The sequence below is a fragment of the Danio rerio genome, chromosome 10 (genome assembly GCF_052040795.2).
Source record: "Danio rerio strain M-AB ecotype USA chromosome 10, GRCz13ab, whole genome shotgun sequence".
Lineage (NCBI taxonomy): Eukaryota > Metazoa > Chordata > Actinopteri > Cypriniformes > Danionidae > Danio > Danio rerio.
Window position 1 is genome coordinate 19,439,174 of NC_141030.1, and position 69,414 is coordinate 19,508,587.

A 69,414-nucleotide genomic window follows, 5' to 3' on the forward strand; every position below is an offset into this window, starting at 1 on the left:
TAAGCTACCCAGGGGCCTACCTATCTCCCTGGACTTGCATTAGAGTCCCCAGGGTGCCCCCTGGCCCTCCACCTAGGGCCCTCTGACCCCAGCAAGCTACCCAGGGCTCCAACTCTCTCCCTGGACTAGCAGTATAGGCCCCAGGGTGCCCCCTGGTCCTCTACCTAGGGGCCCCTGACCCAAGCAAGCTGCCCAGGGGTCCACCTCTCTCCCTGGACTTGCTGACTAGGCCCCAGGGAGACCCTTGGCCCTCCACCTAGGGGCCTCTGACCCCAACAAGCTGCCCAGGGGCCTGCCTATCTCCCTGGACTTGCAGTAGTGTCCCCAGGGTGCCCCATGGCCCTCCACCTAGGGCTCTTTGACCCCAGCAAGCTACCAAGGGGTCCACCTCTCTCCCTGGACTTGCAGTATAGGCCACAGGTTGCCCCTTTGCCCTCCACCTAGGGGCCTCTGACCCCAGCAAGCTACCCAGGGCTCCACCTCTCTCCCTGGACTTGCAGTAGAGGCCCCAGGGTGCCCCCTTGCCCTCCACCCAGGGGCTACTGACCCCAGCAAGCTACCCAGGGCTCCACCTCTCTGCCAGGACTTGCAGTAGAGGCCCTAGGGTACCTCCTGGCCCTCCACCTAGGGGCCTCTGACCCCAGCAAGCTACCCAGGGGTCCACATCTCTCCCTGGAATTGCAGTAAGGGCCCCAGGGTACCTCGTGGCCCTCCACCTAGGGGCCTCTGAACCCAGCAAGCTACCCAGGGGTCCAGCTCTCTCCCTGGACTTGCAATAGAGGCCCCAGGGTGCCCCCTTGCCCTCCGCCCATGGGCTACTGACCCCAGCAAGCTACCCAGGGCTCCACCTCTCTCCCTGGACGTGTAGTAGAGGCCCTAAGCTGCCCTCTGGCCCTCCACCTAGGGGCCTCTGACCCCAGCAAGCTACCTTGGGGTCCACCTCTCTCCCTGGACTTGCAGTAGAGGCCCCTGGTTGCCCCCTGGCCCTCCACCTAGGGGCCTCTGACCCCAGCAAGCTACCCGGGGGTCCAGCTCTCTCCCTGGACTTGCAATAGAGGCCCCAGGGTGCCCCCTTGCCCTCCACCCAGGGGCTACTGACCCCAGCAAGCTACCCAGGGCTCCACCTCTCTCCCTGGACTTGTAGTAGAGGCCCTAGGCTGCCCTCTGGCCCTCCACCTAGGGGCCTCTGACCCCAGCAAGCTACCCAGGGCTCCACCTCTCTCCCTGGACTTGCAGTAGAGGCCCCAGGTTGTCCCTTGGTCCTCCACCCAGGGGCTACTGACCCCAGCAAGATTCCCAGTGGTCCACCTCTCTCCCTAGACTTGCAGTAGAGGCCCCAGGGTGACCCTTGGACCTCCACCTAGGGGCCTCTGACCCCAGCAAGCATCCAGGGTCCTACCTATCTCCCTGTACTTGCAGTAGAGTCCCCAGGGTGCCCCATGGCCCTCCACCTAGGGCCCTCTGACCCCAGCAAGCTACCCAGGGGTCCATCTCTCTCCCTGGACTTGCAGTACAGGCCTCAGGGTGCCCCCTGCTCCTCCACCTAGGGGCCTCTGACCCCAGCAAGCTACCCAGGGCTCCATCTCTCTCCCTGGACTTGCAGTATAGGCCTCAGGGTGCCCCCTGGTCCTCCACCTAGGGGCCCCTGACTCAAGCAAGCTGCCCAGGGGTCCACCTCTCTCCCTGGACGTGCAATAGAGGCCCCAGGGTGCCCCTTGGCCCTCCACCTAGGGGCCTCTGACCCCAGAAAGCTACCCAGGGGTCCACCTCTCTCCCTAGACTTGCAGACTAGGCTCCAGGGTGACCCTTGGCCCTCCACCTAGGGGCTTCTGACCCCAGCAAACTGCCCAGGGGCCTGCCTATCTTCCTGGACTTGCAGTAGAGCCCCCAGAGTGCCCCATGGCTCTCCACCTAGGGCCCTCTGACCCCAGCAAGCTACCGAGTGGTCCACCTCTCTCCCTGGACTTGCAATAGAGGCCCCAGGGCGCCCCGTGACCCTCCACCTAGGGGCCTCTGACCCTAGCAAGCTACCCAGGAGTCCACCTCTCTCCCTGGACTTGCAGTATAGGCCCCAGGGTGCCCCCTGGCCCTCCACCTAGGGGCCTCTGACCCCAGCAAGCTACCCAGGGGTCCACCTCTCTCCCTGCACTTGCAGTATAGGACCCACGGTGCCCTCTGGCCCTCCACCTAGGGGCCTCTGACTCCAGCAAGCTACCCAGGGGTCCACCTCTCTCCCTGGACTTGCAATAGAGGCCCCAGGGCGCCCCGTGACCCTCCACCTAGGGGCCTCTGACCCTAGCAAGCTACCCAGGGGTCCACCTCTCTCCCTGGACTTGCAGTATAGGCCCCAGGGCGCCCCGTGACCCTCCACCTAGGTGCCTCTGACCCTAGCAAGCTACCCAAGGGTCCACCTCTCTCCCTGGACTTGCAGTTTAGGCCCCAGGGTGCCCCCTGGCCCTCCACCTAGGGGCATCTGACCCCAGCAAGCTACCCAGGGGTCCACCTCTCTCCCTGTACTTGCAGTAAAGGCCCCACGGTGCCCTCTGGCCCTCCACCTAGGGGCCTCTGACTCCAGCAAGCTACCCTGGAGTCCACCTCTCTTCCTGGACTTGCAGTCGAGGCCCCAGGGTGCCACTTGGCCCTCCACCTAGGGGCCTCTGACCCCAGCAAGCTACCCGGGGGTCCAGCTCTCTCCCTGGACTTGCAATGGAGGCCCCAGGGTGCCCCCTTGCCCTCCACCCAGGGGCTACTGACCCCAGCAAGCTACTCAGGGCTCCACCTCTCTCCCTGGACTTGTAGTAGAGACCCTAGGCTGCCCTCTGGCCCTCCACCTAGGGGCCTCTGACCCCAGCAAGCTACCCAGAGCTTCACCTCTCTCCCTGGACTTGCAGTAGAGGCCCCAGGGTGCCCATTGGCCCTCCACCTAGAGGCCTCTGACCCCACCAATCTTCCCAGTGGTCCACCTCTCTCCCTAGACTTGCAGTAGAGGCCCCAGGGTGACCCTTGGCCCTCCACCTAGGGGCCTCTGACCCCAGCAAGCTACCCAGGGTCCTACCTATCTCCCTTTACTTGCAGTAGAGTCCCCAGGGTGCCCCATGGCCCTCCACCTAGGGCCCTCTGACCCCAGCAAGCTACCCAGGGCTCCATCTCTCTCCCTGGACTTGCAGTATAGGCCTCAGGGTGCCCCCTGGTCCTCCACCTAGGGGCCCCTGACCCAAGCAAGCTGCCCAGGGGTCCACCTCTCTCCCTGGACTTGCAATAGAGGCCCCAGGGTGCCCCTTGGCCCTCCACCTAGGGGCCTCTGACCCAGAAAGCTACCCAGGGCTCCATCTCTCTCCCTGGACTTGCAGTATAGGCCTCAGGGTGCCCCCTGGTTCTCCACCTAGGGGCCCCTGACCCAAGCAAGCTGCCCAGGGGTCCACCTCTCTCCCTGGACTTGCAATAGAGACCCCAGGGTGCCCTTTGGCCCTCCACCTAGGGGCCTCTGACCCAGCAAGCTACCCAGGGGTCCACCTCTCTCCCTAGACTTGCAGACTAGGCTCCAGGGTGACCCTTGGCCCTCCACCTAAGGGCTTCTGACCACAGCAAGCTGCCCAGGGGCCTGTCTATCTCCCTGGACTTGCAGTAGAGCCCCCATGGTGCCCCATGGCCCTCCACCTAGGGCCCTCTGACCCCAGCAAGCTATCCAGGGGTCCACATCTCTCCCTGGACTTGCAGTATAGGCCACAGGGTGCCCCCTTGCCCTCCACCTAAGGGCCTCTGACCCCAGCAAGCTACCCAGGGCTCCACTTCTCTCCCTGATCTTGCAGTAGAGGCCCCAGGGTGACCCCTTGCCCTCCACCCAGGGGTACTGACCCCAGCAAGCTACCCAGGGCTCCACCTCTCTCCCTAGACTTGCAGTAGAGGCCCCAGGGTGCCCCCTTTCCCTCCACCCAGGGGCTACTGACCCCAGCAAGCTACCCAGGGCTCCACCTCTCTCCCTGGACTCTCAGTAGAGGCCCCAGGGTACCCCGTGGCCCTCCACCTAGGGGCCTCTGAGTCCAGCAAGCTACCCAGGGGTCCACATCTCTCCCTGGACTTGCAGTAGAGGCCCCAGGGTACCCCGTGGCCCTCCACCTAGGGGCCTCTGAACCCAGCAAGATACCCAGGGGTCCAGCTCTCTCCCTGGACTTGCAATAGAGGCCCCAGGGTGCCCTCTTGCCCTCCACCCAAGGGCTACTGACCCCAGCAAGCTACCCAGGGGTCCACCTCTTTCCTTGGACTTGCAGTATAGGACCCAGGGTGCCCCCTGGCCCTCCACCTAGGGGCATCTGACACCAGCAAGCTACCCAGGGCTCCACCTATCTCCTTGGACTTGCTGTATAGGCCCCAGGGTGCCCCCTGGCCCTCCACCTAGGGGCATCTGACCCCAGCAAGCTACCCAGGGGTCCACCTCTCTCCTTGGACTTGCAGTAGAGGCCCCAGAGTGCCCATTGGCCTTCCACCTAGGGGTCTCTGATCCCAGCAAGTTACCGAGGGGTCCACCTCTCTCCCCCTGGACTTGAGATAGAGGCCCCAGGGTGCCCCCTGGCCCTCCAACCTGGGGCCTCTGACCCCAGCAAGCTACCCAGTGGTCCACCTCTCTCCTTGGACTTACAGTATAGGCCCCAGGATGTCCCCTGGTCCTCCACTAGGGGCATCTGACCCCAGCAAGCTACCCAGGTGTCCACCTCTCTCCCTGGACTTGCAGTATAGGACCCAGGGTGCCCCCTGGCCCTATACTAGGGGCATCTGACACCAGCAAGCTACCCAGGGGTCCACCTCTCTCCCTGGACTTGCAGTATAGGCCCCAGGGTGCCCTCTGGCCTTCCACCTAGGGGCCTCTGACCCTAGCAAACTACCCAGGGGTCCACCTCTCTCCCTGGACTTGCTGTAGAGGCCCCAGGGTGCCCCTTGCCCTCCACCTAGGGGCCTTTGACCCCAGCAAGCTTCCCTGGAGTCCACCTCTCTCCCTGGACTTGCAGTAGAGGCCCCAGGGTGCCCCTTGGACCTCCACCTAGGGGCCTCTGACCCCAGCAAGCTACCGAGGGGTCCACCTCTCTCCGTGGACTTGCAGTAGAGGCCCCAGGGTGCCCCGTGGCCGTCCACCTAGGGGCCTCTGACCCCAGCAAGCTACCCGGGGGTCCAGCTCTCTCCCTGGACTTGCAAAAGAGGCCCCAGGGTGCCCCCTTGCCCTCCACCCAGAGGCTACTGACCCCAGCAAGCTACCCAGGGCTCCACCTCTCTCCCTGGACTTGTAGTAGAGGCCCTAGGCTACCCTCTGGCCCTCCACCTAGGGGCCTCTGACCCCAGCAAGCTACCCAGGGCTTCACCTCTCTCCCTGGACTTGCAGTAGAGGCCCCAGGGTGCCCATTGGTCCTCCACCTGGGGGCCTCTGACCCCAGCAAGCTACCCAGGGTCCTACCTATCTCCCTGGACTTGCAGTAGAGTCCCCAGGGTGCCCCATGGCCCTCCACCTAGGGCCCTCTGACCTCAGCAAGCTACCCAGGGCTAAAACTCTCTCCCTGGACTTGCAGTATAGGCCTCAGGGTGCCCCCTGGTCCTCCACCTAGGGGCCCCTGACCCAAGCAAGCTGCCCAGGGGTCCACCTCTCTCCCTGGACTTGCAATAGAGGCCCCAGGGTGCCCCTTGGCACTCCACCTAGGGGCCTCTGACCCCAGAAAGCTACCCAGGGGTCCACCTCTCTCCCTAGACTTGCAGACTAGGCCCCAGGGTGACCCTTGACCCTCCACCTAGGGGCTTCTGACCCCAGCAAGCTGACCAGGGGCCTGCCTATCTCCCTGGACTTGCAGTAGAGTCCCCAGGGTGCCCCATGGCCCTCCACCTAGGGCCCTCTGACCCCACCAAGCTACCTAGGGCTCCACTTCTCTCCCTGGACTTGCAGTAGAGGCCCAAGGGTGCCCCCTTGCCCTCCACCCAGGGGCTACTTACCCCAGCAAGCTACCCAGGGCTCAACCTCTCTCCCTGGACTTGCAGTAGAGGCCCCAGGGTACCCCATGGCCCTCCACCTAGGGGCCTCTGACCCCAGCAAGCTACTCAGGGGTCCACATCTCTCCCTGGACTTGCAGTAGAGGCCCCAGGGTACCCCGTGGCCCTCCACCTAGGGGCCTCTGACCCCAGCAAGCTACTCAGGGGTCCACATCTCTCCCTGGACTTGCAGTAGAGGCCCCAGGGTACCCCGTGGCCCTCCACCTAGGGGCCTCTGAACCCAGCAAGCTACCCAGGGGTCCAGCTCTCTCCCTGGACTTGCAATAGAGGCCCCAGGGTGCCCCCTTGCCCTCCACCCAGGGGCTACTGACCCCAGCAAGCTACCCAGGGCTCCACCTCTCTCCCTGGACTTGTAGTAGAGGCCCTAGGCTACCCTCTAGCCCTCCACTTAGGGGCCTCTGACCCCAGCAAGCTACCCAGGGCTTCACCTCTCTCCCTGGACTTGCAGTAGAGGCCCCAGGGTGCCCATTGGCCCTCCACCTAGGGGCCTCTGACCCCAGCAAGCTACCCAGGGTCCTACCTATCTCCCTGGACTTGCAGTAGAGTCCCCAGGGTGCCCCATGGCCCTCCACCTAGGGCCCTCTGACCCCAGCAAGCTACCCAGGGCTAAAACTCTCTCCCTGGACTTGCAATAGAGGCCCAGGGTGCCCCTTGGCCCTCCACCTAGGGGCCTCTGACCCCAGAAAGCTACCCAGGGGTCCACCTCTCTCCCTAGACTTGCAGACTAGGCCCCAGGGTGACCCTTGACCCTCCACCTAGGTGCTTCTGACCCCAGCAAGCTGCCCAGGGGCCTGCTTATCTCCCTGGACTTGCAGTAGAGTCCCCAGCGTGCCCCATGGCCCTCTACCTAGGGCCCTCTGACCCCAGCAAGCTACCTAGGGCTCCATTTCTCTCCCTTGACTTGCAGTAGAGGCCCAAGGGTGCCCCCTTGCCCTCCACCCAGGGGCTACTTACCCCAGCAAGCTACCCAGGGCTCAACCTCTCTCCCTGGACTTGCAGTAGAGGCCCCAGGGTACCCCGTGGCCCTCCACCTAGGGGCCTCTGACCCCAGCAAGCTACTCAGGGGTCCACATCTCTCCCTGGACTTGCAGTAGAGGCCCCAGGGTACCCCGTGGCCCTCCACCTAGGGGCCTCTGAACCCAGCAAGCTACCCAGGGGTCCAGCTCTCTCCCTGGACTTGCAGTAGAGGCCCCAGGGTGCCCATTGGCCCTCCACCTAGGGGTCTCTGACCCCAGCAAGCTACCCAGGGCTCAACCTCACTCCCTGGACTTGCAGTAGAGGCCCCAGGGTACCCCCTGGCCCTCCACCTAGGGGCCTCTGACCCCAGCAAGCTACTCAGGGGTCCACATCTCTCCCTGGACTTGCAGTAGAGGCCCCAGGGTACCCCGTGGCCCTCCACCTAGGGGCCTCTGAACCCAGCAAGCTACCCAGGGGTCCAGCTCTCTCCCTGGACTTGCAATAGAGGCCCCAGGGTGCCCCCTGGCCCTCCACCTAGGGGCCTCTGAGTCCAGTAAGCTACCCAGGGGTCCACATCTCTTCCTGGACTTGCAGTAGAGGCCCCAGGGTGCCCATTGGCCCTCCACCTATGGGTCTCTGACCCCAGCAAGCTACCGAGGGGTCCACCTCTCTCCCTTGACTTGCAGTATAAACCCCTGGGTGCCCCCTGGCCCTCGACCTAGGGGCCTCTGACCCCAGCAAGCTACCCGGGGGTCCAGCTCTCTCCCTGGACTTGCAATAGAGGCCCCAGGGTAACCCCTTGCCCTCCACCCAGGGGCTACTGACCCCAGCAAGCTACCCAGGGCTCCACCTCTCTCCCTGGACTTGTAATAGAGGCCCTAGGCTGCCCTCTGGCCCTCCACCAGGGGCCTCTGACCCCAGCAAGCTACCCAGGGCTCCACCTCTCTCCTTGGACTTGCAGTATAGGCCCCAGGTTGACCCTTGGCCCTCCACCTAGGGGCCTCTGACCCCAGCAAGCTACCGAGGGGTCTGCCTATCTCCCTGGACTTGCAGTAGAGTCCCCAGGGTGCCCCATGGCCCTGCACCTAGGGCCCTTTGACCCCAGCAAGCTACCCAGGGGTCAACCTCTCTCCCTGGACTTGCAGTATAGGCCACAGGGTGCCCCCTTGCCCTCCACCTAGGGGCCTCTGACCACAGCAAGCTACCCAGGGCTCCACCTCTCTCCTTGGACTTGCAGTAGAGGCCCCAGGGTGCCCCCTTGCCCTCCACCCAGGGGCTACTGACCCCAGCAAGCTACCCAGGGCTCCACCTCTCTCCTTGGACTTGCAGTATAGGCCCCAGGGTGCCCCCTGGCCCTCCACTAGGGGCATCTGACCCCAGCAAGCTACCAGGGGTCCACCTCTCTCCCTAGACTTGCAGACTAGGCCCCAGGGTGACCCTTGACCCTCCACCTAGGTGCTTCTGACCCCAGCAAGCTGCCCAGGGGCCTGCCTATCTCCCTGGACTTGCAGTAGAGTCCCCAGCGTGCCCCATGGCCCTCTACCTAGGGCCCTCTGACCCCAGCAAGCTACCTAGGGCTCCACTTCTCTCCCTTGACTTGCAGTAGAGGCCCAAGGGTGCCCCCTTGCCCTCCACCCAGGGGCTACTTACCCCAGCAAGCTACCCAGGGCTCAACCTCTCTCCCTGGACTTGCAGTAAAGGCCCCAGGGTACCCCGTGGCCCTCCACCTAGGGGCCTCTGAACCCAGCAAGCTACCCAGGGGTCCAGCTCTCTCCCTGGACTTGCAGTAGAGGCCCCAGGGTGCCCATTGGCCCTCCACCTAGGGGTCTCTGACCCCAGCAAGCTACCCAGGGCTCAACCTCTCTCCCTGGACTTGCAGTAGAGGCCCCAGGGTACCCCGTGGCCCTCCACCTATGGGCCTCTGACCCCAGCAAGCTACTCAGGGGTCCACATCTCTCCCTGGACTTGCAGTAGAGGCCCCAGGGTACCCCGTGGCCCTCCACCTAGGGGCCTCTGAACCCAGCAAGCTACCCAGGGGTCCAGCTCTCTCCCTGGACTTGCAATAGAGGCCCCAGGGTGCCCCCTGGCCCTCCACCTAGGGGCCTCTGAGTCCAGCAAGCTACCCAGGGGTCCACATCTCTCCCTGGACTTGCAGTAGAGGCCCCAGGGTGCCCATTGGCCCTCCACCTATGGGTCTCTGACCCCAGCAAGCTACCGAGGGGTCCACCTCTCTCCCTTGACTTGCAGTATAAACCCCTGGGTGCCCCCTGGCCCTCGACCTAGGGGCCTCTGACCCCAGCAAGCTACCCGGGGGTCCAGCTCTCTCCCTGGACTTGCAATAGAGGCCCCAGGGTAACCCCTTGCCCTCCACCCAGGGGCTACTGACCCCAGCAAGCTACCCAGGGCTCCACCTCTCTCCCTGTACTTGTAATAGAGGCCCTAGGCTGCCCTCTGGCCCTCCACCAGGGGCCTCTGACCCCAGCAAGCTACCCAAGGCTCCACCTCTCTCCTTGGACTTGCAGTATAGGCCCCAGGTTGACCCTTGGCCCTCCACCTAGGGGCCTCTGACCCCAGCAAGCTACCGAGGGGTCTGCCTATCTCCCTGGACTTGCAGTAGAGTCCCCAGGGTGCCCCATGGCCCTCCACCTAGGGCCCTTTGACCCCAGCAAGCTACCCAGGGGTCAACCTCTCTCCCTGGACTTGCAGTATAGGCCACAGGGTGCCCCCTTGCCCTCCACCTAGGGGCCTCTGACCACAGCAAGCTACCCAGGGCTCCACCTCTCTCCTTGGACTTGCAGTAGAGGCCCCAGGGTGCCCCCTTGCCCTCCACCCAGGGGCTACTGACCCCAGCAAGCTACCCAGGGCTCCACCTCTCTCCTTGGACTTGCAGTATAGGCCCCAGGGTGCCCCCTGGCCCTCCACTAGGGGCATCTGACCCCAGCAAGCTACCAGGGGTCCACCTCTCTCCCTAGACTTGCAGACTAGGCCCCAGGGTGACCCTTGACCCTCCACCTAGGTGCTTCTGACCCCAGCAAGCTGCCCAGGGGCCTGCCTATCTCCCTGGACTTGCAGTAGAGTCCCCAGCGTGCCCCATGGCCCTCTACCTAGGGCCCTCTGACCCCAGCAAGCTACCTAGGGCTCCACTTCTCTCCCTTGACTTGCAGTAGAGGCCCAAGGGTGCCCCCTTGCCCTCCACCCAGGGGCTACTTACCCCAGCAAGCTACCCAGGGCTCAACCTCTCTCCCTGGACTTGCAGTAGAGGCCCCAGGGTACCCCGTGGCCCTCCACCTAGGGGCCTCTGAACCCAGCAAGCTACCCAGGGGTCCAGCTCTCTCCCTGGACTTGCAGTAGAGGCCCCAGGGTGCCCATTGGCCCTCCACCTAGGGGTCTCTGACCCCAGCAAGCTACCCAGGGCTCAACCTCTCTCCCTGGACTTGCAGTAGAGGCCCCAGGGTACCCCGTGGCCCTCCACCTATGGGCCTCTGACCCCAGCAAGCTACTCAGGGGTCCACATCTCTCCCTGGACTTGCAGTAGAGGCCCCAGGGTACCCCGTGGCCCTCCACCTAGGGGCCTCTGAACCCAGCAAGCTACCCAGGGGTCCAGCTCTCTCCCTGGACTTGCAATAGAGGCCCCAGGGTGCCCCCTGGCCCTCCACCTAGGGGCCTCTGAGTCCAGCAAGCTACCCAGGGGTCCACATCTCTCCCTGGACTTGCAGTAGAGGCCCCAGGGTGCCCATTGGCCCTCCACCTATGGGTCTCTGACCCCAGCAAGCTACCGAGGGGTCCACCTCTCTCCCTGGACTTGCAGTATAAACCCCTGGGTGCCCCCTGGCCCTCGACCTAGGGGCCTCTGACCCCAGCAAGCTACCCGGGGGTCCAGCTCTCTCCCTGGACTTGCAATAGAGGCCCCAGGGTAACCCCTTGCCCTCCACCCAGGGGCTACTGACCCCAGCAAGCTACCCAGGGCTCCACCTCTCTCCCTGGACTTGTAATAGAGGCCCTAGGCTGCCCTCTGGCCCTCCACCAGGGGCCTCTGACCCCAGCAAGCTACCCAGGGCTCCACCTCTCTCCTTGGACTTGCAGTATAGGCCCCAGGTTGACCCTTGGCCCTCCACCTAGGGGCCTCTGACCCCAGCAAGCTACCGAGGGGTCTGCCTATCTCCCTGGACTTGCAGTAGAGTCCCCAGGGTGCCCCATGGCCCTCCACCTAGGGCCCTTTGACCCCAGCAAGCTACCCAGGGGTCAACCTCTCTCCCTGGACTTGCAGTATAGGCCACAGGGTGCCCCCTTGCCCTCCACCTAGGGGCCTCTGACCACAGCAAGCTACCCAGGGCTCCACCTCTCTCCTTGGACTTGCAGTAGAGGCCCCAGGGTGCCCCCTTGCCCTCCACCCAGGGGCTACTGACCCCAGCAAGCTACCCAGGGCTCCACCTCTCTCCTTGGACTTGCAGTATAGGCCCCAGGGTGCCCCCTGGCCCTCCACTAGGGGCATCTGACCCCAGCAAGCTACCAGGGGTCCACCTCTCTCCCTGGACTTGCAGTATAGGACCCAGGGTGCCCCCTTGCCCTCCACCCAGGGGCTACTGACCCCAGCAAGCTACCCAGGGCTCCACCTCTCTCCCTGGACTTGCAATAGAGGCCCCAGGGTGCCCCCTTGCCCTCCACCCAGGGGCTACTGACCCCAGCAAGTTACCGAGGGGTCCACCTCTTTCCCCCTGGACTTGAGATAGAGGCCCAAGGGTGCCCCGTGACCCTCCACCTAGGGGCCTCTGACCCCAGCAAGCTACCCAGGGGTCCACCTCTCTCCCTGGACTTGCAGTATAGGACCCAGAGTGCCCCCTGGCCCTCCACCTAGGGGCATCTGACACCAGCAAGCTACCCAGGGGTCCACTTCTCTCCCTGGACTTGCAGTATAGGCCCCAGGGTGCCCTCTGGCCTTCCACCTAGGGGCCTCTGACCCTAGCAAACTACCCAGGGGTCCACCTCTCTCCCTGGACTTGCTGTAGAGGCCCCAGGGTGCCCCTTGCCCTCCACCTAGGGGCCTCTGAACCCAGCAAGCTACCAAGGGGTCCACATCTCTCCTTGGACTTGCAGTGGAGGCCCCTGGGTGCCCCCTGGCCCTCCACCTAGGGGCCTCTGACCCCAGCAAGCTACCCGGGGGTCCAGCTCTCTCCCTGGCCTTGCAATAGAGGCCCCAGGGTGCCCCCTTGCCCTCCACCCAGGGGCTACTGACCCCAGCAAGCTACCCAGGGCTCCACCTCTCTCCCTGGACTTGTAGTAGAGGCCCTAGGCTACCCTCTGGCCCTCCACCTAGTGGCCTCTGACCCCAGCAAGCTACCCAGGGCTTCACCTCTCTCCCTGGACTTGCAGTAGAGGCCCCAGGGTGCCCATTGGCCCTCCACCTAGGGGCCTCTGACCCCAGCAAGCTACTGAGGGGTCCACCTCTCTCCCTGGACTTGCAGTAGAGGCCCCAGGGTGACCCTTGGCCCTCCACCTAGGGGCCTCTGACCCCAGAAAGCTACCCAGGGGTCCACCTCTCTCCCTAGACTTGCAGACTAGGCCCCAGGGTGACCCTTGATCTCCACCTAGGGGCTTCTGACCCCAGCAAGCTTCCCAGGGGCCTGCCTATCTCCCTGGACTTGCAGTAGAGTCCCCAGGGTGCCCCATGGCCCTCCACCTAGGGCCCTCTGACCCCAGCAAGCTACCTAGGGCTCCACTTCTCTCCCTGGACTTGCAGTAGAGGCCCCAGGGTGCCCCCTTGCCCTCCACCCAGGGGCTACTTACCCCAGCAAGCTGCCCAGGGCTCCACCTCTCTCCCTGGACTTGCAGTAGAGGCCCCAGGGTACCCCGTGGCCCTCCACCTAGGGGCCTCTGAACCCAGCAAGCTACCCAGGGGTCCAGCTCTCTCCCTGGACTTGCAATAGAGGCCCCAGGGTACCCCGTGGCCCTCCACCTAGGGGCCTCTGAACCCAGCAAGCTACCCAGGGGTCCAGCTCTCTCCCTAGACTTGCAATAGAGGCCCCAGGGTGCCCCCTGGCCCTCCACCTAGGGGCCTCTGACCCCGGCAAGCTACCCAGGGGTCCACCTCTCTCCCTGGACTTGCAGTATAGGCCCCAGGGTGGCCCCTGGCCCTCCAACTAGGGGCCTCTGACCCCAGCAAGCTACCCAGGGGTCCACCTCTCTCCCTGGACTTGCAGTATAGGCCCCAGGGTGCCCCCTGGCCCTCCAACTAGGGGCCTCTGACCCCAGCAAGCTACCCAGTGGTCCACCTCTCTCCTTGGACTTGCAGTATAGGCCCCAGGATGCCCCCTGGTCTTCCACTAGGGGCATCTGACCCCAGCAAGCTACCCAGGTGTCCACCTCTCTCCCTGGACTTGCAGTATAGGACCCAGGGTGCCCCCTGGCCCTATACTAGGGGCATCTGACACCAGCAAGCTACCCAGGGGTCCACCTCTCTCCCTGGACTTGCAGTATAGGCCCCAGGGTGCCCTCTGGCCTTCCACCTAGGGGCCTCTGACCCTAGCAAACTACCCAGGGGTCCACCTCTCTCCCTGGACTTGCTGTAGAGGCCCCAGGGTGCCCCTTGCCCTCCACCTAGGGGCCTTTGACCCCAGCAAGCTTCCCTGGAGTCCACCTCTCTCCCTGGACTTGCAGTAGAGGCCCCAGGGTGCCCCTTGGACCTCCACCTAGGGGCCTCTGACCCCAGCAAGCTACCGAGGGGTCCACCTCTCTCCGTGGACCCTCAGTAGAGGCCCCAGGGTGCCCCGTGGCCGTCCACCTAGGGGCCTCTGACCCCAGCAAGCTACCCGGGGGTCCAGCTCTCTCCCTGGACTTGCAAAAGAGGCCCCAGGGTGCCCCCTTGCCCTCCACCCAGAGGCTACTGACCCCAGCAAGCTACCCAGGGCTCCACCTCTCTCCCTGGACTTGTAGTAGAGGCCCTAGGCTACCCTCTGGCCCTCCACCTAGGGGCCTCTTACCCCAGCAAGCTGCCCAGGGCTCCACCTCTCTCCCTGGACTTGCAGTAGAGGCCCCAGGGTACCCCGTGGCCCTCCACCTAGGGGCCTCTGAACCCAGCAAGCTACCCAGGGGTCCAGCTCTCTCCCTGGACTTGCAATAGAGGCCCCAGGGTACCCCGTGGCCCTCCACCTAGGGGCCTCTGAACCCAGCAAGCTACCCAGGGGTCCAGCTCTCTCCCTAGACTTGCAATAGAGGCCCCAGGGTGCCCCCTGGCCCTCCACCTAGGGGCCTCTGACCCCAGCAAGCTACCCAGGGGTCCACCTCTCTCCCTGGACTTGCAGTATAGGCCCCAGGGTGGCCCCTGGCCCTCCAACTAGGGGCCTCTGACCCCAGCAAGCTACCCAGGGGTCCACCTCTCTCCCTGGACTTGCAGTATAGGCCCCAGGGTGCCCCCTGGCCCTCCAACTAGGGGCCTCTGACCCCAGCAAGCTACCCAGTGGTCCACCTCTCTCCTTGGACTTGCAGTATAGGCCCCAGGATGCCCCCTGGTCCTCCACTAGGGGCATCTGACCCCAGCAAGCTACCCAGGTGTCCACCTCTCTCCCTGGACTTGCAGTATAGGACCCAGGGTGCCCCCTGGCCCTATACTAGGGGCATCTGACACCAGCAAGCTACCCAGGGGTCCACCTCTCTCCCTGGACTTGCAGTATAGGCCCCAGGGTGCCCTCTGGCCTTCCACCTAGGGGCCTCTGACCCTAGCAAACTACCCAGGGGTCCACCTCTCTCCCTGGACTTGCTGTAGAGGCCCCAGGGTGCCCCTTGCCCTCCACCTAGGGGCCTTTGACCCCAGCAAGCTTCCCTGGAGTCCACCTCTCTCCCTGGACTTGCAGTAGAGGCCCCAGGGTGCCCCTTGGACCTCCACCTAGGGGCCTCTGACCCCAGCAAGCTACCGAGGGGTCCACCTCTCTCCGTGGACCCTCAGTAGAGGCCCCAGGGTGCCCCGTGGCCGTCCACCTAGGGGCCTCTGACCCCAGCAAGCTACCCAGGGGTCCAGCTCTCTCCCTGGACTTGCAAAAGAGGCCCCAGGGTGCCCCCTTGCCCTCCACCCAGAGGCTACTGACCCCAGCAAGCTACCCAGGGCTCCACCTCTCTCCCTGGACTTGTAGTAGAGGCCCTAGGCTACCCTCTGGCCCTCCACCTAGGGGCCTCTGACCCCAGCAAGCTACCCAGGGCTTCACCTCTCTCCCTGGACTTGCAGTAGAGGCCCCAGGGTGCCCGTTTGCCCTCCACCTAGGGGCCTCTGGCCCCAGCAAGCTACCCAGGGTCCTACCTATCTCCCTGGACTTGCAGTAGAGTCCCCAGCGTGCCCCATGGCCCTCCACCTAGGGCCCTCTGACCCCAGCAAGCTACCCAGGGCTAAAACTCTCTCCCTGGACTTGCAGTATAGGCCTCAGGGTGCCCCCTGGTCCTCCACCTAGGGGCCCCTGACCCAAGCAAGCTGCCCAGGGGTCCACCTCTCTCCCTGGACTTGCAATAGAGGCCCCAGGGTGCCCCTTGGCCCTCCACCTAGGGGCCTCTGACCCCAGAAAGCTACCCAGGGGTCCACCTCTCTCCCTAGACTTGCAGACTAGGCCCCAGGGTGACCCTTGACCCTCCACCTAGGGGCTTCTGACCCCAGCAAGCTGCCCAGGGGCCTGCCTATCTCCCTGGACTTGCAGTAGAGTCCCCAGGGTGCCCCATGGCCCTCCACCTAGGGCCCTCTGACCCCACCAAGCTACCTAGGGCTCCACTTCTCTCCCTGGACTTGCAGTAGAGGCCCAAGGGTGCCCCCTTGCCCTCCACCCAGGGGCTACTTACCCCAGCAAGCTACCCAGGGCTCAACCTCTCTCCCTGGACTTGCAGTAGAGGCCCCAGGGTAATCCATGGCCCTCCACCTAGGGGCCTCTGACCCCAGCAAGCTACTCAGGGGTCCACATCTCTCCCTGGACTTGCAGTAGAGGCCCCAGGTTGACCCTTGGCCCTCCACCTAGGGGCCTCTGACCCCAGCAAGCTACCGAGGGGTCTGCCTATCTCCCTGGACTTGCAGTAGAGTCCCCAGGGTGCCCCATGGCCCTCCACCTAGGGCCCTTTGACCCCAGCAAGCTACCCAGGGGTCCACCTCTCTCCCTGGACTTGCAGTATAGGCCACAGGGTGCCCCCTTGCCCTCCACCTAGGGGCCTCTGACCACAGCAAGCTACCCAGGGCTCCACCTCTCTCCCTGGACTTGCAGTAGAGGCCCCAGGGTGCCCCCTTGCCCTCCATCCAGGGGCTACTGACCCCAGCAAGCTACCCAGGGCTCCACCTCTCTCCTTGGACTTGCAGTATAGGCCCCAGGGTGCCCCCTGGCCCTCCACTAGGGGCATCTGACCCCAGCAAGCTACCCAGGGGTCCACCTCTCTCCCTGGACTTGCAGTATAGGACCCAGGGTGCCCCCTTGCCCTCCACCCAGGGGCTACTGACCCCAGCAAGCTACCCAGGGCTCCACCTCTCTCCCTTCACTTGCAATAGAGGCCCCAGGGTGCCCCCTTGCACTCCACCCAGGGGCTACTGACCACAGCAAGTTACCGAGGGGTCCACCTCTCTCCCCCTGGACTTGAGATAGAGGCCCAAGGGTGCCCCGTGACCCTCCACCTAGGGGCCTCTGACCCCAGCAAGCTACCCAGGGGTCCACCTCTCTCCCTGGACTTGCAGTATAGGCCCCAGGGTGCCCCCTGGCCCTCCAACTAGGGGCCTCTGACCCCAGCAAGCTACCCAGGGGTCCACCTCTCTCCTTGGACTTGCAGTATAGGCCCCAGGGTGCCCCATGGCCCTCCACTAGGGGCATCTGACCCCAGCAAGCTACCCAGGGGTCCTCCTCTCTCCCTGGACTTGCAGTATAGGACCCAGGGTGCCCCCTGGCCCTCCACCTAGGGGCATCTGACACCAGCAAGCTACCCAGGGGTCCACTTCTCTCCCTGGACTTGCAGTATAGGCCCCAGGGTGCCCCCTGGCCCTCCACCTAGGGGCATCTGACACCAGCAAGCTACCCAGGGGTCCACTTCTCTCCCTGGACTTGCAGTATAGGCCCCAGGGTGCCCTCTGGCCTTCCACCTAGGGGCCTCTGACCCCAGCAAGCTACCCCGGGGTCCAGCTCTCTCCCTGGACTTGCAATAGAGGCCCCAGGGTGCCCCCTTGCCCTCCACCCAGGGGCTACTGACCCCAGCAAGCTACCCAGGGCTCCACCTCTCTCCCTGGACTTGTAGTAGAGGCCCTAGGCTACCCTCTGGCCCTCCACCTATTGGCCTCTGACCCCAGCAAGCTACCCAGGGCTTCACCTCTCTCCCTGGACTTGCAGTAGAGGCCCCAGGGTACCCCGTGGCCCTCCACCTAGGGGCCTCTGAACCCAGCAAGCTACCCAGGGGTCCAGCTCTCTCCCTGGACTTGCAATAGAGGCCCAGGGTACCCCGTGGCCCTCCACCTAGGGGCCTCTGAACCCAGCAAGCTACCCAGGGGTCCAGCTCTCTCCCTAGACTTGCAATAGAGGCCCCAGGGTGCCCCCTGGCCCTCCACCTAGGGGCCTCTGAGTCCAGCAAGCTACCCAGGGGTCCACCTCTCTCCCTGGACTTGCAGTATAGGCCCCAGGGTGCCCCCTGGCCCTCCAATTAGGGGCCTCTGACCCCAGTAAGCTACCCAAGGGTCCACCTCTCTCCTTGGACTTGCAGTATAGGCCCCAGGGTGCCCCCTGGCCCTCCACCCAGGGGCTACTGACCCCAGCAAGCTACCCAGGGCTTCACCTCTCTCCCTGGACTTGTGGTAGAGGTCCTAGGCTGCCCTCTGGCCCTCCACCTAGGGGCCTCTGACCCCAGCAAGCTACCCAGGGCTCCACCTCTCTCCCTGGACTTGCAGTAGAGGCCCCAGGTTGACCCTTGGCCCTCCACCTAGGGGCCTCTGACCCCAGCAAGCTACCGAGGGGTCTGCCTATCTCCCTGGACTTGCAGTAGAGTCCCCAGGGTGCCCCATGGCCCTCCACCTAGGGCCCTTTGACCCCAGCAAGCTACCCAGGGGTCCACCTCTCTCCCTGGACTTGCAGTATAGGCCACAGGGTGCCCCCTTGCCCTCCACCTAGGGGCCTCTGACCACAGCAAGCTACCCAGGGCTCCACCTCTCTCCCTGGACTTGCAGTAGAGGCCCCAGGGTGCCCTCTTGCCCTCCATCCAGGGGCTACTGACCCCAGCAAGCTACCCAGGGCTCCACCTCTCTCCTTGGACTTGCAGTATAGGCCCCAGGGTGCCCCCTGGCCCTCCACTAGGGGCATCTGACCCCAGCAAGCTACCCAGGGGTCCACCTCTCTCCCTGGACTTGCAGTATAGGACCCAGGGTGCCCCCTTGCCCTCCACCCAGGGGCTACTGACCCCAGCAAGCTACCCAGGGCTCCACCTCTCTCCCTGGACTTGCAATAGAGGCCCCAGGGTGCCCCCTTGCCCTCCACCCAGGGGCTACTGACCCCAGCAAGTTACCGAGGGGTCCACCTCTCTCCCCCTGGACTTGAGATAGAGGCCCAAGGGTGCCCCGTGACCCTCCACCTAGGGGCCTCTGACCCCAGCAAGCTACCCAGGGGTCCACCTCTCTCCCTGGACTTGCAGTATAGGCCCCAGGGTGCCCCCTGGCCCTCCAACTAGGGGCCTCTGACCCCAGCAAGCTACCCAGGGGTCCACCTCTCTCCTTGGACTTGCAGTATAGGCCCCAGGGTGCCCCATGGCCCTCCACTAGGGGCATCTGACCCCAGCAAGCTACCCAGGGGTCCTCCTCTCTCCCTGGACTTGCAGTATAGGACCCAGGGTGCCCCCTGGCCCTCCACCTAGGGGCATCTGACACCAGCAAGCTACCCAGGGGTCCACTTCTCTCCCTGGACTTGCAGTATAGGCCCCAGGGTGCCCTCTGGCCTTCAACCTAGGGGCCTCTGACCCTAGCAAACTACCCAGGGGTCCACCTCTCTCCCTGGACTTGCTGTAGAGGCCCCAGGGTGCCCCCTGGCCCTCCACCTAGGGGCCTCTGACCCCAGCAAGCTACCCCGGGGTCCAGCTCTCTCCCTGGACTTGCAATAGAGGCCCCAGGGTGCCCCCTTGCCCTCCACCCAGGGGCTACTGACCCCAGCAAGCTACCCAGGGCTCCACCTCTCTCCCTGGACTTGTAGTAGAGGCCCTAGGCTACCCTGTGCCCTCCACCTATTGGCCTCTGACCCCAGCAAGCTACCCAGGGCTTCACCTCTCTCCCTGGACTTGCAGTAGAGGCCCCAGGGTGCCCATTGGCCCTCCACCTAGGGGCCTCTGACCCCAGCAAGCTACCGAGGGGTCCACATCTCTCCCTGGACTTGCAGTAGAGGCCCCAGGGTGACCCTTGGCCCTCCACCTAGGGGCCTCTGACCCCAGAAAGCTACCCAGGGGTCCACCTCTCTCCCTAGACTTGCAGACTAGGCCCCAGGGTGACCCTTGATCTCCACCTAGGGGCTTCTGACCCCAGCAAGCTGCCCAGGGGCCTGCCTATCTCCCTGGACTTGCAGTAGAGGCCCCAGGGTGCCCCATGGCCCTCCACCTAGGGTCTTCTGACCCCAGCAAGCTGCCCAGGGGCCTGCCTATCTCCCTGGACTTGCAGTAGAGTCTCCAGGGTGCCCCATGCCCCTCCACCTAGGGCCCTCTGACCCCAGCAAGCTACCTAGGGCTCCACTTCTCTCCCTGGACTTGCAGTAGAGGCCCCAGGGTGCCCCCTTGCCCTCCACCCAGGGGCTACTTACCCCAGCAAGCTACCCAGGGCTCCACCTCTCTCCCTGGACTTGCAGTAGAGGCCCCAGGGTACCCCGTGGCCCTCCACCTAGGGGCCTCTGAACCCAGCAAGCTACCCAGGGGTCCAGCTCTCTCCCTGGACTTGCAATAGAGGCCCCAGGGTACCCCGTGGCCCTCCACCTAGGGGCCTCTGAACCCAGCAAGCTACCCAGGGGTCCAGCTCTCTCCCTAGACTTGCAATAGAGGCCCCAGGGTGCCCCCTGGCCCTCCACCTAGGGGCCTCTGAGTCCAGCAAGCTACCCAGGGGTCCACATCTCTCCCTGGACTTGCAATAGAGGCCCCAGGGTGCCCCGTGACCCTCCACCTAGGGGCCTCTGACCCCAGCAAGCTACACAGGGGTCCACCTCTCTCCCTGGACTTGCAGTATAGGCCCCAGGGTGCCCCCTGGCCCTCCAATTAGGGGCCTCTGACCCCAGTAAGCTACCCAAGGGTCCACCTCTCTCCTTGGACTTGCAGTATAGGCCCCAGGGTGCCCCCTGGCCCTCCACCCAGGGGCTACTGACCCCAGCAAGCTACCCAGGGCTCCACCTCTCTCCCTGGACTTGCAGTAGAGGCCCCAGGGTGCCCATTGGCCCTCCACCTAGGGGTCTCTGATCCCAGCAAGCTACCGAGGGGTCCACCTCTCTCCCTGGACTTGCAATAGAGGCCCCAGGCTGCCCCGTGACCCTCCACCTAGGGGCCTCTGACCCCAGCAAGCTACCCAGGGGTCCACCTCTCTCCCTGGACTTGCAGTAGAGGCCCCTGGGTGCCCCCTGGCCCTCCACCTAGGGGCCTCTGACCCCAGCAAGCTACCCGGGGGTCCAGCTCTCTCCCTGGACTTGCAATAGAGGCCACAGGGTGCCCCCTTGCCCTCCACCCAGGGGCTACTGACCCCAGCAAGCTACCCAGGGCTCCACCTCTCTCACTGGACTTGTAGTAGAGGCCCTAGGCTGCCCTCTGGCCCTCCACCTAGGGGCCTCTGACCCCAGCAAGCTACCCAGGGCTCCACCTCTCTCCCTGTACTTGCAGTAGAGGCCCCAGGTTGTCCCTTGGCCCTCCACCAAGGGGCTACTGACCCCAGCAAGATTCCCAGTGGTCCACCTCTCTCCCTAGACTTGCAGTAGAGGCCCCAGGGTGACCCTTGGCCCTCCACCTAGGGGCCTCTGACCCCAGCAAGCTACCCAGGGTCCTACCTATCTCCCTGTACTTGCAGTAGAGTGCCCAGGGTGCCCCATGGCCCTCCACCTAGGGCCCTCTGACCCCAGCAAGCTACCCAGGGCTCCATCTCTCTCCCTGGACTTGCAGTATAGGCCTCAGGGTGCCCCCTGGTCCTCCACCTAGGGGCCCCTGACCCAAGCAAGCTGCCCAGGGGTCCACCTCTCTCCCTGGACGTGCAATAGAGGCCCCAGGGTGCCCCTTGGCCCTCCACCTAGGGCCCTCTGACCCCAGCAAGCTACCGAGTGGTCCACCTCTCTCCCTGGACTTGCAATAGAGGCCCCAGGGTGCCCCGTGACCCTCCACCTAGGGGCCTCTGACCCTAGCAAGCTACCCAGGTTTCCACCTCTCTCCCTGGACTTGCAGTATAGGCTCCAGGGTGCCCCCTGGCCCTCCACCTAGGGGCATCTGACCCCAGCAAGCTACCCAGGGGTCCACCTCTCTCCCTGGACTTGCAGTATAGGACCCAGGGTGCCCCCTGGCCCTCCACCTAGGGGCATCTGACACCAGCAAGCTACCCAGGGGTCCACCTCTCTCCCTGGACTTGCAGTATAGGCCCCACGGTGCCCTCTGGCCCTCCACCTAGGGGCCTCTGACTCCAGCAAGCTACCCTGGAGTCCACCTCTCTTCCTGGACTTGCAGTCGAGGCCCCAGGGTGCCACTTGGCCCTCCACCTAGGGGCCTCTGACCCCAGCAAGCTACCCGGGGGTCCAGCTCTCTCCCTGGACTTGCAATGGATGCCCCAGGGTGCTCCCTTGCCCTCCACCCAGGGGCTACTGACCCCAGCAAGCTACTCAGGGCTCCACCTCTCTCCCTGGACTTGTAATAGAGACCCTAGGCTGCCCTCTGGCCCTCCACCTAGGGGCCTCTGACCCCAGCAAGCTACCCAGGGCTTCACCTATCTCCCTGGACTTGCAGTAGAGGCCCCAGGGTGCCCATTGGCCCTCCACCTAGAGGCCTCTGACCCCACCAATCTTCCCAGTGGTCCACCTCTCTCCCTAGACTTGCAGTAGAGTTCCCAGGGTGACCCTTGGCCCTCCACCTAGGGGCCTCTGACCCCAGCAAGCTACCCAGGGTCCTACCTATCTCCCTTTACTTGCAGTAGAGTCCCCAGGGTGCCCCATGGCCCTCCACTTAAGGCCCTCTGACCCCAGCAAGCTACCCAGGGCTCCATCTCTCTCCCTGGACTTGCAGTATAGGCCACAGGGTGCCCCCTTGCCCTCCACCTAGGGGCCTCTGACCCCAGCAAGCTACCCAGGGCTCCACTTCTCTCCCTGGACTCTCAGTAGAGGCCCCAGGGTACCCTGTGGCCCTCCACCTAGGGGCCTCTGAGTCCAGCAAGCTACCCAGGGGTCCACATCTCTCCCTGGACTTGCAGTAGAGGCCCCAGGGTACCCCGTGGCCCTCCACCTAGGGGCCTCTGAACCCAGCAAGCTACCCAAGTGTCCAGCTCTCTCCCTGGACTTGCAATAGAGGCTCTAGGGTGCCCCCTTGCCATCCACCCAAGGGCTACTGACCCCAGCAAGCTACCCAGGGCTCCACCTCTCTCCCTGGACTTGTAGTAGAGGCCCTAGGCTGCCCTCTGGCCCTCCACATAGGAGCCTCTGACCCCAGCAAGCTACACAGGGCTCCACCTCTCTCCCTGGACTTGCAATAGAGGCCCCAGGGTGCCCCGTGACCCTCCACCTAGGGGCCTCTGACCCCAGCAAGCTACCCAGGGGTCCACCTCTCTCCCTGGACTTGCAGTATAGGCCCCAGGGTGCCCCCTGGCCCTCCAACTAGGGGCCTCGGACCCCAGCAAGCTGCCCAGGGGTCCACCTCTCTCCTTGGACTTGCAGTATAGGCCCCAGGGTGCCCCATGGCCCTCCACATAGGGGCATCTGACCCCAGCAAGCTACCCACGGGTCCACCTCTCTCCCTGGACTTGCAGTATAGGACCCAGGGTGCCCCCTGGCCCTCCACCTAGGGGCATCTGACACCAGCAAGCTACCCAGGGGTCCAACTCTCTCCCTGGACTTGCAGTATAGGCCCCAGGGTGCCCTCTGGCCTTCCACCTAAGGGCCTCTGACCCTAGCAAACTACCCAGGGGTCCACCTCTCTCCCTGGACTTGCTGTAGAGGCCCCAGGGTGCCCCTTGCCCTCCACCTATTGGCCTCTGACCCCAGCAAGCTACCCTGGAGTCCACCTCTCTCCCTGGACTTGCAGTAGAGGCCCCAGGGTGCCCATTTTCCTTCCACCTAGGGGCCTCTGACACCAGCAAGCTACCCAGGGGTCCAACTCTCTCCCTGGACTTGCAGTAGAGGCCCCAGGGTGCCCCTTGGCCCTCCACCTAGGGGCCTCTGACCCCAGCAAGCTACCGAGGGGTTCACCTCTCTCCGTGGACTTGCAGTAGAGGCCCCAGGGTGCCCCTTGGCCCTCCACCTAGGGGCCTCTGACCCCAGCAAGCTACCGAGGGGTTCACCTCTCTCCGTGGACTTGCAGTAGAGGCCCCAGGGTGACCCTTGGCCCTCAACCTAGGGGCATCTGACCCCAGCAAGCTACCCAATGTCCTACCTATCTCCCTGTACTTGCAGTAGAGTCCCCAGGGTTCCCCATGGCCCTCCACCTAGGGCCCTCTGACCCCAGCAAGCTACCCAGGGCTAAAACTCTCTCCCTGGACTTGCAGTAGAGGCCCCAGTGTGCCCATTGGCCCTCCACCTAGGGGTCTCTGACCCCAGCAAGCTACCCAAGGGTCCGCCTCTGACCCCAGCAAGCTGCCCAGGGGCCCGGCTATCTCCCTGGACTTGCAGTAGAGTCCCCAGGGTGCCCCATGGCCCTCCACCTAGGGCCCTCTGACCCCAGCAAGCTACCCAGGGGTCCACATCTCTCCCTGGACTTGCAACAGAGGCCCCAGGGTGCCCCGTGACCCTCCACTTAGGGGCCTCTGACCCCAGCAAGCTACCCAGGGGTCCACATCTCTCCCTGGACTTGCAGTAGACACCCCTGGGTGCCCCCTGGCCCTCCACCTAGGGGCCTCTGAGTCCAGCAAGCTACCCAGGGGTCCACATCTCTCCCTGGACTTGCAGTAGAGGCCCCAGGGTACCCAGTGGCCCTCCACCTAGGGGCCTCTGAACCCAGCAAGCTACCCAGGGGTCCAGCTCTCTCCCTGGACTTGCAATAGAGGCCCCAGGGTGCCCCCTTGCCCTCCACCCAAGGGCTACTGACCCCAGCAAGCTACCCTGGGCTCCACCTCTCTCCCTGGACTTGTAGTAGAGGCCCTATACTGCCCTCTGGTCCTCCAGCTAGGGGCCTCTGACCCCAGCAAGCTAACCAGGGCTCCACCTCTCTCCCTGGACTCGCAGTAGTGGCCCCAGGGTGCCCATTGGCCCTCCACCTAGGGGTCTCTGACCCCAGCAAGCTACCCAAGGGTCCGCCTCTGACCCCAGCAATCTGCCCAGGGGCCTGCCTATCTCCCTGGACTTGCAGTAGAGTCCCCAGGGTGTCCATGGCCCTCCACGTAGGGCCCTCTGACCCCAGCAAGCTACCCAGGGGTCCACATCTCTCCCTGGACTTGCAGTAGACGCCCCTGGGTGCCCACTGGCCCTCCACCTAGGGGCCTTTAACCCCAGCCAGCTACCCAGGGCTCCACATCTTTCCATGGACTTATAGTAGAGGCTCCAGGGTGCCCCCTGGCCCTCCACCTAGGGGCCTCTGAGTCCAACAAGCTACCCAGGGGTCCAGCTCTCTCCCTGGACTTGCAATAGAGGCCCCAGGGTGCCCCCTTGCCGTCCACCCAACGGCTACTGACCCCAGCAAGCTACCCTGGGCTCCACCTCTCTCCCTGGACTTGTAGTAGAGGCCCTAGGCTTCCCTCTGCCCCTCCACCTATGGGCCTTTGACCCCAGCAAGCTACCCAGGGCTCCAGCTCTCTCCCTGGACTTGCAGTAAAGGCCCCAGGGTGCCCATTGGCCCTCCACCTAGGGGTCTCTGACCCCAGCAAGCTACCGAGGGGTCCACCTCTCTTCCTGGACTTGCAATAGAGGCCCCAGGGTGCCCTGTGACCCTCCACCTAGGGGCCTCTGACCCCAGCAAGCTACCCAGGGGTCCACCTCTCTCCCTGGACTTGCAGTATAGGCCCCAGGGTGCCCTCTGGCCCTCCAACCAGGGGCCTCTGACCCTAGCAAACTACCCAGGGGTCCACCTCTCTCCCTGGACTTGCTGTAGAGGCCCCAGGGTGACCCTTGGCCCTCCAACTAGGGGCCTCTGACACCAGCAAGCTGCCCAGGGGCCTGCCTATCTCCCTGGACTTGCAGTAGAGTCCCCAGGGTGCCCCATGGCCCTCCACGTAGGGCCCTCTGACCCCAGCAAGCTACCCAGGGCTCCACCTCTCTCCCTGGACTTGCAGTATAGGCCACAGGGTGCCCCCTTGCCCTCCACCTAGGGGCCTCTGACCCCAGAAGCTACCCAGGGCTCCACTTCTCTCCCTGAACTTGCAGTAGAGGCCCCAGGGTGCCCCCTTGCCCTCCACCCAGGGGCTACTGACCCCAGCAAGCTACCCAGGGCTTCACCTCTCTCCTTGGACTTGCAGTAGAGGCCCCAGGGTACCCTGTGGCCCTCCACCTAGGGGCCTCTGAGTCCAGCAAGCTACCCAGGGGTCCACATCTCTCCCTGGACTTGCAGTAGAGGCCCCAGGGTGCCCCCTGGCCCTCCACCTAGGGGCATCTGACACCAGCAAGCTACCCAGGTGTCCACCTCTCTCACTGGACTTGCAGTATAGGCCCCAGTGTGCCCTCTGGCCCTCCACGGAGAGGCCTCTGTCCCTAGCAAACTACCCAGGGGTCCACCTCTCTCCCTGGACTTGCTGTAGAGGCCCCAAGGTTCCCCCTGGCCCTCCACCTACGGGCATCTGACCCCAGCAAGCTACCCAGGGGTCCACCTCTCTCCCTGGACTTGCAGTATAGGACCCAGGGTGCCCCCTGGCCGTACACCTAGGTGCATCTGACACCAGCAAGCTACCCAGGAGTCCACCTCTCTCCCTGGACTTGCAGTATATGACCCAGGGTGCCCCCTGGCCTGGCCCTCCACCTAGGGGCCTCTGACCCCAGCAAGCTACCGAGGGGTCCACCTCTCTCCCTGGACTTGCAGTAGAGGCCCCAGGGTTCCCCTTGGCCCTCCACCTAGGGGCCTCTGACCCCAGCAAGCTACCCAGGGGTCCACATCTCTCCCTGGACTTGCAGTAGACGCCCCAGGGTGCCCCCTGGCCCTCCACCTAGGGGCCTCTGACCCCAGCAAGCTACCCAGGGGTCAACATCTCTCCCTGGACTTATAGTAGAGGCCCTACGGTGCCCCCTGGCATTCCCCCTAGGGGCCTCTGACACCAGCAAGCTTCCCAGTTATTCACCTCTCTCACTGGACTTGCAGTAGAGGCCCCAGGTTGACCCTTGGCCCTCCATCTTGGGGCCTCTGACCCCAGCAAGCTGCCCAGGGGCCTGCCTATCTCCCTGGACTGCAGTAGAGGCCCCAGGGTGCCCATTGGCCCTCCACCTAGGGGCCTCTGACCCCAGCAAGCTACCCAGGGCTCCACGTCTCTCCCTGGACTTGCAGTACAGGCCCCAGGGTGCCCCCTTGCCCTCCACCCAAGGGCTACTGACCCCAGCAAGCTACCCAGGGCTCCACCTCTCTCCCTGAACTTGCAGTAGAGGCCCCACGGTACCCCATGGCCCTCCAACTAGGGGCCTCTGACCCCAGCAAGCTACCCAGGGGTCCACATCTCTCCCTGGACTTGCAGTAGAGGCCCCTGGGTACCCCAAGGCCCTCCACCTAGGGGCCTCTGAACCCAGCAAGCTACCCAGGGGTCCAGCTCTCTCCCTGCAATTGCAATAGAGGCCCCAGGGTGCCCCGTGACCCTCCACCTAGGGGCCTCTGACCCCAGCAAGCTACCCAGGGGTCCACATCTCTCCGTGGACTTGCAGTAGACGCCGCTGGGTGCCCCCTGGCCCTCCACCTAGGGGCCTCTGACCCCAGCAAGCTACCCAGGGGTCCAGCTCTCTCCCTGGAATTGCAATAGAGGCCCCAGGGTGCCCCGTGACCCTCCACCTAGAGTCCTCTGACCCCAGCAAGCTACCGAGTGGTCCACATCTCTCCGTGGACTTGCAGTAGACGCCGCTGGGTGCCCCCTGGCCCTCCACCTAGGGGCGTCTGTCCCCAGCAAGCTTCCCAGTGGTCCACCTCTCTCCCTAGACTTGCAGTAGAGGCCCCAGTGTGACCCTTGGCCCTCCACCTAGGGGCCTCTGACCCCAGTAAGCTACCCAAGGGCCTACCTATCTCCCTGGACTTGCAGTAGAGTCCCCAGGGTGCCCCCTGGCCCTCCACCTAGGGCCCTCTGACCCCAGCAAGCTACCCAGGGCTCCAACTCTCTCCCTGGACTAGCAGTATAGGCCCCAGGGTGCCCCCTGGTCCTCTACCTAGGGGCCCCTGACCTAAGCAAGCTGCCCAGGGGTCCACCTCTCTCCCTGGACTTGCTGACTAGGCCCCAGGGTGACCCTTGGCCCTCCACCCAGGGGCCTCTGACCCCAGCAAGCTGCCCAGGGGCCTGCCTATCTCCCTGGACTTGCAGTAGTGTCCCCAGGGTGCCCCATGGCCCTCCACCTAGGGCCCTTTGACCCCAGCAAGCTACCAAGGGGTCCACCTCTCTCCCTGGACTTGCAGTATAGGCCACAGGTTGCACCTTTGCCCTCCACCTAGGGGCCTCTGACCCCAGCAAGCTACCCAGGGCTCCACCTCTCTCCCTGGACTTGCAGTAGAGGCCCCAGGGTGCCCCCTTGCCCTCCACCCAGGGGCTACTGACCCCAGCAAGCTACCCAGGGCTCCACCTCTCTGCCAGGACTTGCAGTAGAGGCCCTAGGGTACCTCCTGGCCCTCCACCTAGGGGCCTCTGACCCCAGCAAGCTACCCAGGGGTCCACATCTCTCCCTGGAATTGCAATAAGGGCCCAAGGGTACCTCGTGGCCCTCCACCTAGGGGCCTCTGAACCCAGCAAGCTACCCAGGGGTCCAGCTCTCTCCCTGGACTTGCAATAGAGGCCCCAGGGTGCCCCCTTGCCCTCCGCCCATGGGCTACTGACCCCAGCAAGCTACCCAGGGCTCCACCTCTCTCCCTGGACGTGTAGTAGAGGCCCTAGGCTGCCCTCTGGCCCTCCACCTAGGGGCCTCTGACCCCAGCAAGCTACCCAGGGGTCCACCTCTCTCCCTGAACTTGCAGTAGAGGCCCCTGGGTGCCCCCTGGCCCTCCACCTAGGGGCCTCTGACCCCAGCAAACTACCCGGGGGTCCAGCTCTCTCCCTGGACTTGCAATAGAGGCCCCAGGGTGCCCCCTTGCCCTCCACCCAGGGGCTACTGACCCCAGCAAGCTACCCAGGGCTCCACCTCTCTCCCTGGACTTGTAGTAGAGGCCCTAGCCTGCCCTCTGGCCCTCCACCTAGGGGCCTTTGACCCCAGCAAGCTACCCAGGGCTCCAGCTCTCTCCCTGGACTTGCAGTAAAGGCCCCAGGGTGCCCATTGGCCCTCCACCTAGGGGTCTCTGACCCCAGCAAGCTACCGAGGGGTAGACCTCTCTCCCTGGACTTGCAATAGAGGCCCCAGGGTGCCCCGTGACCCTCCACCTAGGGGCCTCTGACCCCAGCAAGCTACCCAGGGGTCCACCTCTCTCCCTGGACTTGCAGTATAGGCCCCAGGGTGCCCCTGGCTCTCCAACTAGAGGCCTCTGACCCCAGCAAGCTACCCAGGGGTCCATCTCTCTCCTTGGACTTGCAGTATAGGCCCCAGGGTGCCCCCTGGCCCTCCACCTAGGGGCATCTGACCCCAGCAAGCTACCCAGGGGTCCACCTCTCTCCCTGGACTTGCTGTAGAGGCCCCAGGGTGACCCTTGGCCCTCCACCTAGGGGCCTCTGACCCCAGCAAGCTGCCCAGGGGCCTGCCTATCTCCCTGGACTTGCAGTAGAGTCCCCAGGGTGCCCCATGGCCCTCCACGTAGGGCCCTCTGACCCCAGCAAGCTACCTAGGGCTCCACCTCTCTCCCTGGACTTGCTGTAGAGGCCCCAAGGTGCCCCCTGGCCCTCCACCTAGGGGCATCTGACCCCAGCAAGCTACCCAGGGGTCCACCTCTCTCCCTGGACTTGCAGTATAGGACCCAGGGTGCCCCCTGGCCCTACACCTAGGTGCATCTGACACCAGCAAGCTACCCAGGAGTCCACCTCTCTCCCTGGACTTGCAGTATAGGCCCCAGTGTGCCCTCTGGCCCTCCACCTAGAGGCCTCTGACCCTAGCAAACTACCCAGGGGTCCACCTCTCTCCCTGGACTTGCTGTAGAGGCCCCAAGGTGCCCCCTGGCCCTCCACTTAGGGGCCTCTGACCCCAGCAAGCTACCCAGGGGTCCACCTCTCTCCCTGGACTTGCAGTATAGGACCCAGGGTGCCCCCTGGCCCTACACCTAGGTGCATCTGACACCAGCAAGCTACCCAGGAGTCCACCTCTCTCCCTGGACTTGCAGTATATGACCCAGGGTGCCCCCTGGCCTGGCCCTCCACCTAGGTGCATCTGACCCCAGCAAGCTACCCAGGGGTCCACATCTCTCCTTGGACTTGCAGTGGAGGCCCCAGGGTGCCCCCTAACCCTCCACTTAGGGGCCTCTGACCCGAGCAAGCTACCCGGGGGTCCAACTCTCTCCCTGGACTTGCAATAGAGGCCCCAGGGTGCCCCCTTGCCCTCCACCCAGGGGCTACTGACCCCAGCAAGCTACCCAGGGCTCCACCTCTCTCCCTGGACTTGTAGTAGAGGCCCTAGGCTGCCCTCTGGCCCTCCACCTAGGGGACTCTGACCCCAGCAAGCTACCCTGGGCTTCACCTCTCTCCCTGGACTTGCAGTAGAGGCCCCAGGGTGCCCATTGGCCCTCCACCTAGGGGCCTCTGACCCCAGCAAGCTAGCGAGGGGTCCACCTCTCTCCCTGGACTTGCAGTAGAGGCCCCAGGGTGCCCCTTGGCCCTACACCTAGGGGCCTCTGACCCCAGCAAGCTACCCAGGGGTCCACATCTCTCCCTGGACTTGCAGTAGAGGCCCCAGGGTGCCCCCTGGCCCTCCACATAGGGGCCTCTGACCCCAGCAAGCTACCCAGGGGTCAACATCTCTCCCTGGACTTATAGTAGAGGCCCTATGGTGCCCCCTGTCCCTCCCCCTAGGGGCCTCTGACACCAGCAAACTTCCCAGTTATTCACCTCTCTCACTGGACTTGCAGTAGAGGCCCCAGGTTGACCCTTGGCCCTCCTACTTGGGGCCTCTGACCCCAGCAAGCTGCCCAGGCGCCTGCCTATCTCCCTGGACTGCAGTAGAGGCCCCAGGGTGCCCATTGGCCCTCCACCTAGGGGCCTCTGACCCCAGCAAGCTACCCAGGGCTCCACCTCTCTCCCTGGACTTGCAGTAGAGGCCCCAGGGTGCCCCCTTGCCCTCCACCTAGGGGCCTCTGACCTCAGCAAGCTACCCAGGGTTCCACATCTCTCCCTGGACTTGCAGTGGAGGCCCCTGGATACCCCAAGGCCCTCCACCTAGGGGCCTCTGAACCCAGCAAGCTACCCAGGGGTCCAGCTCTCTCCCTGGAATTGCAATAGAGGCCCAAGGGTGCCCAGTGACCCTCCCCCTAGGGGCCTCTGACACCAGCAAACTTCCCAGTTATTCACCTCTCTCACTGGACTTGCAGTAGAGGCCCCAGGTTGACCCTTGGCCCTCCTACTTGGGGCCTCTGACCCCAGCAAGCTGCCCAGGCGCCTGCCTATCTCCCTGGACTGCAGTAGAGGCCCCAGGGTGCCCATTGGCCCTCCACCTAGGGGCCTCTGACCCCAGCAAGCTACCCAGGGCTCCACCTCTCTCCCTGGACTTGCAGTAGAGGCCCCAGGGTGCCCCCTTGCCCTCCACCTAGGGGCCTCTGACCTCAGCAAGCTACCCAGGGTTCCACATCTCTCCCTGGACTTGCAGTGGAGGCCCCTGGATACCCCAAGGCCCTCCACCTAGGGGCCTCTGAACCCAGCAAGCTACCCAGGGGTCCAGCTCTCTCCCTGGAATTGCAATAGAGGCCCCAGGGTGCCCCGTGACCCTCCACCAAAGGGGCCTCTGACCCCAGCAAGCTACCCAGGGGTCCAGCTCTCTCCCTTGAATTGCAATAGAGGCCCCAGGGTGCCGCGTGACCCTCCACCTAGGGGCCTCTGACTCCAGCAAGCTACCCAGGGGTCCACATCTCTCCGTGGACTTGCAGTAGACGCCGCTGGGTGCCCCCTGGCCCTCCACCTAGGGGCCTCTGACCCCAGCAAGCTACCCAGGGGTCCACATCTCTCCGTGGACTTGCAGTAGACGCCGCTGGGTGCCCCCTGGCCCTCCACCTAGGGGCGTGTGTCCCCAGCAAGCTTCCCAGTGGTCCACCTCTCTCCCTAGACTTGCAGTAGAGGCCCCAGTGTGACCCTTGGCCCTCCACCTAGGGGCCTCTGACCCCAGTAAGCTACCCAGGGGCCTACCTATCTCCCTGGACTTGCAGTAGAGTCCCCAGGGTGCCCCCTGGCCCTCCACCTAGGGCCCTCTGACCCCAGCAAGCTACCCAGGGCTCCAACTCTCTCCCTGGACTAGCAGTATAGGCCCCAGGGTGCCCCCTGGTCCTCCACCTAGGGGCCCCTGACCCAAGCAAGCTGCCCAGGGGTCCACCTCTCTCCCTGGACTTGCAGACTAGGCCCCAGGGTGACACTTGGCCCTCCACCTAGGGGCCTCTTACCCCAGCAAGCTGCCCAGGGGCCTGTCTATCTCCCTGGACTTGCAGTAGTGTCCCCAGGGTGCCCCATGGCCCTCCACCTAGGGCCCTTTGACCCCAGCAAGCTACCCAGGGGTCCACCTCTCTCCCTGGACTTGCAGTATAGGCCACAGGTTGCCCCTTTGCCCTCCACCTAGGGGCCTCTGACCCCAGCAAGCTACCCAGGGCTCCACCTCTCTCCCTAGACTTGCAGTAGAGGCCCCAGGGTACCTCGTGGCCCTCCACCTAGGGGCCTCTGAACCCAGCAAGCTACCCAGGGGTCCAGCTCTCTCCCTGGACTTGCAATAGAGGCCCCAGGGTGCCCCCTTGCCCTCCGCCCATGGGCTACTGACCCCAGCAAGCTACCCAGGGCTCCACCTCTCTCCCTGGACGTGTAGTAGAGGCCCTAGGCTGCCCTCTGGCCCTCCACCTAGGGGCCTCTGACCCCAGCAAGCTACCCAGGGCTCCACCTCTCTCCCTGGACTTGCAGTAGAGGCCCCAGGGTGCCCATTGGCCCTCCAACTAGGGGCCTCTGACCCCAGCAAGCTACCCAGGGGTCCACCTCTCTCCTTGGACTTGCAGTATAGGCCCCAGAGTGCCCCCTGGCCCTCCACCTAGGGGCATCTGACCCCAGCAAGCTACCCAGGGGTCCACCTTTCTCCCTGGACTTGCAGTATAGGACCCAGGGTGCCCCCTGGCCTTCCACCTAGGGTCATCTGACACCAGCAAGCTAACCAGGGGTCCACCTCTCTCCCTGGACTTGCTGTAGAGGCCCCAGGGTGCCCCTTGCCCTCCACCTAGGGGCCTCTGACCCCAGCAAGCTACCCTGGAGTCCACCTCTCTTCCTGGACTTGCAGTATAGGCCCCAGGGTGCCCCTTGGCCCTCCATCTAGGGGCCTCTGACACCAGCAAGGTAACCCGGGGTCCACCTCTCTCCTTGGACTTGCTGTAGAGGCCCCAGGGTGCCCCGTGGCCCTCCACCTAGGGGCCTCTGACCCCAGCATGCTACCCAGGGGTCCACATCTCTCCTTGGACTTGCAGTGGAGGCCCCAGGGTGCCCCTTGCCCTCCACCTAGGGGCCTCTGACCCCAGCAAGCTACCCAGGGCTCCACCTCTCTCCCTGGACTTGCAGTAGAGGCCCCAGGGTGCCCATTGGCCCTCCACCTAGGGGCCTCTGACCCCAGCAAGCTACCGAGGGGTTCACCTCTCTCCCTGGACTTGCAGTAGAGGCCCCAGGGTGCCCATTGGCCCTCCACCTAGGGGCCTCTGACCCCAGCAAGCTACCGAGGGGTCCACCTCTCTCCCTGGACTTGCAGTAGAGGCCCCAGGGTGCCCCGTGGCCCTCCACCTAGGGGCCTCTGACCCCAGCTAGCTTCCCAGTGGTCCACCTCTCTCCCTAGACTTGCAGTATAGGCCACAGGGTGCCCCCTTGCCCTCCACCTAGGGGCCTCTGAACCGAGCAAGCTACCCAGGGGTCCAGCTCTCTACCTGGACTTGCAATAGAGGCCCCAGGGTGCCCCCTTGCCCTCCACCCAGGGGCTACTGACCCCAGCCATCTACACAGGGCTCCACTTCTCTCCCTGGACTTGTAGTAGAGGCCCTGGGCTGCCCTCTGGCCCTCCACCTAGGGGCCTCTGACCCCAGCAAGCTACCCAGGGCTCCAACTCTCTTCCTGGACTTGCAGTATAGGCCCCAGGGTGCCCCCTGGTCCTCCACCTAGGGGCCCCTGACCCAAGCAAGCTGCCCAGGGGTCCACCTCTGTCCCTGGACTTGCAATAGAGGCCCCAGGGTGCCCCTTGGCCCTCCACCTAGGGGCCTCTGACCCCAGAAATCTACCCAGGGGTCCACCTCTCTCCCTAGACTTGCAAACTAGGCCCCAGGGTGCCCCATGGCCCTCCACGTAGGGCCCTCTGACACCAGCAAGCTACCCAGGGGTCCACCTCTCTCCCTGGACTTGCAGTATAGGCCACAGTGTGCTCCCTTGCCTTCCACCTAGGGGCCTCTGACCCCAGCAAGCTACCCAGGGCTCCACTTCTCTTCCTGGACTTGCAGTAGAGGCCCCAGGGTGCCCCCTTGCCCTCCACCCAGGGGCTACTGACCCCAGCAAGCTACCCAGGGCTCCACCTCTCTCCCTGGACTTGCAATAGAGGCCCCAGTGTATCCCGTGGCCCTCCACCTAGGGGAATCTAAACCCAGCAAGCTACCCAGGGCTCCACCTCTCTCCCTGGACTTGCAATAGAGGCCCCAGTGTATCCCGTGGCCCTCCACCTAGGGGAATCTAAACCCAGCAAGCTACCCAGGGGTCCAGCTCTCTCCCTGGACTTGCAGTATAGGACCCAGGGTGCCCCCTGGCCCTCCACCTAGGGGCATCTGACACCAGCAAGCTAACCAGGGGTCCACATCTCTCCTTGGACTTGCAATGGAGGCCCCTGGGTGCCCCCTGGCCCTCCACCTAGGGGCCTCTGACCCCAGCAAGCTACCCGGGGGTCCAGCTCTCTCCCTGGACTTGCAATAGAGGACCCAGGGTGCCCCCTTGCCCTCCACCCAGGGGCTACTGACCCCAGCAAGCTACCGAGGGGTCCACCTCTCTCCCTGGACTTGCAGTAGAGGCCCAGGGTGGCCCGTGGCCCTCTACCTAGGGGCCTCTGACCCCAGCAAGCTACCCAGGTGTCCACATCTCTCCCTGGACTTGCAGTAGACGCCCCTGGGTGCCCCCTGGCCTTCCACCTAGGGGCCTCTGACCCCAGCAAGCTACCCAGGGGTCCACCTCTCTCCCTGGACTTATAGTAGAGGCCCTACGGCCCCCCCTGACCCTCTCCCTAGGGGCCTCTGACACCAGCAAGCTACCCAGGGCTCCAACACTCTCCCTGGACTTGCAGTATAGGCCACAGGGTGCCCCCTTGCCCTCCACCTAGGGGCCTCTGAACCGAGCAAGCTACCCAGGGGTCCAGCTCTCTACCTGGACTTGCAATAGAGGCCCCAGGGTGCCCCCTTGCCCTCCACCCAGGGGCTACTGACCCCAGCCATCTACACAGGGCTCCACTTCTCTCCCTGGACTTGTAGTAGAGGCCCTGGGCTGCCCTCTGGCCCTCCACCTAGGGGCCTCTGACCCCAGCAAGCTACCCAGGGCTCCAACTCTCTTCCTGGACTTGCAGTATAGGCCCCAGGGTGCCCCCTGGTCCTCCACCTAGGGGCCCCTGACCCAAGCAAGCTGCCCAGGGGTCCACCTCTGTCCCTGGACTTGCAATAGAGGCCCCAGGGTGCCCCTTGGCCCTCCACCTAGGGGCCTCTGACCCCAGAAATCTACCCAGGGGTCCACCTCTCTCCCTAGACTTGCAAACTAGGCCCCAGGGTGCCCCATGGCCCTCCACGTAGGGCCCTCTGACACCAGCAAGCTACCCAGGGGTCCACCTCTCTCCCTGGACTTGCAGTATAGGCCACAGTGTGCTCCCTTGCCTTCCACCTAGGGGCCTCTGACCCCAGCAAGCTACCCAGGGCTCCACTTCTCTTCCTGGACTTGCAGTAGAGGCCCCAGGGTGCCCCCTTGCCCTCCACCCAGGGGCTACTGACCCCAGCAAGCTACCCAGGGCTCCACCTCTCTCCCTGGACTTGCAATAGAGGCCCCAGTGTATCCCGTGGCCCTCCACCTAGGGGAATCTAAACCCAGCAAGCTACCCAGGGCTCCACCTCTCTCCCTGGACTTGCAATAGAGGCCCCAGTGTATCCCGTGGCCCTCCACCTAGGGGAATCTAAACCCAGCAAGCTACCCAGGGGTCCAGCTCTCTCCCTGGACTTGCAGTATAGGACCCAGGGTGCCCCCTGGCCCTCCACCTAGGGGCATCTGACACCAGCAAGCTAACCAGGGGTCCACATCTCTCCTTGGACTTGCAGTGGAGGCCCCTGGGTGCCCCCTGGCCCTCCACCTAGGGGCCTCTGACCCCAGCAAGCTACCCGGGGGTCCAGCTCTCTCCTTGGACTTGCAATAGAGGACCCAGGGTGCCCCCTTGCCCTCCACCCAGGGGCTACTGACCCCAGCAAGCTACCGAGGGGTCCACCTCTCTCCCTGGACTTGCAGTAGAGGCCCAGGGTGGCCCGTGGCCCTCTACCTAGGGGCCTCTGACCCCAGCAAGCTACCCAGGTGTCCACATCTCTCCCTGGACTTGCAGTAGACGCCCCTGGGTGCCCCCTGGCCTTCCACCTAGGGGCCTCTGACCCCAGCAAGCTACCCAGGGGTCCACCTCTCTCCCTGGACTTATAGTAGAGGCCCTACGGCCCCCCCTGACCCTCTCCCTAGGGGCCTCTGACACCAGCAAGCTACCCAGGGCTCCAACACTCTCCCTGGACTTGCAGTATAGGCCACAGAGTGCCACCTTGCCCTCCACCTAGGGGCCTCTGACCCCAGCAAGCTACCCAGGGGTCCACATCTCTCCCTGGACTTGCAATAGAGGCCCCAGGGTGCCCCATGGCCCTCAACCTAGGGCCCTTTGACCCCAGCAAGCTACCCAGGGGTCCACCTCTCTCCCTGGACTTGCAGTGTAGGCCACAGGGTGCCCCCTTGCCCTCCACCTAGGGGCCTCTGACCCCAACAAGCTACTCAGGGGTCCACATCTCTCCCTGGACTTGCAATAGAGGCCCCAGGGTGCCCCCTTGCCCTCCACCCAGGAGCTATTGACCCCAGCAAGCTACCCAGGGCTCCAACTCTCTCCCTGAACTAGCAGTAGAGGCCCCAGGGTACCCCTTGGCCCTCCACCTAGGGGCCTCTGACCCCAGCAAGCTTTCCAGGGGTCCACATCTCTCCCTGGACTTGCAGTAGAGGCCCCAGGGTGCCCATTGCCCCTCCACCTAGGGGTCTCTGACCCCAGAAAGCTACCCAGGGGTCCACCTCTCTCCTTGGACTTGCAGTATAGGCCCCAGGGTGCCCCCTGGCCCTCCACCTAGGGGCATCTGACCCCAGCAAGCTACCCAGGGGTCCACCTCTCTCCCTGGACTTGCAGTATAGGACCCAGGGTGCCCCCTGGCCTTCCACCTAGGGTCATCTGACACCAGCAAGCTAACCAGGGGTCCACCTCTCTCCCTGGACTTGCAGTATAGGACCCAGGGTGCCCTCTGGCCCTCCACCTAGGGGCCTCTGACCCTAGCAAACTACCCAGGGGTCCACCTCTCTCCCTGGACTTGCTGTAGAGGCCCCAGGGTGCCCCTTGCCCTCCACCTAGGGGCCTCTGACCCCAGCAAGCTACCCTGGAGTCCACCTCTCTTCCTGGACTTGCAGTATAGGCCCCAGGGTGCCCCTTGGCCCTCCATCTAAGGGCCTCTGACCCCAGCAAGCTACCGAGGGGTCCACCTCTCTTCCTGGACATGCAGTAGAGGCCCCAGGGTGCCCCGTGGCCCTCCACCTAGGGGCCTCTGACCCCAGCAAGCTTCCCAGAGGTCCAAATCTCTCCCTAGACTTGCAGTAGAGGCCCCAGGGTGACCGTTGGCCCTCCACCTAGGGGCCTCTGACCCCAGCAAGCTACCCAGGGTCCTACCTATCTCCCTGTACTTGCAGTAGAGTCCCCAGGGTGCCCCCTGGCCCTCCAACTAGGGGCCTCTGACCCCAGCAAGCTACCCAGGGGTCCACCTCTCTCCTTGGACTTGCAGTATAGGCCCCTGGGTGCCCCCTGGCCTTCCACCTAGGGTCATCTGACACCAGCAAGCAAACCAGGGGTCCACCTCTCTCCCTGGACTTGCAGTATAGGACCCAGGGTGCCCTCTGGCCCTCCACCTAGGGGCCTCTGACCCTAGCAAACTACTCAGGGCTCCACTTCTCTCCCTGGACTTGTAGTAGAGGACCTAGGCTGCCCTCTGGCCCTCCACCTAGGGGCCTCTGACCCCAGCAAGCTACCCAGGGCTTCACCTCTCTCCCTGGACTTGCAGTAAAGGCCCCAGGGTGCCCATTGGCCCTCCACCTAGGGGCCTCTGACCCCAGCAAGCTACCGAGGGGTTCACCTCTCTCCCTGGACTTGCAGTAGAGGTCCCAGGGTGCCCCGTGGCCCTCCACCTAGGGGCCTCTGACCCCAGCAAGCTTCCCAGAGGTCCAAATCTCTCCCTAGACTTGCAGTAGAGGCCCCAGGGTGACCGTTGGCCCTCCACCTAGGGGCCTCTGACCCCAGCAAGCTACCCAGGGTCCTACCTATCTCCCTGTACTTGCAGTAGAGTCCCCAGGGTACCCCCTGGCCCTCCACCTAGGGGCCTCTGAACCCAGCAAGCTACCCAGGGCTCCAACTCTCTCCCTGGACTTGCAGTATAGGCCTCAGGGTGCCCCCTTGTCCTCCACCTAGGGGCCCCTGACCCAAGCAATCTGCCAAGGGGTCCACCTCTCTCCCTGGACTTGCAATAGAGGCCCCAGGGTGCCCCTTGGCCTCCACCTGATGCCTCTGACCCCAGAAAGCTACCCAGGGGTCCACCTCTCTCAATAGACTTGCAGACTAGGCCCCAGGGTGACCCTTGACCCTCCACCTAGGGGCTTCTAACCCCAGCAAGCTGCCCAGGTGCCTGCCTATCTCCCTGGACTTGCTGTAGAGGCCCCAAGGTGCCCCCTGGCCCTCCACTTAGGGGCCTCTGACCCCAGCAAGCTACCCAGGGGTCCACCTCTCTCCCTGGACTTGCAGTATAGGACCCAGGGTGCCCCCTGGCCCTACACCTAGGTGCATCTGACACCAGCAAGCTACCCAGGAGTCCACCTCTCTCCCTGGACTTGCAGTATATGACCCAGGGTGCCCCCTGGCCTGGCCCTCCACCTAGGTGCATCTGACCCCAGCAAGCTACCCAGGGGTCCACATCTCTCCTTGGACTTGCAGTGGAGGCCCCAGGGTGCCCCCTAACCCTCCACTTAGGGGCCTCTGACCCGAGCAAGCTACCCGGGGGTCCAACTCTCTCCCTGGACTTGCAATAGAGGCCCCAGGGTGCCCCCTTGCCCTCCACCCAGGGGCTACTGACCCCAGCAAGCTACCCAGGGCTCCACCTCTCTCCCTGGACTTGTAGTAGAGGCCCTAGGCTGCCCTCTGGCCCTCCACCTAGGGGACTCTGACCCCAGCAAGCTACCCTGGGCTTCACCTCTCTCCCTGGACTTGCAGTAGAGGCCCCAGGGTGCCCATTGGCCCTCCACCTAGGGGCCTCTGACCCCAGCAAGCTAGCGAGGGGTCCACCTCTCTCCCTGGACTTGCAGTAGAGGCCCCAGGGTGCCCCTTGGCCCTACACCTAGGGGCCTCTGACCCCAGCAAGCTACCCAGGGGTCCACATCTCTCCCTGGACTTGCAGTAGAGGCCCCAGGGTGCCCCCTGGCCCTCCACATAGGGGCCTCTGACCCCAGCAAGCTACCCAGGGGTCAACATCTCTCCCTGGACTTATAGTAGAGGCCCTATGGTGCCCCCTGTCCCTCCCCCTAGGGGCCTCTGACACCAGCAAACTTCCCAGTTATTCACCTCTCTCACTGGACTTGCAGTAGAGGCCCCAGGTTGACCCTTGGCCCTCCTACTTGGGGCCTCTGACCCCAGCAAGCTGCCCAGGCGCCTGCCTATCTCCCTGGACTGCAGTAGAGGCCCCAGGGTGCCCATTGGCCCTCCACCTAGGGGCCTCTGACCCCAGCAAGCTACCCAGGGCTCCACCTCTCTCCCTGGACTTGCAGTAGAGGCCCCAGGGTGCCCCCTTGCCCTCCACCTAGGGGCCTCTGACCTCAGCAAGCTACCCAGGGTTCCACATCTCTCCCTGGACTTGCAGTGGAGGCCCCTGGATACCCCAAGGCCCTCCACCTAGGGGCCTCTGAACCCAGCAAGCTACCCAGGGGTCCAGCTCTCTCCCTGGAATTGCAATAGAGGCCCAAGGGTGCCCAGTGACCCTCCCCCTAGGGGCCTCTGACACCAGCAAACTTCCCAGTTATTCACCTCTCTCACTGGACTTGCAGTAGAGGCCCCAGGTTGACCCTTGGCCCTCCTACTTGGGGCCTCTGACCCCAGCAAGCTGCCCAGGCGCCTGCCTATCTCCCTGGACTGCAGTAGAGGCCCCAGGGTGCCCATTGGCCCTCCACCTAGGGGCCTCTGACCCCAGCAAGCTACCCAGGGCTCCACCTCTCTCCCTGGACTTGCAGTAGAGGCCCCAGGGTGCCCCCTTGCCCTCCACCTAGGGGCCTCTGACCTCAGCAAGCTACCCAGGGTTCCACATCTCTCCCTGGACTTGCAGTGGAGGCCCCTGGATACCCCAAGGCCCTCCACCTAGGGGCCTCTGAACCCAGCAAGCTACCCAGGGGTCCAGCTCTCTCCCTGGAATTGCAATAGAGGCCCCAGGGTGCCCCGTGACCCTCCACCAAAGGGGCCTCTGACCCCAGCAAGCTACCCAGGGGTCCAGCTCTCTCCCTTGAATTGCAATAGAGGCCCCAGGGTGCCGCGTGACCCTCCACCTAGGGGCCTCTGACTCCAGCAAGCTACCCAGGGGTCCACATCTCTCCGTGGACTTGCAGTAGACGCCGCTGGGTGCCCCCTGGCCCTCCACCTAGGGGCCTCTGACCCCAGCAAGCTACCCAGGGGTCCACATCTCTCCGTGGACTTGCAGTAGACGCCGCTGGGTGCCCCCTGGCCCTCCACCTAGGGGCGTGTGTCCCCAGCAAGCTTCCCAGTGGTCCACCTCTCTCCCTAGACTTGCAGTAGAGGCCCCAGTGTGACCCTTGGCCCTCCACCTAGGGGCCTCTGACCCCAGTAAGCTACCCAGGGGCCTACCTATCTCCCTGGACTTGCAGTAGAGTCCCCAGGGTGCCCCCTGGCCCTCCACCTAGGGCCCTCTGACCCCAGCAAGCTACCCAGGGCTCCAACTCTCTCCCTGGACTAGCAGTATAGGCCCCAGGGTGCCCCCTGGTCCTCCACCTAGGGGCCCCTGACCCAAGCAAGCTGCCCAGGGGTCCACCTCTCTCCCTGGACTTGCAGACTAGGCCCCAGGGTGACACTTGGCCCTCCACCTAGGGGCCTCTTACCCCAGCAAGCTGCCCAGGGGCCTGTCTATCTCCCTGGACTTGCAGTAGTGTCCCCAGGGTGCCCCATGGCCCTCCACCTAGGGCCCTTTGACCCCAGCAAGCTACCCAGGGGTCCACCTCTCTCCCTGGACTTGCAGTATAGGCCACAGGTTGCCCCTTTGCCCTCCACCTAGGGGCCTCTGACCCCAGCAAGCTACCCAGGGCTCCACCTCTCTCCCTAGACTTGCAGTAGAGGCCCCAGGGTACCTCGTGGCCCTCCACCTAGGGGCCTCTGAACCCAGCAAGCTACCCAGGGGTCCAGCTCTCTCCCTGGACTTGCAATAGAGGCCCCAGGGTGCCCCCTTGCCCTCCGCCCATGGGCTACTGACCCCAGCAAGCTACCCAGGGCTCCACCTCTCTCCCTGGACGTGTAGTAGAGGCCCTAGGCTGCCCTCTGGCCCTCCACCTAGGGGCCTCTGACCCCAGCAAGCTACCCAGGGCTCCACCTCTCTCCCTGGACTTGCAGTAGAGGCCCCAGGGTGCCCATTGGCCCTCCAACTAGGGGCCTCTGACCCCAGCAAGCTACCCAGGGGTCCACCTCTCTCCTTGGACTTGCAGTATAGGCCCCAGAGTGCCCCCTGGCCCTCCACCTAGGGGCATCTGACCCCAGCAAGCTACCCAGGGGTCCACCTTTCTCCCTGGACTTGCAGTATAGGACCCAGGGTGCCCCCTGGCCTTCCACCTAGGGTCATCTGACACCAGCAAGCTAACCAGGGGTCCACCTCTCTCCCTGGACTTGCTGTAGAGGCCCCAGGGTGCCCCTTGCCCTCCACCTAGGGGCCTCTGACCCCAGCAAGCTACCCTGGAGTCCACCTCTCTTCCTGGACTTGCAGTATAGGCCCCAGGGTGCCCCTTGGCCCTCCATCTAGGGGCCTCTGACACCAGCAAGGTAACCCGGGGTCCACCTCTCTCCTTGGACTTGCTGTAGAGGCCCCAGGGTGCCCCGTGGCCCTCCACCTAGGGGCCTCTGACCCCAGCATGCTACCCAGGGGTCCACATCTCTCCTTGGACTTGCAGTGGAGGCCCCAGGGTGCCCCTTGCCCTCCACCTAGGGGCCTCTGACCCCAGCAAGCTACCCAGGGCTCCACCTCTCTCCCTGGACTTGCAGTAGAGGCCCCAGGGTGCCCATTGGCCCTCCACCTAGGGGCCTCTGACCCCAGCAAGCTACCGAGGGGTTCACCTCTCTCCCTGGACTTGCAGTAGAGGCCCCAGGGTGCCCATTGGCCCTCCACCTAGGGGCCTCTGACCCCAGCAAGCTACCGAGGGGTCCACCTCTCTCCCTGGACTTGCAGTAGAGGCCCCAGGGTGCCCCGTGGCCCTCCACCTAGGGGCCTCTGACCCCAGCTAGCTTCCCAGTGGTCCACCTCTCTCCCTAGACTTGCAGTATAGGCCACAGGGTGCCCCCTTGCCCTCCACCTAGGGGCCTCTGAACCGAGCAAGCTACCCAGGGGTCCAGCTCTCTACCTGGACTTGCAATAGAGGCCCCAGGGTGCCCCCTTGCCCTCCACCCAGGGGCTACTGACCCCAGCCATCTACACAGGGCTCCACTTCTCTCCCTGGACTTGTAGTAGAGGCCCTGGGCTGCCCTCTGGCCCTCCACCTAGGGGCCTCTGACCCCAGCAAGCTACCCAGGGCTCCAACTCTCTTCCTGGACTTGCAGTATAGGCCCCAGGGTGCCCCCTGGTCCTCCACCTAGGGGCCCCTGACCCAAGCAAGCTGCCCAGGGGTCCACCTCTGTCCCTGGACTTGCAATAGAGGCCCCAGGGTGCCCCTTGGCCCTCCACCTAGGGGCCTCTGACCCCAGAAATCTACCCAGGGGTCCACCTCTCTCCCTAGACTTGCAAACTAGGCCCCAGGGTGCCCCATGGCCCTCCACGTAGGGCCCTCTGACACCAGCAAGCTACCCAGGGGTCCACCTCTCTCCCTGGACTTGCAGTATAGGCCACAGTGTGCTCCCTTGCCTTCCACCTAGGGGCCTCTGACCCCAGCAAGCTACCCAGGGCTCCACTTCTCTTCCTGGACTTGCAGTAGAGGCCCCAGGGTGCCCCCTTGCCCTCCACCCAGGGGCTACTGACCCCAGCAAGCTACCCAGGGCTCCACCTCTCTCCCTGGACTTGCAATAGAGGCCCCAGTGTATCCCGTGGCCCTCCACCTAGGGGAATCTAAACCCAGCAAGCTACCCAGGGCTCCACCTCTCTCCCTGGACTTGCAATAGAGGCCCCAGTGTATCCCGTGGCCCTCCACCTAGGGGAATCTAAACCCAGCAAGCTACCCAGGGGTCCAGCTCTCTCCCTGGACTTGCAGTATAGGACCCAGGGTGCCCCCTGGCCCTCCACCTAGGGGCATCTGACACCAGCAAGCTAACCAGGGGTCCACATCTCTCCTTGGACTTGCAATGGAGGCCCCTGGGTGCCCCCTGGCCCTCCACCTAGGGGCCTCTGACCCCAGCAAGCTACCCGGGGGTCCAGCTCTCTCCCTGGACTTGCAATAGAGGACCCAGGGTGCCCCCTTGCCCTCCACCCAGGGGCTACTGACCCCAGCAAGCTACCGAGGGGTCCACCTCTCTCCCTGGACTTGCAGTAGAGGCCCAGGGTGGCCCGTGGCCCTCTACCTAGGGGCCTCTGACCCCAGCAAGCTACCCAGGTGTCCACATCTCTCCCTGGACTTGCAGTAGACGCCCCTGGGTGCCCCCTGGCCTTCCACCTAGGGGCCTCTGACCCCAGCAAGCTACCCAGGGGTCCACCTCTCTCCCTGGACTTATAGTAGAGGCCCTACGGCCCCCCCTGACCCTCTCCCTAGGGGCCTCTGACACCAGCAAGCTACCCAGGGCTCCAACACTCTCCCTGGACTTGCAGTATAGGCCACAGGGTGCCCCCTTGCCCTCCACCTAGGGGCCTCTGAACCGAGCAAGCTACCCAGGGGTCCAGCTCTCTACCTGGACTTGCAATAGAGGCCCCAGGGTGCCCCCTTGCCCTCCACCCAGGGGCTACTGACCCCAGCCATCTACACAGGGCTCCACTTCTCTCCCTGGACTTGTAGTAGAGGCCCTGGGCTGCCCTCTGGCCCTCCACCTAGGGGCCTCTGACCCCAGCAAGCTACCCAGGGCTCCAACTCTCTTCCTGGACTTGCAGTATAGGCCCCAGGGTGCCCCCTGGTCCTCCACCTAGGGGCCCCTGACCCAAGCAAGCTGCCCAGGGGTCCACCTCTGTCCCTGGACTTGCAATAGAGGCCCCAGGGTGCCCCTTGGCCCTCCACCTAGGGGCCTCTGACCCCAGAAATCTACCCAGGGGTCCACCTCTCTCCCTAGACTTGCAAACTAGGCCCCAGGGTGCCCCATGGCCCTCCACGTAGGGCCCTCTGACACCAGCAAGCTACCCAGGGGTCCACCTCTCTCCCTGGACTTGCAGTATAGGCCACAGTGTGCTCCCTTGCCTTCCACCTAGGGGCCTCTGACCCCAGCAAGCTACCCAGGGCTCCACTTCTCTTCCTGGACTTGCAGTAGAGGCCCCAGGGTGCCCCCTTGCCCTCCACCCAGGGGCTACTGACCCCAGCAAGCTACCCAGGGCTCCACCTCTCTCCCTGGACTTGCAATAGAGGCCCCAGTGTATCCCGTGGCCCTCCACCTAGGGGAATCTAAACCCAGCAAGCTACCCAGGGCTCCACCTCTCTCCCTGGACTTGCAATAGAGGCCCCAGTGTATCCCGTGGCCCTCCACCTAGGGGAATCTAAACCCAGCAAGCTACCCAGGGGTCCAGCTCTCTCCCTGGACTTGCAGTATAGGACCCAGGGTGCCCCCTGGCCCTCCACCTAGGGGCATCTGACACCAGCAAGCTAACCAGGGGTCCACATCTCTCCTTGGACTTGCAGTGGAGGCCCCTGGGTGCCCCCTGGCCCTCCACCTAGGGGCCTCTGACCCCAGCAAGCTACCCGGGGGTCCAGCTCTCTCCCTGGACTTGCAATAGAGGACCCAGGGTGCCCCCTTGCCCTCCACCCAGGGGCTACTGACCCCAGCAAGCTACCGAGGGGTCCACCTCTCTCCCTGGACTTGCAGTAGAGGCCCAGGGTGGCCCGTGGCCCTCTACCTAGGGGCCTCTGACCCCAGCAAGCTACCCAGGTGTCCACATCTCTCCCTGGACTTGCAGTAGACGCCCCTGGGTGCCCCCTGGCCTTCCACCTAGGGGCCTCTGACCCCAGCAAGCTACCCAGGGGTCCACCTCTCTCCCTGGACTTATAGTAGAGGCCCTACGGCCCCCCCTGACCCTCTCCCTAGGGGCCTCTGACACCAGCAAGCTACCCAGGGCTCCAACACTCTCCCTGGACTTGCAGTATAGGCCACAGAGTGCCACCTTGCCCTCCACCTAGGGGCCTCTGACCCCAGCAAGCTACCCAGGGGTCCACATCTCTCCCTGGACTTGCAATAGAGGCCCCAGGGTGCCCCATGGCCCTCAACCTAGGGCCCTTTGACCCCAGCAAGCTACCCAGGGGTCCACCTCTCTCCCTGGACTTGCAGTGTAGGCCACAGGGTGCCCCCTTGCCCTCCACCTAGGGGCCTCTGACCCCAACAAGCTACTCAGGGGTCCACATCTCTCCCTGGACTTGCAATAGAGGCCCCAGGGTGCCCCCTTGCCCTCCACCCAGGAGCTATTGACCCCAGCAAGCTACCCAGGGCTCCAACTCTCTCCCTGAACTAGCAGTAGAGGCCCCAGGGTACCCCTTGGCCCTCCACCTAGGGGCCTCTGACCCCAGCAAGCTTTCCAGGGGTCCACATCTCTCCCTGGACTTGCAGTAGAGGCCCCAGGGTGCCCATTGCCCCTCCACCTAGGGGTCTCTGACCCCAGAAAGCTACCCAGGGGTCCACCTCTCTCCTTGGACTTGCAGTATAGGCCCCAGGGTGCCCCCTGGCCCTCCACCTAGGGGCATCTGACCCCAGCAAGCTACCCAGGGGTCCACCTCTCTCCCTGGACTTGCAGTATAGGACCCAGGGTGCCCCCTGGCCTTCCACCTAGGGTCATCTGACACCAGCAAGCTAACCAGGGGTCCACCTCTCTCCCTGGACTTGCAGTATAGGACCCAGGGTGCCCTCTGGCCCTCCACCTAGGGGCCTCTGACCCTAGCAAACTACCCAGGGGTCCACCTCTCTCCCTGGACTTGCTGTAGAGGCCCCAGGGTGCCCCTTGCCCTCCACCTAGGGGCCTCTGACCCCAGCAAGCTACCCTGGAGTCCACCTCTCTTCCTGGACTTGCAGTATAGGCCCCAGGGTGCCCCTTGGCCCTCCATCTAAGGGCCTCTGACCCCAGCAAGCTACCGAGGGGTCCACCTCTCTTCCTGGACATGCAGTAGAGGCCCCAGGGTGCCCCGTGGCCCTCCACCTAGGGGCCTCTGACCCCAGCAAGCTTCCCAGAGGTCCAAATCTCTCCCTAGACTTGCAGTAGAGGCCCCAGGGTGACCGTTGGCCCTCCACCTAGGGGCCTCTGACCCCAGCAAGCTACCCAGGGTCCTACCTATCTCCCTGTACTTGCAGTAGAGTCCCCAGGGTGCCCCCTGGCCCTCCAACTAGGGGCCTCTGACCCCAGCAAGCTACCCAGGGGTCCACCTCTCTCCTTGGACTTGCAGTATAGGCCCCTGGGTGCCCCCTGGCCTTCCACCTAGGGTCATCTGACACCAGCAAGCAAACCAGGGGTCCACCTCTCTCCCTGGACTTGCAGTATAGGACCCAGGGTGCCCTCTGGCCCTCCACCTAGGGGCCTCTGACCCTAGCAAACTACTCAGGGCTCCACTTCTCTCCCTGGACTTGTAGTAGAGGACCTAGGCTGCCCTCTGGCCCTCCACCTAGGGGCCTCTGACCCCAGCAAGCTACCCAGGGCTTCACCTCTCTCCCTGGACTTGCAGTAAAGGCCCCAGGGTGCCCATTGGCCCTCCACCTAGGGGCCTCTGACCCCAGCAAGCTACCGAGGGGTTCACCTCTCTCCCTGGACTTGCAGTAGAGGTCCCAGGGTGCCCCGTGGCCCTCCACCTAGGGGCCTCTGACCCCAGCAAGCTTCCCAGAGGTCCAAATCTCTCCCTAGACTTGCAGTAGAGGCCCCAGGGTGACCGTTGGCCCTCCACCTAGGGGCCTCTGACCCCAGCAAGCTACCCAGGGTCCTACCTATCTCCCTGTACTTGCAGTAGAGTCCCCAGGGTACCCCCTGGCCCTCCACCTAGGGGCCTCTGAACCCAGCAAGCTACCCAGGGCTCCAACTCTCTCCCTGGACTTGCAGTATAGGCCTCAGGGTGCCCCCTTGTCCTCCACCTAGGGGCCCCTGACCCAAGCAAGCTGCCAAGGGGTCCACCTCTCTCCCTGGACTTGCAATAGAGGCCCCAGGGTGCCCCTTGGCCTCCACCTGATGCCTCTGACCCCAGAAAGCTACCCAGGGGTCCACCTCTCTCAATAGACTTGCAGACTAGGCCCCAGGGTGACCCTTGACCCTCCACCTAGGGGCTTCTAACCCCAGCAAGCTGCCCAGGTGCCTGCCTATCTCCCTGGACTTGCAGTAGAGACCCCAGGGTGCCCCATGGCCCTCCACCTAGGGCCCTCTGACCCCAGAAAGCTACCCAGGGGTCCACATATCTCCCTGAACTTGCAGTATAGGCCACAGGGTGCCCCCTTGCCCTCCACCTAGGGGCCTCTGACCCTAGCAAGCTACCCAGGGCTCCACTTCTCTCCCTGGATTTGCAGTAGAGGCCCCAGGGTGCCCCCTTGCCCTCCACCCAGGGGCTACTGACCCCAGCAAGCTACCCAGGGCTCCACCTCTCTCCCTGGACTTGCAGTAGAGGCCCCAGGGTACCCCGTGGCCCTCCACCTAGGGGCCTCTGAGTCCAGCAAGCTACCCAGGGGTCCACATCTCTCCCTGGACTTGCAGTAGAGGCCCCAGGGCACCCCGTGGCCCTCCACCTAGGGGCCTTTGAACCCAGCAAGCTACCCAGGGGTCCAGCTCTCTCCCTGGACTTGCAATAGAGCCCCCAGGGTGCCCTCTTGCCCTCCACCCAAGGGCTACTGACCCCAGCAAGCTACCCAGGGCTCCACCTCTCTCCCTGGACTTGTAGTAGAGGCCCTATGCTGCCCTCTGGTACTCCACTTAGGGGCCTCTGACCCCAGCAAGCTACCCAGGGCTCCACCTCTCTCCCTGGACTTGCAGTAGAGGCCCCAGGGTGCCCATTGGCCCTCCAACTAGGGGCCTCTGACCCCAGCAAGCTACCCAGGGGTCCACCTCTCTCCTTGGACTTGCAGTATAGGCCCCAGGGTGCCCCCTGGCCCTCCACCTAGGGGCATCTGACCCCAGCAAGCTACCCAGGGGTCCACCTCTCTCCCTGGACTTGCAGTATAGGACCCAGGGTGCCCCCTGGCCCTCCACCTAGGGGCCTCTGACCCCAGCAAGCTAACCAGGGGTCCACCTCTCTCCCTGGACTTGCTGTAGAGGCCCCAGGGTGCCCCTTGCCCTCCACCTAGGGGCCTCTGACCCCAGCAAGCTACCCTGGAGTCCACCTCTCTTCCTGGACTTGCAGTATAGGCCCCAGGGTGCCCCTTGGCCCTCCATCTAGGGGCCTCTGACACCAGCAAGGTAACCAGGGGTCCACCTCTCTCCTTGGACTTGCTGTAGAGGCCCCAGGGTGCCCCGTGGCCCTCCACCTAGGGGCCTCTGACCCCAGCATGCTACCCAGGGGTCCAGCTCTCTCCCTGGACTTGCAATAGAGGCCCCAGGGTGCCCCTTGGCCCTCCACCTAGGGGTCTCTGACCCCAGCAAGCTACCGAGGGGTCCACCTCTTTCCCTGGACTTGCAATAGAGGCCCCAGGGTGCCCCGTGACCCTCCACCTAGGGGCCTTTGACCCCAGCAAGCTACCCAGGGGTCCACCTCTCTCCCTGGACTTGTAGTATAGGCCCCAGGGTGCCCCCTGGCCCTCCAACTAGGGGCCTCTGACCCCAGCAAGCTGCCCAGGGGTCCACCTCTCTCCTTGGACTTGCAGTATAGGCCCCAGGGTGCCCCCTGGCCCTCCACCTAGGGGCATCTGACCCCAGCAAGCTACCCAGGGGTCCACCTCTCTCCCTGGACTTGCAGTATAGGACCCAGGGTGCCCCCTGGCCCTCCACCTAGGGGCATCTGACACCAGCAAGCTACCCAGGGGTCCAACTCTCTCCCTGGACTTGCAGTATAGGCCCCAGGGTGCCCTCTGGCCTTCCACCTAGGGGCCTCTGACCCTAGCAAACTACCCAGGGGTCCACCTCTCTCCCTGGACTTGCTGTAGAGGCCCCAGGGTGCCCCTTGCCCTCCACCTATTGGCCTCTGACCCCAGCAAGCTACCCTGGAGTCCACCTCTCTCCCTGGACTTGCAAAAGAGGCCCCAGGGTGCCCCTTGGCCCTCCACCTAGGGGCCTCTGAACCCAGCAAGCTACCCAGGGGTCCAGCTCTCTCCCTAGACTTGCAATAGAGGCCCCAGGGTGCCCCCTGGCCCTCCACCTAGGGGCCTCTGAGTCCAGCAAGCTACCCAGGGGTCCACATCTCTCCCTGGACTTGCAATAGAGGCCCCAGGGTGCCCCGTGACCCTCCACCTAGGGGCCTCTGACCTCAGCAAGCTACCCAGGGGTCCACCTCTCTCCCTGGACTTGCAGTAAAGGCCCCAGGGTGCCCCCTGGCCCTCCAACTAGGGACCTCTGACACCAGCAAGCTACCCAAGGGTCCACCTCTCTCCTTGGACTTGCAGTATAGGCCCCTGGGTGCCCCCTGGCCCTCCACCCAGGGGCTACTGACCCCAGCAAGCTACCCAGGGCTCCACCTCTCTCCCTGGACTTGCAGTAGAGGCCCCAGGGTACCCCGTGGCCCTCCACCTAGGGGCCTCTGACCCCAGCAAGCTACCCAGGGGTACACATCTCTCCCTGGACTTGCAGTAGAGGCCCCAGGGTGCCCATTGGCCCTCCACCTAGGGGTCTCTGATCCCAGCAAGCTACCGAGGGGTCCAACTCTCTCCCTGGACTTGCAATAGAGGCCCCAGGGTGCCCCGTGACCCTCCACCTAGGGGCCTCTGACCCCAGCAAGCTACCCAGGGGTCCACCTCTCTCCCTGGACTTGCAGTAGAGGCCCCTGGGTGCCCCCTGGCCCTCCACCTAGGGGCCTCTGACCCCAGCAAGCTACCCGGGGGTCAAGCTCTCTCCCTGGACTTGCAATAGAGGCCCCAGGGTGCCCCCTTGCCCTCCACCCATGGGCTACTGTCCCCAGCAAGCTACCCAGGGCTCCACCTTTCTCCCTGGACTTGTAGTAGAGGCCCTAGGCTGCCCTCTGGCCCTCCACCTAGGGGCCTCTGACCCCAGCAAGCTACCCAGGGCTCCACCTCTCTCCCTGTACTTGCAGTAGAGGCCCCAAGTTGTCCATTGGCCCTCCACCAAGGGGCTACTGACCCCAGCAAGATTCCCAGTGGTCCACCTCTCTCCCTAGACTTGCAGTAGAGGCCCCAGGGTGACCCTTGGCCCTCCACCTAGGGCCCTCTGACCCCAGCAAACTACCCAGGGTCCTACCTATTTCCCTGTACTTGCAGTAGAGTCCCCAGGGTGCCCCGTGGCCCTCCACCTAGGGCCCTCTGACCCCAGCAAGCTACCCAGGGCTCCATCTCTCTCCCTGGACTTGCAGTACAGGCCTCAGGGTGCCCCTTCTCCTCCACCTAGGGGCCTCTGACCCCAGCAAGCTACCCAGGGCTCCATCTCTCTCCCTGGACTTGCAGTATAGGCCTCAGGGTGCCCCCTGGTCCTCCACCTAGGGGCCCCTGACCCAAGCAATCTGCCCAGGGGTCCACCTCTCTCCCTGGACGTGCAATAGAGGCCCCAGGGTGCCCCTTTGCCCTCCACCTAGGGCCCTCTGACCCCAGCAAGCTACCGAGTGGTCCACCTCTCTCCCTGGACTTGCAATAGAGGCCCCAGGGTGCCCCGTGACCCTCCACCTAGGGGCCTCTGACCCTAGCAAGCTACCCAGGTTTCCACCTCTCTCCCTAGACTTGCAGTATAGGCCCCAGGGTGCCCCCTGGCCCTCCACCTAGGGGCATCAGACCCCAGCAAGCTACCCAGGGGTCCACCTCTTTCCCTGGACTTGCAGTATAGGACCCAGGGTGCCCCCTGGCCCTCCACCTAGGGGCATCTGACTCCAGCAAGCTACCCTGGAGTCCACCTCTCTTCCTGGACTTGCAGTCAAGGCCCCAGGGTGCCCCCTTTCCCTCCACCCAGGGGCTACTGACCCCAGCAAGCTACCCAGGGCTCCACCTCTCTCCCTGGACTCTCAGTAGAGGCCCCAGGGTACCCCGTGGCCCTCCACCTAGGGGCCTCTGAGTCCAGCAAGCTACCCAGGGGTCCACATCTCTCCCTGGACTTGCAGTAGAGGCCCCAGGGTACCCCAAGGCCCTCCACCTAGGGGCCTCTGAACCCAGCAAGCTACCCAAGTGTCCAGCTCTCTCCCTGGACTTGCAATAGAGGCTCTAGGGTGCCCCCTTGCCCTCCACCCAAGGGCTACTGACCCCAGCAAGCTACCCAGGGCTCCACCTCTCTCCCTGGACTTGTAGTAGAGGCCCTAGGCTGCCCTCTGGCCCTCCACATAGGGGCCTCTGACCCCAGCAAGCTACACAGGGCTCCACCTCTCTCCCTGGACTTGCAGTAGAGGCCCCAGGGTGCCTATTGGCCCTCCACCTAGGGGTCTCTGACCCCAGCAAGCTACCGAGGGGTCCACCTCTTTCCCTGGACTTGCAATAGAGGCCCCAGGGTGCCCCGTGACCCTCCACCTAGGGGCCTCTGACCCCAGCAAGCTACCCAGGGGTCCACCTCTCTCCCTGGACTTGCAGTATAGGCCCCAGGGTGCCCCCTGGCCCTCCAACTAGGGGCCTCTGACCCCAGCAAGCTGCCCAGGGGTCCACCTCTCTCCTTGGACTTGCAGTATAGGCCCCAGGGTGCCCCCTGGCCCTCCACCTAGGGGCATCTGACCCAGCAAGCTACCCAGGGGTCCACCTCTCTCAATGGACTTGCAGTATAGGACCCAGGGTGCCCCCTGGCCCTCCACCTAGGGGCATCTGACACCAGCAAGCTACCCAGGGGTCCAACTCTCTCCCTGGACTTGCAGTATAGGCCCCAGGGTGCCCTCTGGCCTTCCACCTAGGGGCCTCTGACCCTAGCAAACTACCCAGGGGTTCACCTCTCTCCCTGGACTTGCTGTAGAGGCCCCAGGGTGCCCCTTGCCCTCCACCTATTGGCCTCTGACCCCAGCAAGCTACCCTGGAGTCCACCTCTCTCCCTGGACTTGCAGTAGAGGCCCCTGGGTGCCCCTTGGCCCTCCACCCAGGGGCCTCTGACCCCAGCAAGCTACCGAGGGGTTCACCTCTCTCCGTGGACTTGCAGTAGAGGCCCCAGGGTGCCCATTTTCCTTCCACCTAGGGGCCTCTGACCCCAGCAAGCTACCCAGGGGTCCACTTCTCTCCCTGGACTTGCAGTAGAGGCCCCAGGGTGACCCTTGGCCCTCAACCTAGGGGCATCTGACCCCAGCAAGCTACCCAATGTCCTACCTATCTCCTTGGACTTGCAGTAGAGTCCCCAGGGTTCCCCATGGCCCTCCACCTAGGGCCCTCTGACCCCAGCAAGCTACCCAGGGCTAAAACTCTCTCCCTGGACTTGCAGTAGAGTCCCCAGGGTGCCCATTGGCCCTCCACCTAGGGGTCTCTGACCCCAGCAAGCTACCCAAGGGTCCGCCTCTGACCCCAGCAAGCTGCCCAGGGGCCCGCCTATCTCCCTGGACTTGCAGTAGAGTCCCCAGGGTGCCCCATGTCCCTCCACCTAGGGCCCTCTGACCCCAGCAAGCTACCCAGGGGTCCACATCTCTCCCTGGACTTGCAACAGAGGCCCCTGGGTGCCCCGTGACCCTCCACTTAGGGGCCTCTGACCCCAGCAAGCTACCCAGGGGTCCACATCTCTCCCTGGACTTGCAGTAGACACCCCTGGGTGCCCCCTGGCCCTCCACCTAGGGGCCTCTGAGTCCAGCAAGCTACCCAGGGGTCCACATCTCTCCCTGGACTTGCAGTAGAGGCCCCAGGGTACCCAGTGGCCCTCCACCTAGGGGCCTCTGAACCCAGCAAGCTACCCAGGGGTCCAGCTCTCTCCCTGGACTTGCAATAGAGGCCCCAGGGTGCCCCCTTGCCCTCCACCCAAGGGCTACTGACCCCAGCAAGCTACCCTGGGCTCCACCTCTCTCCCTGGACTTGTAGTAGAGGCCCTAGGCTGTCCTCTGGTCCTCCAGCTAGGGGCCTCTGACCCCAGCAAGCTAACCAGGGCTCCACCTCTCTCCCTGGACTCGCAGTAGAGGCCCCAGGGTGCCCATTGGCCCTCCACCTAGGGTTCTCTGACCCCAGCAAGCTACCCAAGGGTCCGCCTCTGACCCCAGCAAGCTGCCCAGGGGCCTGCCTATCTCCCTGGACTTGCAGTAGAGTCCCGAGGGTGTCCATGGCCCTCCACGTAGGGCCCTCTGACCCCAGCAAGCTACCCAGGGGTCCACATCTCTCCGTGGACTTGCAGTAGACGCCCCTGGGTGCCCACTGGCCCTCCACCTAGGGGCCTTTGACCCCAGCCAGCTACCCAGGGCTCCACATCTCTCCATGGACTTTTATAGTAGAGGCTCCAGGGTGCCCCCTGGCCCTCCACCTAGGGGCCTCTGAGTCCAGCAAGCTACCCAGGGGTCCAGCTCTCTCCCTGGACTTGCAATAGAGGCCCCAGGGTGCCCCCTTGCCCTCCACCCAACGGCTACTGACCCCAGCAAGCTACCCTGGGCTCCACCTCTCTCCCTGGACTTGTAGTAGAGGCCCTAGGCTGCCCTCTGGCCCTCCACCTAGGGGCCTCTGACCCCAGCAAGCTACCCAGGGGTCCACCTCTCTCCCTGGACTTGCAGTATAGGCCCCACGGTGCCCTCTGGCCCTCCACCTAGGGGCCTCTGACTCCAGCAAGCTACCCTGGAGTCCACCTCTCTTCCTGGACTTGCAGTCGAGGCCCCAGTGTGCCCCCTTTCCCTCCACCCAGGGGCTACTGACCCCAGCAAGCTACCCAGGGCTCCACCTCTCTCCCTGGACTCTCAGTAGAGGCCCCAGGGTACCCCGTGGCCCTCCACCTAGGGGCCTCTGAGTCCAGCAAGCTACCCAGGGGTCCACATCTCTCCCTGGACTTGCAGTAGAGGCCCCAGGGTACCCCGTGGCCCTCCACCTAGGGGCCTCTGAACCCAGCAAGCTACCCAAGTGTCAAGCTCTCTCCCTGGACTTGCAATAGAGGCTCTATGGTGCCCCCTTGCCCTCCACCCAAGGGATACTGACCCCAGCAAGCTACCCAGGGCTCCACCTCTCTCCCTGGACTTGTAGTAGAGGCCCTAGGCTGCCCTCTGGCCCTCCACATAGGGGCCTCTGACCCCAGCAAGCAACACAGGGCTCCACCTCTCTCCCTGGACTTGCAGTAGAGGCCCCAGAGTGCCCATTGGCCCTCCACCTAGGGGTCTCTGACCCCAGCAAGCTACCGAGGGGTCCACCTCTTTCCCTGGACTTGCAATAGAGGCCCCAGGGTGCCCCGTGACCCTCCACCTAGGGGCCTTTGACCCCAGCAAGCTACCCAGGGGTCCACCTCTCTCCCTGGACTTGCAGTATAGGCCCCAGGGTGCCCCCTGGCCCTCCAACTAGGGGCCTCTGACCCCAGCAAGCTGCCCAGGGGTCCACCTCTCTCTCCTTGGACTTGCAGTATAGGCCCTGGGTGCCCCCTGGCCCTCCACCTAGGGGCATCTGACCCCAGCAAGCTACCCAGGGGTCCACCTCTCTCCCTGGACTTGCAGTATAGGACCCAGGGTGCCCCCTGGCCCTCCACCTAGGGGCATCTGACACCAGCAAGCTACCCAGGGGTCCAACTCTCTCCCTGGACTTGCAGTATAGGCCCCAGGGTGCCCTCTGGCCTTCCACCTAGGGGCCTCTGACCCTAGCAAACTACCCAGGGGTCCAACTCTCTCCCTGGACTTGCTGTAGAGGCCCCAGGGTGCCCCTTGCCCTCCAACTATTGGCCTCTGACCCCAGCAAGCTACCCTGGAGTCCACCTCTCTCCCTGGACTTGCAGTAGAGGCCCCAGGGTGACCCTTGGCCCTCCACCTAGGGGCCTCTGACCCCAGCAAGCTACCGAGGGGTTCACCTCTCTCCGTGGACTTGCAGTAGAGGCCCCAGGGTGCCCATTTTCCTTCCACCTAGGGGCCTCTGACCCCAGCAAGCTACCCAGGGGTCCACTTCTCTCCCTGGACTTGCAGTAGAGGCCCCAGGGTGACCCTTGGCCCTCAACCTAGGGGCATCTGACCCCAGCAAGCTACCCAATGTCCTACCTATCTCCCTGGACTTGCAATAGAGGCCCCAGGGTGCCCCCTTGCCCTCCACCCAACGGCTACTGACCCCAGCAAGCTACCCTGGGCTCCACCTCTCTCCCTGGACTTGTAGTAGAGGCCCTAGGCTGCCCTCTGGCCCTCCACCTAGGGGCCTCTGACCCCAGCAAGCTACCCAGGGGTCCACCTCTCTCCCTGGACTTGCAGTATAGGCCCCAGGGTGCCCCTGGCTCTCCAACTAGGGGCCTCTGACCCCAGCAAGCTACCCAGGGGTCCACCTCTCTCCTTGGACTTGCAGTATAGGCCCCAGGGTGCCCCCTGGCCCTCTACCTAGGGGCATCTGACCCCAGCAAGCTACCCAGGGGTTCACCTCTCTCCCTGGACTTGCAGTATAGGACCCAGGGTGCCCCCTGGCCCTCCACCTAGGGGTCTCTGACACCAGCAAGCTACCCAAGGGTCCACCTCTCTCCCTGGACTTGCAGTATAGGCCCCAGGGTGCCATCTGGCCCTCCACCCAGGGGCCTCTGACCCTAGCAAACTACCCAGGGGTCCACCTCTCTCCCTGGACTTGCTGTAGAGGCCCCAGGGTGACCCTTGGCCCTCCACCTAGGGGCCTCTGACCCCAGCAAGCTGCCCAGGGGCCTGCCTATCTCCCTGGACTTGCAGTAGAGTCCCGAGGGTGTCCATGGCCCTCTACGTAGGGCCCTCTGACCCCAGCAAGCTACCCAGGGCTCCACCTCTCTCCCTGGACTTGCAGTATAGGCCACAGAGTGCCCCCTTGCCCTCCACCTAGGGGCCTCTGACCCCAGAAGCTACCCAGGGCTCCACTTCTCTCCCTGGACTTGCAGTAGAGGCCCCAGGGTGCCCCCTTGCCCTCCACCCAGGGGCTACTGACCCCAGCAAGCTACCCAGGGCTTCACCTCTCTCCTTGGACTTGCAGTAGAGGCCCCAGGGTACCCTGTGGCCCTCCACCTAGGGGCCTCTGAGTCCAGCAAGCTACCCAGGGGTCCACATATTTCCCTGGACTTGCAGTAGAGGCCCCAGGGTGCCCCCTGGCCCTCCACCTAGGGGCATCTGACACCAGCAAGCTACCAAGGGGTCCACCTCTCTCCCTGGACTTGCAGTATAGGCCCCAGTGTGCCCTCTGGCCCTCCACCTAGAGGTCCCTGACCCTAGCAAACTACCCAGGGGTCCACCTCTCTCCCTGGACTTGCTGTAGAGGCCCCAAGGTTCCCCCTGGCCCTCCACCTAGGGGCATCTGACCCCAGCAAGCTACCCAGGGGTCCACCTCTCTCCCTGGACTTGCAGTATAGGACCCAGGGTGCCCCCTGGCCCTACACCTAGGTGCTTCTGACACCAGCAAGCTACCCAGGAGTCCACCTCTCTCCCTGGACTTGCAGTATATGACCCAGGGTGCCCCCTGGCCTGGCCCTCCACCTAGGTGCATCTGACCCCAGCAAGCTACCCAGGGGTCCACATCTCTCCTTGGACTTGCAGTGGAGGCCCCAGGGTGCCCCCTGGCCCTCCACTTAGGGGCCTCTGACCCGAGCAAGCTACCCGGGGGTCCAACTCTCTCCCTGGACTTGCAATAGAGGCCCCAGGGTGCCCCCTTGCCCTCCACCCAGGGGCTACTGACCCCAGCAAGCTACCCAGGGCTCCACCTCTCTCCCTGGACTTGTAGTAGAGGCCCTAGGCTGCCCTCTGGCCCTCCACCTATGGGACTCTGACCCCAGCAAGCTACAATGGGCTTCACCTCTATCCCTGGACTTGCAGTAGAGGCCCCAGGGTGCCCATTGGCCCTCCACCTAGGGGCCTCTGACCCCAGCAAGCTACCGAGGGGTCCACCTCTCTCCCTGGACTTGCAGTAGAGGCCCCAGGGTGCCCCTTGGCCCTCCACCTAGGGGCCTCTGACCCCAGCAAGCTACCCAGGGGTCCACATCTCTCCCTGGACTTGCAGTAGACGCCCCAGGGTGCCCCCTGGCCCTCCACCTAGGGGCCTCTGACCCCAGCAAGCTACCCAGGGGTCAACATCTCTACCTGGACTTATAGTAGAGGCCCTACGGTGCCCACTGGCCCTCCCCCTAGGGGCCTCTGACACCAGCAAGCTTCCCAGTTATTCACCTCTCTCACTGGACTTGCAGTAGAGGCCCCAGGTTGACCCTTGGCCCTCCATCTTGGGGCCTCTGACCCCAGCAAGCTGCCCAGGGGCCTGCCTATCTCCCTGGACTGCAGTAGAGGCCCCAGGGTGCCCATTGGCCCTCCACCTAGGGGCCTCTGACCCCAGCAAGCTACCCAGGGCTCCACGTCTCTCCCTGGACTTGCAGTAGAGGCCCCAGGGTGCCCCCTTGCCCTCCACCCAAGGGCTACTGACCCCAGCAAGCTACCCAGGGCTCCACCTCTCTCCCTGAACTTGCAGTAGAGGCCCCACGGTACCCCGTGGCCCTCCACCTAGGGGCCTCTGACCCCAGCAAGCTACCCAGGGGTCCACATCTCTCCCTGGACTTGCAGTAGAGGCCCCAGGGTGCCCATTGGCCCTCCACCTATGGGTCTCTGACCCCAGCAAGCTACCGAGGGGTCCACCTCTCTCCCTGGACTTGCAGTATAAACCCCTGGGTGCCCCCTGGCCCTCGACCTAGGGGCCTCTGACCCCAGCAAGCTACCCGGGGGTCCAGCTCTCTCCCTGGACTTGCAATAGAGGCCCCAGGGTGCCCCCTTGCCCTCCACCCAGGAGCTACTGACCCCAGCAAGCTACCCAGGGCTCCACCTCTCTCCCTGGACTTGTGGTAGAGGCCCTAGGCTGCCCTCTGGCCCTCCACCTAGGGGCCTCTGACCCCAGCAAGCTACCCAGGGCTCCACCTATCTCCCTGGACTTGCAGTAGAGGCCCCAGGTTGACCCTTGGCCCTCCACCTAGGGGCCTCTGACCCCAGCAAGCTACCGAGGGGTCTGCCTATCTCCCTGGACTTGCAGTAGAGTCCCCAGGGTGCCCCGTGGCCCTCCACCTAGGGCCCTCTGACCCCACCAAGCTACCTAGGGCTCCACTTTTCTCCCTGGACTTGCAGTAGAGGCCCAAGGGTGCCCCCTTGCCCTCCACCCAGGGGCTACTTACCCCAGCAAGCTACCCAGGGCTCAACCTCTCTCCCTGGACTTGCAGTAGAGGCCCCAGGGTACCCCATGGCCCTCCACCTAGGGGCCTCTGACCCCAGCAAGCTACTCAGGGGTCCACATCTCTCCCTGGACTTGCAGTAGAGGCCCCAGGGTACCCCGTGGCCCTCCACCCAGGGGCTACTTACCCCAGCAAGCTACCCAGGGCTCAACCTCTCTCCCTGGACTTGCAGTAGAGTCCCCAGGGTACCCCGTGGCCCTCCACCTAGGGGCCTCTGACCCCAGCAAGCTACTCAGGGGTCCACATCTCTCCCTGGACTTGCAGTAGAGGCCCCAGGGTACCCCGTGGCCCTCCACCTAGGGGCCTCTGAACCCAGCAAGCTACCCAGGGGTCCAGCTCTCTCCCTGGACTTGCAGTAGAGGCCCCAGGGTGCCCATTGGCCCTCCACCTAGGGGTCTCTGACCCCAGCAAGCTACCCAGGGCTCAACCTCTCTCCCTGGACTTGCAGTAGAGGCCCCAGGGTACCCCGTGGCCCTCCACCTAGGGGCCTCTGACCCCAGCAAGCTACTCAGGGGTCCACATCTCTCCCTGGACTTGCAGTAGAGGCCCCAGGGTACCCCGTGGCCCTCCACCTAGGGGCCTCTGAACCCAGCAAGCTACCCAGGGGTCCAGCTCTCTCCCTGGACTTGCAATAGAGGCCCCAGGGTGCCCCCTTGCCCTCCACCCAGGGGCTACTGACCCCAGCAAGCTACCCAGGGCTCCACCTCTCTCCCTGGACTTGTAATAGAGGCCCTAGGCTGCCCTCTGGCCCTCCACCAGGGGCCTCTGACCCCAGCAAGCTACCCAGGGCTCCACCTCTCTCCCTGGACTTGCAGTAGAGGCCCCAGGTTGACCCTTGGCCCTCCACCTAGGGGCCTCTGACCCCAGCAAGCTACCGAGGGGTCTGCCTATCTCCCTGGACTTGCAGTAGAGTCCCCAGGGTGCCCCATGGCCCTCCACCTAGGGCCCTTTGACCCCAGCAAGCTACCCAGGGGTCCACCTCTCTCCCTGGACTTGCAGTATAGGCCACAGGGTGCCCCCTTGCCCTCCACCTAGGGGCCTCTGACCACAGCAAGCTACCCAGGGCTCCACCTCTCTCCCTGGACTTGCAGTAGAGGCCCCAGGGTGCCCCTTGCCCTCCACCCAGGGGCTACTGACCCCAGCAAGCTACCCAGGGCTCCACCTCTCTCCTTGGACTTGCAGTATAGGCCCCAGGGTGCCCCCTGGCCCTCCACTAGGGGCATCTGACCCCAGCAAGCTACCAGGGGTCCACCTCTCTCCCTGGACTTGCAGTATAGGACCCAGGGTGCCCCCTTGCCCTCCACCCAGGGGCTACTGACCCCAGCAAGCTACCCAGGGCTCCACCTCTCTCCCTGGACTTGCAATAGAGGCCCCAGGGTGCCCCTTGCCCTCCACCCAGGGGCTACTGACCCCAGCAAGTTACCGAGGGGTCCACCTCTCTCCCCCTGGACTTGAGATAGAGGCCCAAGGGTGCCCCGTGACCCTCCACCTAGGGGCCTCTGACCCCAGCAAGCTACCCAGGGGTCCACCTCTCTCCCTGGACTTGCAGTATAGGACCCAGGGTGCCCCCTGGCCCTCCACCTAGGGACATCTGACACCAGCAAGCTACCCAGGGGTCCACTTCTCTCCCTGGACTTGCAGTATAGGCCCCAGGGTGCCCTCTGGCCTTCCACCTAGGGGCCTCTGACCCTAGCAAACTACCCAGGGGTCCACCTCTCTCCCTGGACTTGCTGTAGAGGCCCCAGGGTGCCCTTTGCCCTCCACCTAGGGGCCTCTGACCCCAGCAAGCTACCCAGGGCTCAACCTCTCTCCCTGGACTTGCAGTAGAGGCCCCAGGGTACCCCGTGGCCCTCCACCTAGGGGCCTCTGACCCCAGCAAGCTACTCAGGGGTCCACATCTCTCCCTGGACTTGCAGTAGAGGCCCCAGGGTACCCCGTGGCCCTCCACCTAGGGGCCTCTGAACCCAGCAAGCTACTCAGGGGTCCAGCTCTCTCCCTGGACTTGCAATAGAGGCCCCAGGGTGCCCCCTGGCCCTCCACCTAGGGGCCTCTGAGTCCAGCAAGCTACCCAGGGGTCCACATCTCTCCCTGGACTTGCAGTAGAGGCCCCAGGGTGCCCATTGGCCCTCCACCTATGGGTCTCTGACCCCAGCAAGCTACCGAGGGGTCCACCTCTCTCCCTGGACTTGCAGTATAAACCCCTGGGTGCCCCCTGGCCCTCGACCTAGGGGCCTCTGACCCCAGCAAGCTACCCAGGGGTCCAGCTCTCTCCCTGGACTTGCAATAGAGGCCCCAGGGTGCCCCTTGCCCTCCACCTAGGGGCCTCTGACCCCAGCAAGCTACACAGGGGTCCACATCTCTCCTTGGACTTGCAGTGGAGGCCCCTGGGTGCCCCCTGGCCCTCCACCTAGGGGCCTCTGACCCCAGCAAGCTACCCGGGGGTCCAGCTCTCTCCCTGGACTTGCAATAGAGGCCCCAGGGTGCCCCCTTGCCCTCCACCCAGGGGCTACTGACCCCAGCAAGCTACCCAGGGCTCCACCTCTCTCCCTGGACTTGTAGTAGAGGCCCTAGGCTACCCTCTGGCCCTCCACCTAGTGGCCTCTGACCCCAGCAAGCTACCCAGGGCTTCACCTCTCTCCCTCGACTTGCAGTAGAGGCCCCAGGGTGCCCATTGGCCCTCCACCTAGGGGCCTCTGACCCCAGCACGCTACTGAGGGGTCCACCTCTCTCCCTGGACTTGCAGTAGAGGCCCCAGGGTGACCCTTGGCCCTCCACCTAGGGGCCTCTGACCCCAGAAAGCTACCCAGGGGTCCACCTCTCTCCCTAGACTTGCAGACTAGGCCCCAGGGTGACCCTTGATCTCCACCTAGGGGCTTCTGACCCCAGCAAGCTGCCCAGGGGCCTGCCTATCTCCCTGGACTTGCAGTAGAGTCCCCAGGGTGCCCCATGGCCCTCCACCTAGGGCCCTCTGACCCCAGCAAGCTACCTAGGGCTCCACTTCTCTCCCTGGACTTGCAGTAGAGGCCCCAGGGTGCCCCCTTGCCCTCCACCCAGGGGCTACTTACCCCAGCAAGCTGCCCAGGGCTCCACCTCTCTCCCTGGACTTGCAGTAGAGGCCCCAGGGTACCCCGTGGCCCTCCACCTAGGGGCCTCTGAACCCAGCAAGCTACCCAGGGGTCCAGCTCTCTCCCTGGACTTGCAATAGAGGCCCCAGGGTACCCCGTGGCCCTCCACCTAGGGGCCTCTGAACCCAGCAAGCTACCCAGGGGTCCAGCTCTCTCCCTAGACTTGCAATAGAGGCCCCAGGGTGCCCCCTGGCCCTCCACCTAGGGGCCTCTGACCCCAGCAAGCTACCCAGGGGTCCACCTCTCTCCCTGGACTTGCAGTATAGGCCCCAGGGTGGCCCCTGGCCCTCCAACTAGGGGCCTCTGACCCCAGCAAGCTACCCAGGGGTCCACCTCTCTCCCTGGACTTGCAGTATAGGCCCCAGGGTGCCCCCTGGCCCTCCAACTAGGGGCCTCTGACCCCAGCAAGCTACCCAGTGGTCCACCTCCCTCCTTGGACTTGCAGTATAGGCCCCAGGATGCCCCCTGGTCCTCCACTAGGGGCATCTGACCCCAGCAAGCTACCCAGGTGTCCACCTCTCTCCCTGGACTTGCAGTATAGGACCCAGGGTGCCCCCTGGCCCTATACTAGGGGCATCTGACTCCAGCAAGCTACCCAGGGGTCCACCTCTCTCCCAAGACTTGCAGTATAGGCCCCAGGGTGCCCTCTGGCCTTCCACCTAGGGGCCTCTGACCCTAGCAAACTACCCAGGGGTCCACCTCTCTCCCTGGACTTGCTGTAGAGGCCCCAGGGTGCCCCTTGCCCTCCACCTAGGGGCCTTTGACCCCAGCAAGCTTCCCTGGAGTCCACCTCTCTCCCTGGACTTGCAGTAGAGGCCCCAGGGTGCCCCTTGGACCTCCACCTAGGGGCCTCTGACCCCAGCAAGCTACCGAGGGGTCCACCTCTCTCCGTGGACCCTCAGTAGAGGCCCCAGGGTGCCCCGTGGCCGTCCACCTAGGGGCCTCTGACCCCAGCAAGCTACCCGGGGGTCCAGCTCTCTCCCTGGACTTGCAAAAGAGGCCCCAGGGTGCCCCCTTGCCCTCCACCCAGAGGCTACTGACCCCAGCAAGCTACCCAGGGCTCCACCTCTCTCCCTGGACTTGTAGTAGAGGCCCTAGGCTACCCTCTGGCCCTCCACCTAGGGGCCTCTTACCCCAGCAAGCTGCCCAGGGCTCCACCTCTCTCCCTGGACTTGCAGTAGAGGCCCCAGGGTACCCCGTGGCCCTCCACCTAGGGGCCTCTGAACCCAGCAAGCTACCCAGGGGTCCAGCTCTCTCCCTGGACTTGCAATAGAGGCCCCAGGGTACCCCGTGGCCCTCCACCTAGGGGCCTCTGAACCCAGCAAGCTACCCAGGGGTCCAGCTCTCTCCCTAGACTTGCAATAGAGGCCCCAGGGTGCCCCCTGGCCCTCCACCTAGGGGCCTCTGACCCCAGCAAGCTACCCAGGGGTCCACCTCTCTCCCTGGACTTGCAGTATAGGCCCCAGGGTGGCCCCTGGCCCTCCAAATAGGGGCCTCTGACCCCAGCAAGCTACCCAGGGGTCCACCTCTCTCCCTGGACTTGCAGTATAGGCCCCAGGGTGCCCCCTGGCCCTCCAACTAGGGGCCTCTGACCCCAGCAAGCTACCCAGTGGTCCACCTCTCTCCTTGGACTTGCAGTATAGGCCCCAGGATGCCCCCTGGTCCTCCACTAGGGGCATCTGACCCCAGCAAGCTACCCAGGTGTCCACCTCTCTCCCTGGACTTGCAGTATAGGACCCAGGGTGCCCCCTGGCCCTATACTAGGGGCATCTGACACCAGCAAGCTACCCAGGGGTCCACCTCTCTCCCTGGACTTGCAGTATAGGCCCCAGGGTGCCCTCTGGCCTTCCACCTAGGGGCCTCTGACCCTAGCAAACTACCCAGGGGTCCACCTCTCTCCCTGGACTTGCTGTAGAGGCCCCAGGGTGCCCCTTGCCCTCCACCTAGGGGCCTTTGACCCCAGCAAGCTTCCCTGGAGTCCACCTCTCTCCCTGGACTTGCAGTAGAGGCCCCAGGGTGCCCCTTGGACCTCCACCTAGGGGCCTCTGACCCCAGCAAGCTACCGAGGGGTCCACCTCTCTCCGTGGACCCTCAGTAGAGGCCCCAGGGTGCCCCGTGGCCGTCCACCTAGGGGCCTCTGACCCCAGCAAGCTACCCAGGGGTCCAGCTCTCTCCCTGGACTTGCAAAAGAGGCCCCAGGGTGCCCCCTTGCCCTCCACCCAGAGGCTACTGACCCCAGCAAGCTACCCAGGGCTCCACCTCTCTCCCTGGACTTGTAGTAGAGGCCCTAGGCTACCCTCTGGCCCTCCACCTAGGGGCCTCTGACCCCAGCAAGCTACCCAGGGCTTCACCTCTCTACCTGGACTTGCAGTAGAGGCCCCAGGGTGCCCGTTGGCCCTCCACCTAGGGGCCTCTGGCCCCAGCAAGCTACCCAGGGTCCTACCTATCTCCCTGGACTTGCAGTAGAGTCCCCAGGGTGCCCCATGGCCCTCCACCTAGGGCCCTCTGACCCCAGCAAGCTACCCAGGGCTAAAACTCTCTCCCTGGACTTGCAGTATAGGCCTCAGGGTGCCCCCTGGTCCTCCACCTAGGGGCCCCTGACCCAAGCAAGCTGCCCAGGGGTCCACCTCTCTCCCTGGACTTGCAATAGAGGCCCCAGGGTGCCCCTTGGCCCTCCACCTAGGGGCCTCTGACCCCAGAAAGCTACCCAGGGGTCCACCTCTCTCCCTAGACTTGCAGACTAGGCCCCAGGGTGACCCTTGACCCTCCACCTAGGGGCTTCTGACCCCAGCAAGCTGCCCAGGGGCCTGCCTATCTCCCTGGACTTGCAGTAGAGTCCCCAGGGTGCCCCATGGCCCTCCACCTAGGGCCCTCTGACCCCACCAAGCTACCTAGGGCTCCACTTCTCTCCCTGGACTTGCAGTAGAGGCCCAAGGGTGCCCCCTTGCCCTCCACCCAGGGGCTACTTACCCCAGCAAGCTACCCAGGGCTCAACCTCTCTCCCTGGACTTGCAGTAGAGGCCCCAGGGTTATCCATGGCCCTCCACCTAGGGGCCTCTGACCCCAGCAAGCTACTCAGGGGTCCACATCTCTCCCTGGACTTGCAGTAGAGGGCCCAGGGTGCCCCATGGCCCTCCACCTAGGGCCCTTTGACCCCAGCAAGCTACCCAGGGGTCAACCTCTCTCCCTGGACTTGCAGTATAGGCCACAGGGTGCCCCCTTGCCCTCCACCTAGGGGCCTCTGACCACAGCAAGCTACCCAGGGCTCCACCTCTCTCCTTGGACTTGCAGTAGAGGCCCCAGGGTGCCCCCTTGCCCTCCACCCAGGGGCTACTGACCCCAGCAAGCTACCCAGGGCTCCACCTCTCTCCTTGGACTTGCAGTATAGGCCCCAGGGTGCCCCCTGGCCCTCCACTAGGGGCATCTGACCCCAGCAAGCTACCAGGGGTCCACCTCTCTCCCTGGACTTGCAGTATAGGACCCAGGGTGCCCCCTTGCCCTCCACCCAGGGGCTACTGACCCCAGCAAGCTACCCAGGGCTCCACCTCTCTCCCTGGACTTGCAATAGAGGCCCCAGGGTGCCCCCTTGCCCTCCACCCAGGGGCTACTGACCCCAGCAAGTTACCGAGGGGTCCACCTCTTTCCCCCTGGACTTGAGATAGAGGCCCAAGGGTGCCCCGTGACCCTCCACCTAGGGGCCTCTGACCCCAGCAAGCTACCCAGGGGTCCACCTTTCTCCCTGGACTTGCAGTATAGGACCCAGAGTGCCCCCTGGCCCTCCACCTAGGGGCATCTGACACCAGCAAGCTACCCAGGGGTCCACTTCTCTCCCTGGACTTGCAGTATAGGCCCCAGGGTGCCCTCTGGCCTTCCACCTAGGGGCCTCTGACCCTAGCAAACTACCCAGGGGTCCACCTCTCTCCCTGGACTTGCTGTAGAGGCCCCAGGGTGCCCCTTGCCCTCCACCTAGGGGCCTCTGACCCCAGCAAGCTACTCAGGGGTCCACATCTCTCCCTGGACTTGCAGTAGAGGCCCCAGGGTACCCCGTGGCCCTCCACCCAGGGGCTACTTACCCCAGCAAGCTACCCAGGGCTCAACCTCTCTCCCTGGACTTGCAGTAGAGTCCCCAGGGTACCCCGTGGCCCTCCACCTAGGGGCCTCTGACCCCAGCAAGCTACTCAGGGGTCCACATCTCTCCCTGGACTTGCAGTAGAGGCCCCAGGGTACCCCGTGGCCCTCCACCTAGGGGCCTCTGAACCCAGCAAGCTACCCAGGGGTCCAGCTCTCTCCCTGGACTTGCAGTAGAGGCCCCAGGGTGCCCATTGGCCCTCCACCTAGGGGTCTCTGACCCCAGCAAGCTACCCAGGGCTCAACCTCTCTCCCTGGACTTGCAGTAGAGGCCCCAGGGTACCCCGTGGCCCTCCACCTAGGGGCCTCTGACCCCAGCAAGCTACTCAGGGGTCCACATCTCTCCCTGGACTTGCAGTAGAGGCCCCAGGGTACCCCGTGGCCCTCCACCTAGGGGCCTCTGAACCCAGCAAGCTACCCAGGGGTCCAGCTCTCTCCCTGGACTTGCAATAGAGGCCCCAGGGTGCCCCCTTGCCCTCCACCCAGGGGCTACTGACCCCAGCAAGCTACCCAGGGCTCCACCTCTCTCCCTGGACTTGTAATAGAGGCCCTAGGCTGCCCTCTGGCCCTCCACCAGGGGCCTCTGACCCCAGCAAGCTACCCAGGGCTCCACCTCTCTCCCTGGACTTGCAGTAGAGGCCCCAGGTTGACCCTTGGTTCTCCACCTAGGGGCCTCTGACCCCAGCAAGCTACCGAGGGGTCTGCCTATCTCCCTGGACTTGCAGTAGAGTCCCCAGGGTGCCCCATGGCCCTCCACCTAGGGCCCTTTGACCCCAGCAAGCTACCCAGGGGTCCACCTCTCTCCCTGGACTTGCAGTATAGGCCACAGGGTGCCCCCTTGCCCTCCACCTAGGGGCCTCTGACCACAGCAAGCTACCCAGGGCTCCACCTCTCTCCCTGGACTTGCAGTAGAGGCCCCAGGGTGCCCCTTGCCCTCCACCCAGGGGCTACTGACCCCAGCAAGCTACCCAGGGCTCCACCTCTCTCCTTGGACTTGCAGTATAGGCCCCAGGGTGCCCCCTGGCCCTCCACTAGGGGCATCTGACCCCAGCAAGCTACCAGGGGTCCACCTCTCTCCCTGGACTTGCAGTATAGGACCCAGGGTGCCCCCTTGCCCTCCACCCAGGGGCTACTGACCTTAGCAAGCTACCCAGGGCTCCACCTCTCTCCCTGGACTTGCAATAGAGGCCCCAGGGTGCCCCTTGCCCTCCACCCAGGGGCTACTGACCCCAGCAAGTTACCGAGGGGTCCACCTCTCTCCCCCTGGACTTGAGATAGAGGCCCAAGGGTGCCCCGTGACCCTCCACCTAGGGGCCTCTGACCCCAGCAAGCTACCCAGGGGTCCACCTCTCTCCCTGGACTTGCAGTATAGGACCCAGGGTGCCCCCTGGCCCTCCACCTAGGGACATCTGACACCAGCAAGCTACCCAGGGGTCCACTTCTCTCCCTGGACTTGCAGTATAGGCCCCAGGGTGCCCTCTGGCCTTCCACCTAGGGGCCTCTGACCCTAGCAAACTACCCAGGGGTCCACCTCTCTCCCTGGACTTGCTGTAGAGGCCCCAGGGTGCCCCTTGCCCTCCACCTAGGGGCCTCTGACCCCAGCAAGCTACCCAGGGCTCAACCTCTCTCCCTGGACTTGCAGTAGAGGCCCCAGGGTACCCCGTGGCCCTCCACCTAGGGGCCTCTGACCCCAGCAAGCTACTCAGGGGTCCACATCTCTCCCTGGACTTGCAGTAGAGGCCCCAGGGTACCCCGTGGCCCTCCACCTAGGGGCCTCTGAACCCAGCAAGCTACTCAGGGGTCCAGCTCTCTCCCTGGACTTGCAATAGAGGCCCCAGGGTGCCCCCTGGCCCTCCACCTAGGGGCATCTGAGTCCAGCAAGCTACCCAGGGGTCCACATCTCTCCCTGGACTTGCAGTAGAGGCCCCAGGGTGCCCATTGGCCCTCCACCTATGGGTCTCTGACCCCAGCAAGCTACCGAGGGGTCCACCTCTCTCCCTGGACTTGCAGTATAAACCCCTGGGTGCCCCCTGGCCCTCGACCTAGGGGCCTCTGACCCCAGCAAGCTACCCAGGGGTCCAGCTCTCTCCCTGGACTTGCAATAGAGGCCCCAGGGTGCCCCTTGCCCTCCACCTAGGGGCCTCTGACCCCAGCAAGCTACACAGGGGTCCACATCTCTCCTTGGACTTGCAGTGGAGGCCCCTGGGTGCCCCCTGGCCCTCCACCTAGGGGCCTCTGACCCCAGCAAGCTACCCGGGGGTCCAGCTCTCTCCCTGGACTTGCAATAGAGGCCCCAGGGTGCCCCCTTGCCCTCCACCCAGGGGCTACTGACCCCAGCAAGCTACCCAGGGCTCCACCTCTCTCCCTGGACTTGTAGTAGAGGCCCTAGGCTACCCTCTGGCCCTCCACCTAGTGGCCTCTGACCCCAGCAAGCTACCCAGGGCTTCACCTCTCTCCCTGGACTTGCAGTAGAGGCCCCAGGGTGCCCATTGGCCCTCCACCTAGGGGCCTCTGACCCCAGCACGCTACTGAGGGGTCCACCTCTCTCCCTGGACTTGCAGTAGAGGCCCCAGGGTGACCCTTGGCCCTCCACCTAGGGGCCTCTGACCCCAGAAAGCTACCCAGGGGTCCACCTCTCTCCCTAGACTTGCAGACTAGGCCCCAGGGTGACCCTTGATCTCCACCTAGGGGCTTCTGACCCCAGCAAGCTGCCCAGGGGCCTGCCTATCTCCCTGGACTTGCAGTAGAGTCCCCAGGGTGCCCCATGGCCCTCCACCTAGGGCCCTCTGACCCCAGCAAGCTACCTAGGGCTCCACTTCTCTCCCTGGACTTGCAGTAGAGGCCCCAGGGTGCCCCCTTGCCCTCCACCCAGAGGCTACTGACCCCAGCAAGCTACCCAGGGCTCCACCTCTCTCCCTGGACTTGTAGTAGAGGCCCTAGGCTACCCTCTGGCCCTCCACCTAGGGGCCTCTGACCCCAGCAAGCTACCCAGGGCTTCACCTCTCTCCCTGGACTTGCAGTAGAGGCCCCTGGGTACCCCTTGGCCCTCCACCTAGGGGCCTCTGACCCCAGCAAGCTACCGAGGGGTCCACCTCTCTCCCTGGACTTGCAGTAGAGGCCCCAGGGTTCCCCTTGGCCCTCCACCTAGGGGCCTCTGACCCCAGCAAGCTACCCAGGGGTCCACATCTCTCCCTGGACTTGCAGTAGACGCCCCAGGGTGCCCCCTGGCCCTCCACCTAGGGGCCTCTGACCCCAGCAAGCTACCCAGGGGTCAACATCTCTCCCTGGACTTATAGTAGAGGCCCTACGGTGCCCCCTGGCCCTCCCCCTAGGGGCCTCTGACACCAGCAAGCTTCCCAGTTATTCACCTCTCTCACTGGACTTGCAGTAGAGGCCCCAGGTTGACCCTTGGCCCTCCATCTTGGGGCCTCTGACCCCAGCAAGCTGCCCAGGGGCCTGCCTATCTCCCTGGACTGCAGTAGAGGCCCCAGGGTGCCCATTGGCCCTCCACCTAGGGGCCTCTGACCCCAGCAAGCTACCCAGGGCTCCACGTCTCTCCCTGGACTTGCAGTAGAGGCCCCAGGGTGCCCCCTTGCCCTCCACCCAAGGGCTACTGACCCCAGCAAGCTACCCAGGGCTCCACCTCTCTCCCTGAACTTGCAGTAGAGGCCCCACGGTACCCCATGGCCCTCCACCTAGGGGCCTCTGACCCCAGCAAGCTACCCAGGGGTCCACATCTCTCCCTGGACTTGCAGTAGAGGCCCCTGGGTACCCCAAG